The sequence below is a fragment of the Balaenoptera borealis genome (genome assembly GCF_965194805.1).
Source record: "Balaenoptera borealis genome assembly, chromosome: 12".
In the NCBI taxonomy this organism is placed as follows: Eukaryota; Metazoa; Chordata; class Mammalia; order Artiodactyla; family Balaenopteridae; genus Balaenoptera; species Balaenoptera borealis.
In genome coordinates, this window is record NC_138869.1 from 28,771,246 (window position 1) to 28,843,334 (window position 72,089).

At 40.8% G+C, this 72,089-nt stretch overlaps 1 long non-coding RNA gene across 1 annotated transcript; it reads right to left on the reverse strand.

Moving 5' to 3' along the window:
* Nucleotides 1-27,054: 27,054 nt before the first annotated feature.
* LOC309606974 lies at nt 27,055-33,893 on the reverse strand. Its single transcript, XR_014232173.1, has 2 exons — nt 31,890-33,893; nt 27,055-31,296 (listed from the first exon to the last, which is right to left on the reverse strand). It is a non-coding gene; the product is annotated as an uncharacterized lncRNA (long non-coding RNA).
* Nucleotides 33,894-72,089: the final 38,196 nt, after the last annotated feature.

Genomic DNA, 72,089 nt, shown 5'->3' on the forward strand with positions numbered 1-72,089 from the left:
GCGCATGCACAGACGATGCTGGTTGCATCTCATTAAGCATCCAGGGGAAGTGTGAATGTTGACAGCAGTGACTAGTCGCTGGACGCAGGCCACAATTGCAGAGTTGATTTCTCTCTCTCCCCCTCCAGTGATATGATAGATTTCGTTCCCTGAAGGATCTGTGGACAAGATTTAAGTCTGTTTTCCCCTGCTGTGAGCTTGGAATAAAGTCTTTGCAGATTGCTGAAGCAAGTGCAGTAAATCACTGCCGCTGACCGGCGCTCCTCGTTCCTCCTCATGGAGGATACAACCCGATTTAGTAAATGTCACTCTCCCCGTCCATCCATCACCAGCCTCAGACACACTGCCAGGCGGTGATACTCAGCTGTGGATGTTCCTATCAGCCCATTACAGAAGCGAAGAGCCTTTTCCCAATGCAGCCTTTCAAATGGGAGATGGTCCTTCTGCGAGACACAGAATGGCAACATGCCAGTGCCACTCTGTGGCCTAAGAAGCCAGTGATCCCTGGGACCAATACAGAAGCATCAGCTCTGGAAAAAGCCTGTGTCAAAGCTGATGATGGCTTCTGTCAAGATGTAGAATTTTCTTTTCTGTTGTTGAAGAGATGGGCTGTCTGGATTGTTTGGACAAAATGTTTGCAAAGGATAAAAATACTGGCTTAGGAATGATGAATGATGTGGCTCATGTTTGACTGTACCACTTATTGTTTTGTAGCTTTGGGCAAGTTGTTGAACCTCTCTAATCCTCAGTTTGTCTGTAGAATAGTACTTAATTTGGGGGTTTGTTACATGGTATAATGCGTCAAAGTGTGGTACCTAGCACCTAGTAAATGTGAGATAGATATTATCTTCAGCACCAGGTGAGTCCAAAACCTTAGGTTTAACCACTCACTGTCTGCTCAAATGAGATCGCGTCTTTAAAGATGAAAATTTTTTTTTCTCAGAAGATTTCTTAAGTATCTTTTCTTAAATTTCTTAAATATCTTTCTGAATCCTTAAGATGGCATTTAGAGGCCTTTGAGGGCTGACCCAGGCCACATTCCCGTCCTCATGTCCTAGTATTGCTGGGGTCTGTGCTTTGTTACTGTAGCCGTAGTTTTCTTTCCCAGAACATGCCATTCTCTCATAGGCCTTTGAGCCTTTGCGTGTCTGTTCCCCCTGACTATGATGTCCTTCTCCTGTCTGCTGTTTACCTGAAAAACTTGTGTTTTTTTTTTTAAGCTCTGGATTGTTGACCTTCTCTATGATCTGTGATTCTGACCTCTCAGGTAGACCCTGTTACCTTGTCCTTTGTGTTTTCAGGGCACCCTCAGGCACGTATCACATCCTTCCAGGATCATCTATGAATCTGTGATTATCTCTGTTCAAAATGCTCGTTGGTAAACTTTGAATTGCCAACACCAATCACAGTACCTGGCATGAAGTATGTGTTTAATACATACTTCTGGAATGAGTGAGTGGAATGTGCCTGGTGGAGATTCTGCTCCCCCTTCGCCTTATTGATCTTCCTCTACCAGACCTGTGATGGGGAGGAGGCTTTTCAGCTCAGTGATGTGTTCAGCACTACAATGTAGGCTAGGACAGGAGATCCGTATTATTTCGAGAAGGTTGGTTTGTCTTATAGTTACTCCTCTCTAGTGCCAAGAACTTGGGCAAATGTTTCTGTGTTGGGCTGGGGCCAGGAACACTGGTATTATGTGTATCACTACTACACACTTGGCCACCAAATTCCACATCAAGAAATTCATCCTGAAAATATAATCATTACTGGTGAAAATATTTTATTGTTGTTCATGATTGTATTTTATGTAATAGCAAATAATTTATGAAAAAATCGAAATGTCTACCAATGTGGAATAGATTGAAGACATTTTTGTAGGTCTGTATAATAGAATTCAAGTTATTGATTAAAAATAACGTTGTAGATGAACATTTTTGACACAGGAAAAAAGGTTCACATGTAGAGTAAGAAGAGCAGATTACAAAATGTATGGATAGCATGATGCCTTATTTATAAAAATATATTATGTGTAATTTTATAATATTTCTTTAGAATTCTTATCATATGTGTAATACAAACATCTCTGTGTGTGTGTGTGAGATATACACTTAGGAAAAGATTTGGAGGTTATATACTAAGGTGTTAACAGTGCTTCTCTCTGGTTGGTGGAATTATAAGCATAAAAATTCTTTTTTTTTGTAACAAAGGTATTCTGAAGTTATATTTAATTTTAAATGTTTTTATCCAAAGCTGTATTCAGTAGGGTTTATTTTCTAAATGCTAATGTTTCCATTACATTAAGAGAAAAATTCTCTTCTACAGTAACATAGTAAAATGAAGCTAGGTACAAGTGATCAAAGTTTCCTTTTTTATTATATGTGACAAACTTTCCAAAACTGACATCTTTTTTTTTTTTTTTTTAACTTTATTTATTTATTTTTGGCTGCGTTGGGTCTTCGTTGCTGCACATGGGCTTTCTCTAGTTGCAGTGAGCGGGGGCTACTCTTCATTGTGGTACGCAGGCTTCTCATTGCGGTGGCTTCTCTTGTTGTGGAGCAGGGGCTCTAGGCGCAGGGGCTTCAGTAGGTGTGGCATGCAGGCTCAGTAGTTGTGGCTTGCGGGCTCTAGAGCACAGGCTTAGTAGCTGTAGTGCACAGGCTTAGTTGCTCTGCGGCATGTGGGATCTTCCCGGACCAGGGCTTGAGCCTGTGTCCCCTGCATTGGCAGGCAGATTCTTAACCACTGCGCCACCAGGGAAGTCCCTGAAAGTGACATCTTTTGGGCTATTCACAATTGGATAGCTGGGGTGAAAAATTATCTTAGTACGGGCAGAAGGAGCGGGTGAATTATAATTGATTCTTTAAATGGATTTTATGTGGAGAGTTTTATCTGATTGATTTATGGTAAAAATCAGGCTTTCAGAAAAGTTCCCAAATACATCAGCTGACAAAAATGGTTAACCCATCCAGACTCCAGAGATGGTAATATAATGAGATGTTCAAAATAAAGATCATGAGAAACTACTCAATTGCAGGCAAGTTGCCATCTGCAAGGCTAATGTAATTATAGAGACCAAATCTCATATAGTTTTTCTCTTCACCAAATTCCTCTGGTACTCAAGATCTTTTCTTCACAATCTAGCCCTTGAATAGGCAGTATCTTTTATTCTTCCCTTGTTATTTGGAATAAATTCTGTTCATCTCATCACAGAATTTCCTAATAGATGCCTTATACTTTCCTAGCAAATTGAAGCGCAGCTAGGGATTCATGAGTAAGGAGTAGTGGATGAGAATCCTTGGCTTTTTTAGTATTTCAGAGTGTCAACCAGACATGGTATATTTTCCCATCCTAAAGCCATATAGGCCAACTAAAATGTCGATTGTCTTTGCTCTTTCCTGACAAAGAGGATAGGGCGATAATCCTAGTTACTTTTTGTTTGCTCGATGTGCCAGTTGGCTGCTGAGGACGTTATAGAAATTTCTGGGATGGGTGTGGAGAACTAGTTATCAGAGTCCTATGGGTTGATTGTGAAAGAATTGCAATCCATTGGCTGAGGACGTAGATGAACACGATGTTAATGTTTAATATATATTAGTTGGCTTGGGTGGGGGAACCTTTATTTCATCAAGATAAGTTATTCAATTTATTTGACACTGAATCAATTTATTTGACACTGAGTCAAGCAGACCAAATAACAGGTTATTGACTGAGATTTTCAGTTCCACTTGCTTGTTTTTGAGGCCATGGTTTCCCACAAGTTGCATCAGAATCACCTGGGGAACTTTTGACACTACAGAATCTCTGGTTTCCCTCTTTTCTGTATTCCAAGATTCTGATTTAGTAACTAGGTTTGGGCTAAAGACTGGGAATCTGAATTTTTAGCAAGCCTCCAGGTAGTTATTATGCACATTTAAATTTAAGAACATCTAATGTAGATCACCATTAAGTAACTTAAAAAACTAAATACGTTTAAAGTTTCTTTTTAAGTCAGTGAAACAATAAGGATGCCGATGAGTGACCTACCTTGGATGATTGCTAGAATGTTCTAGCTCTTGCTGACTCTTCTTTCTCCCTGATCTTATCCCCGAGTACAGCTTCTGTAGAATGTTCCCTGAATGAAATGTGAAGACGGTGTTACTTGCCGTGAGATTAATCAGATTCTCTGCTGATAATATGATTCTTTCTCCTCTGGCTTGAAGGATGTGAAGACTCTAGAAACAATTAAGGGGCGGGGGAAGATAACCAGATAGTGTTAGTGTAAATTCTTAATTCAGAAAGGAAACAAAAAAGATAGAATTTGCTTCCAGATTATATTTCAATAGATACACATAACTGTTATACTCCTCTCCTTATAAGATCATTCGTGTTTCCAACACTGTATAAGCCAGGTAGACTCTTAGCTGGGCTGGGTTTGAATACAAACATTTGTCCACTTTGGAAGCAGAACCCCTGAGAATGTTTTATTCACTGTAATGATGCAGTAAGAAGCCCCACTGCTGTTAAGAAAATTCTATCTAAATTATGAAAACCAATATAATTTAATACAAATAAACTGTGTTGAAATTGAAGTTAAATTGAAAATCAACACACGGAAATCCATGTAAAGAAATATTATTTAGAGTAAACACATTTTGGGGAAACAAGGATGACTTTTAAAATGTTTAAGATACAATGCTAAGTGAGAAAAACAATTAAAAAATATATACCAGCATAAACCAAATCTGGGGGAGCCCAAATAGAAACATAAATTGGCTGGCAAGGAACACTCCAAAAATATTATCAGTGGTTATCTTTGGATGACATAATTACAGTCATTTTTCTTTATCTTATTATAATTATTGTAAATTTCCCTTCATTTTCTAGATTTACTACACAAAGCACATGATAACTTTCTGATCAGAAAACAAAATAAATTGATTTTTTAAAGATTACCTGCATATACATTGGGTACTGATCTAGCTTTTATTGACCTACACCTCTACAAAGATTGGAATCCTGAATAAAGAAAACAGATTAGGGACTTCCCTGGTGGCACAGTGGTTAAGAATCCGTCTGCCACAGCAGGGGACATGGGTTCGAGGCCTGGTCTGGGCAGATCCCACAACCGCGGAGCAACGAAGCCTGTGCGCCACAACTACTGAGCCTGTGCTCTAGAGCCCACGAGCCACAAATACTGAGGCCGCATGCCACAACTGCTGAAGCCCGTGTGCCTAGAGCCTGTGCTCTGCAACAAGAGAAGCCACCACAATGAGAAGCCCGTGCACTACAGCGAAGAGTAGCCCCCGCTCGCTGCAACTAGAGAAAGCCCACGCGTAGCAACGAAGACCCAACACAGCCAAAAATAAATAAATAAATAAATAAATTAAAAAAAAAGAAAAGAAAACAGATTAGTGTTTCATGAACAGCATGAAACTGTTGGTGTCAAATGAGAAGGGAGCTGGGGACAGGGTTGACAGAGTGGCAAGTGCCTGGCCAATTTGGGGTCACCCACTCCCCGCCCTATGAGACCTATGTCAGGCATGACCAACGACTTCAGCCCTCTTTCCCACAGAGCCCTGGCTTCAAACTTCCCAGCATCCCACCAGTGACCAGCAGTTGACTGGAAATGGCACAAAGGGAGCTGGTCTTCACTGGCTTATCGTAGAGTCCCTGTCCCCAAGTCACTATCTAATTGGGAGACAAAGCACACGTAAGAGAAGTCAAGTAAATTGACTTGACTTGATTAAATTCCTGGTTCAAAATAACCAGAGAAAGACGTGTCACAAGGCAGTCCGCGATTAATTACCCAATGAATCAGAGGAGGGGGCATTTTATTTGGGGCTGCTGAGAATATCACATAGTTTCCAATATGTGCCAGCTTGTCTTTGCGATGTCAAGATGTGTGGAAGAAAAATGTCTCTGCCTCCCACTTTGCAGGTCAGAGTCCTTTTCCACTCCTGGGTGAACAGAGCTGAGACATATCTAGTCAACCAGTGAACGGGAACATGCTGGTTTCTCCCTGTGGGTCTTAATTTTCTCTTTCTTTACGGTGAGTTGGGAGGCTTTGCCATCAGAGGTTGCAGCAAATGTGATGATATGTCAATATTTTGAAACTGTAACAGAGAAGCCTGAAGCACTTAAGTATAGTAAAGGCCCCTTTCAAGCTTTTCTTTTCACAGACCCAGTTTATCCCATGTATCAAGTGATGGCCTCCCTATGTTTCTGCTGTGATAAGGCATCTTTTCCACTCTACTTGGGAGGGTTTGCAAAACTGATGGGTTGTGCGATGTTAATTAAACTTACCCCCCTTTTAAGATGTCTGTATTGCTTTTCATTTAAATACTGATGGAGTCATAGAACAAATTAAGGCATGTAGTGGTCGGTGACCACGAGATAGTTATGGAAGGAAGGAATGCACGTTTTGTTGCTTCCCCAGAATGGATGATGGCTACTTCACTTTAATTTGTGAAAACGGTACTTTGTCATGAGTTTTCACAGCAGCAGAGCATTTCATATTGTTTTTATGCTGCTGACCAGATAGAGGAAGAGTCCAAGGGTAGAGAGGCAGAGACCGTATTATGACAGGATGTGGAATGGTATTTTCTTCTGCTGTGCTGGAACCCAGAAGACCTGGGAGCTAGTCCCAGCTTGGTCAGTCACTCACTCACTTACATGTCCTCAGGTGATATGAGCCTCTGTTTTTGATTCCCCACCAAACTCCCACTTTCCCCTTCTTAGGGTCACAGTGCCCCAGTTTTCCTTTGAGTAAGTGCCCTTCTCCATTCAGCGCAAAACCCTGAGTGAGGGATGGGATGTGAACAGGCCTGGCTGATAAGGACAGCAGTGACTGCGGAAGCGATGGGCATGTGATCCAAACTGGGCCAATTAAAGTGAATCCTGAAACTTTGCCAGAATTTCTAGGAAAGGAGAATTCTCTTTTACCTGGGAGTCTGCTAAACCTCCCATCTTCTCACTGTTAGAATTACCTGCCTGAGAATGAAGCCAAACTAGAAGAAATGAACTATAAAAAAGAGAAAAACATATTCCGGACAAATATGATTTGATCATCTAAATTCAACTATTACTGAAACTGGAAATAGTCCACCCAAGGCCTCACAGTCCTGTGAATCAGTATGTTAGCTGCTTTGCTTAAATTTTGAATCAGATTTTTGTCGCTTGCAGCCAGAGTTCTCGCCAATTGGGCAGTTTCCCTTCAGGGCTTTAGTTTTCTTCTTTTTAAAAGGTGAGATAGTTTAAAAATCTTTATTTTGCTTTAAAAAGCAATATATGCTCATTGTAAAACTATAACATTGTAGGAAAGGATTATTAGGTTGTGTCCACATAACCATTTTTAGGTGGTATCAGTTAACTATTGCTACATAACAAACCACACCCGAATCCAGTGGCTTGAAATAATAAGTGTTTATTATTGCTCGTGACTCTATAAATATTTGTTGGGTGGTTCTGCTGATCTGGTCCAAGCTTAGAAGATGATACTTGAACTTGCTTATGTGTCTGTGGTCAGCTGGTTTGTTGGCTGGGGCTAACTGGTTTACGGTGGCCTCATTTGCACATCTGGTGGAGCTGGCTGTCAGATGGGGCAGAGAAGGTGTCTGGGCTGTGTCTGTTTTGTCACAGAGCAGGCTGGTCTGGGGCTTGCTCTCACGGTGGCTGAGCAGGGCCCTTACAGAGCAAGTGGAAGCCTTTTGAGGCCTGGGTTTGTAACTGGCATTCCTTTATTCCTGCCGCTTCTATTGACCACAGCAGTCTCATGGCCAGCCAAGATTCAAGGAGAGGAGAACTTGAGTCCATATTTTGGTGGCAGGAGATGCAAAGTCACATTTTAAGCAGCATATATACAGAAAGCGGAAATAATGTGGGCTTTTATTGTAATCACTATAGAACTTTATTGCCTCAAAAATAATCACTGTTAGTGTTTTAATATTCTTCTGGATTTGTCCAGAATACTTATCTTCTATTTATTTTTATTTTTTAGAACACTTTTTCCAGCAAATGTATTTTTAACTTGTTTTTATTTTTGTGTTTATGTTTATAAAAATCGATATTATATATATATATTTATTGTTTTCATCTTGACAATATATTTTGAACATATTTCCATGCTTATGCATATTAACTTCTTATGAAGAGATTGAATATAGATGATTTTCTTAGCTTTGACCTTCTGAGACTCTGGAATTCTATGACTCATTATGAACCAAATTTCCCAAATCCTCAAGCTCATTTCCTCAAAGTGATAAGAAAACTGCTAGATTCCCAAACAACTAAAAAGTTGAGCCTGTAATTCTGGCTGAGACTATGTGTCAATTTCAGTGTTGAGTGATCTCATCCTTGCTGGTTAGAAAGTTACTTGTCATTATTATTATTAATTATAATGACAATTAAAAGACAATTTCTGTTGAAATTCCAGCAATTATTCTCATTAGTCCATGGAAGTATATGTTGATTATTCTGGATATACTGCTTGTCTTCTTGTTTGTACTGATTTAGCAAATATGCTAAAATTGGAAGACAGAACATGCTACTAAGAATAGGTAACCCAGTTGCAGTAAGTTAAGTGCTCACCATGTAGATTGCACACCGTCAAGTTAAAGAAGGATGATGGACTGAGGGTTATTGGGCTCTGGCTTCTTTCTGGCTCTTTGGTTTTGATAAATCATGAAGTCCTGAGAGCTGTTCACACTTCTTCCAAGCATGCTCTCCTAGTTCTTAAGCAACTTCAGCCTGAAGACAGCTGAGACTATAGTAACTGACTTCGGAAACTGGAATAGATTCTTTCTGTATTATGATGAAGAACTTTGGGGAAATTTGAGCTAATCGATGTTAGCTAAAGAATGACAAGGCCGTTATGAATTCTATGATAAGTGACTCATCCCTGAAGTGGTTGCCTACAGTCTCTCTTTTAGCATAACCACAAGTTAGCCATCAGTTATACTGACAGAATTGATCAGACTAATGTGACATGAGCTAAGAACAAGTGGACATTTTTGCCTGCTGTGGGGCAGAATTTTTTCATCCATCCATTCATTTATTTATTCAAAAATATTTATTGATCATCTGCAATTTGCTATGGGAATATAAAGATGAATAGAAACAGTTTTTGTCCTTAAGGTCTTACATTTTAGTAAAGGGAGAGTGATACCTATAATGTGATTTGCAGTGTTCTGTGGATAGAAGTTGATTTCATAGTCCAAAGGAAAATTGAGATGGCGTACAAAGATATCTAAAATAATGAAGTACACTGTAATAATATAATAGTACATGCTTATGTAGTGTTTCTGTCAGTCAGAGTTCTCCAGAGAAATGGAGCCAGTAGGAAACAAACAAACAAATCAATAAATATTTTTTCCTAATGGGAAGAGGGAGAGGGAGAAGGAGTGGGAGAGAAAGGGATTTCTTTTAAGGAACTGGCTCAGAAAACTTAGAGGCTGGCAAGTCCAAAATCTGCAGGGCAGGCTGGCAGGCTGGAGACCCAAGGAAGAGGTGATGTTGCAGCTCAAGTCTGAGGGTGGCGTGGAGGCAGAATTCCTTCTTCCTCAGAGGACTTCAGTCTTTTTCTCGTAGGTCCTTCAACTCATTGGATGGGACCCACCCACATTATGGAGGGTAATCTGCTTTAGTCAGAGTCTACTGATTTAGGTATTAATCATGTCTAAAAAATACCTTCACAACAACATTTAGGCTGGTGTTTGACCGAAAACTGGGTCCATGGCCTGGCCAAGCTGACGCATAAAATTAGTTACCATAGTCCCCCCTTTTCAGCTTGGCACCTGTACATGTCCCCTTCAACTACATTTAATTTCCAAATAAAGAGAATAGAAAGGTCTTACTTTTGCCTACCTTGGTGCAGACATCTTGCTTACAACAAAAAATGCACAAATCATTTCCCCAGAAGAGGATACAAAGTCGTTGTGTGATGTCTCCTGAGTATCCTGTAACTTAAATACTATGATGTAAAATTAAAAATACATAAATACTATTATGTAAAGTTAATACATCTTATGTTATATGATAAGTCAATAAGAGAGGGAAAAAAAAGATATTTGCTTAATACAAACACACCTTTGTAACAAAATGAGAAAATATTCATGGCAGTTACAGCCCCTGTTTCTGTAACTGGTCTCATGGCCATCGTTGGTATTTATAACTGCTTTACTACCTGTTTGTATGCTCACTCTCCTCAGTAAACACCTTATCTGGTAGTGGTTGTTTACCTGGTGGGGTGACCCAAACCTTCATTCCTGAAGAGTCTTGGCCCTAAGTAGTCCTGACTGAATTGAGTTGTTGTAGTTTGCTATTGACTTAAATTACAAAGCGAAAGAGTACATACTAAGAGACGCCCTGAGGGCTCTCCTGTGTTCCAGGTGCACTCTTCCTTACCTCCGGTGTGGAGTAGCAGTCCAGGTTCCCCTTGGTAATCAGGATCAGTCACCCCAGCCAGCTCAGTAATTCTCTTCTTTGCCTGTTAATTCAGTCGTGGGGAGCCCAGCGCGGTTGGGCAGCAGTCTTAACTTTTGGTTCAGTGGAATCATTGTTGTGGCTTCTGGTAGAAGCATTCCTTTGGAACTAAGATCTGTAGATCTGCAGAAGATAAGGTTCCAGGAACGGGAAGCAAAATTTGCTAGTGGATCACTAGGGGTATTTGCCAGTGGATCCCCTTTTGATTCCTGGACCCATCAGTCTTGGCTATGGGAGGAATCTTGGCTATGGGATGCTGAATCAAAGCGTATATAACCTCTTGGAAAACCTTGCCCCAGCCTTGCAAGGAATTGCCACCTACCTGCCACTGTGACTGAGTCTTCAAAAGATCATTCCACCGGTCTATCAAGCCAGCCACTTCAGGATGGTGGGGAACATGGCAGGACAAGTAAATTCCACAAGCCTGGGCCCATAGCCACACGTCATTTGCTGTGAAGCAAGTTCCTTGGTCAGAAGCAGCGCTGTGTGGAATAGCATGAATGTGGATGAGGCATTCTCTAAGTCCACCGATGGTAGTTTTGGCAGAAGCTTTGAGTTCAGGGAAGGCAAATTCATATCCAGATTAAGTGTTTGTTCCAGTAAGAACAAAATGCTGCTCCTTCCATGATGGAAGTGGTCCAGTGTAATCAACATGCACCCCGGGGAACAGTGCCATATCAGGGACTCAGTGTTAGTCTCTGCTGCTGGGAGAGGTCAAGGTCACACAGCTAGAAATGGAATGTGGCTCCAGAGTCTGTGTCATAACTGGTACAACTCTGTCTGGCTCATCACAGTGAGAAATGGTCCCCAAAGTGACCACAAAATGAAGTAGTTTTCAGGAAGACCCTGGTGTTGAGGCTGACGTACTTAAGTAAGCCTCAGGAGACCTGACTCTGATTACCAGTCAGCCAGTAACTTTTACATGACTTGAGTAACCCCCTTTCTTATGTGCGTTGTCTGTAAAATCACAGTACTGGCTTAACATCACGGGTCTTCAAATGGTGTTAATCATGTTTGGTTTTTCAAAGGTCTGGCAGTGAGAAACCTCTAAGAAGTAATTAGAGAGGCTGAACAGGTGGGTTTCTGGGTGTCTCCCCACCACCACCTCTACTTCAAGCAGAGAAACTCAACTTTCATCTAGTTTCAGCTATGGGAGGTTGAAGACCTCTGAGCCAGAAGATCAGGTGCCTTCTGTCTTCAACACTATAGAGGAATGAGATTGAGCTTCAGCCAACATTTACAATACTAGAAGTTTCTCTACTTAAGAGCCTTAAACCTCAAAACTGTTTTCAGTTATATATCACTTAGTGGCTTAACACAACCCTGTGTTCTTTCTTAAAATTCTGTCAGTGGGCTGAGTGGTTCTTTTGCTCAACATGGAGTTGTCTGGGAGACCTCATGAAGTTCCATTCAGCTGGTGGCTGGGCTGGGCTCTAAACCTCCAGCTTCCTGTCTCACATGTCGGAGGTCTCAGTGCTGGCTGATGGTTGGGAAGCCCTGGTTCTTCACCTTGTGTCCTCTCTTCTTCCAGGGTCTCTCCTTGAGGTCTGTCTCACAACAGGCTAGTCTGGACCTGTGTAGCACGACTGCCTCTTTAATGTCCATTTCTGCCATATTTGATTAGTGCAAGTTGCAATGACAGTCCAGATTCAGAGGGAAGAGAAATAGACCCCCACCTCCTGATGGGAGGAATGGCGTGTGTGTACAGGGAAGGAGGATTTACTAGTGACTTGCCTTTGGTTTCATTGATTTTCTTTACTTTTACTTTCAAACCCTCTATACTTCTATACGTTATAGGCCTAACAATACAATTATATATGTATTTTTGGTACAGTTACTTTTTAAATTAGTTAAGAAAAGAAAGTAAAAGAAAAAAGAATTCATACCATCTTTTATAATTACATAATTACCTTTACTGGTATGTACTTTATTTTTTGGTGTGGGTTTGAATTACCACCTGGGAATATTTTTTTTCAGCCTAATGAACTTCCTTTAGTACTTATTGTAAGGTGGATTAGTGACCGTTTTAGGAGATAATCTACCATACATTGTAGAATTCAACAAAGTCATGCACTGGACCAGGAGCACATCAACTCCACCCACTACCAACAGATGGCATTAGAGGTGGTAGCCATGGCATTATAAATGCACTGATGATCACCTTGATAGGAGCTTTAATTGTAAGGAGAGGACATTTCAGTGATGCTGCCAGTGTGCTAAGCAAGCCTTCTGGGGAGGGGTCCAGGAAGGTCAGAGGAAGCTCCCAGCCTTGGGCCAGAGCCTCAGAACTGTCACAGAGCCTGCGTTGGTTGGTCTGACACACAAAGCAGAGGAAAGGAAGCTTCCAGCTCTGGCTCCTTCCCAAGACAAAGAAAATATTCCCAACTATTGCTGTGGCAGCTTAAAAATAGGTCACATCTACAGCCTGAGCTATTTTGTGGTGACTCTGTAATCTAAACCAGCTCCTTGCTCTCTGTTTCATTTGGAAAATCATTAAAACAAAACAAAACAAGAGCCCTGTTAGGAAAGACCTGCTGCATAACAGATAATTTCTGCTTTTTCAGAGAATAAGTATCTTTGGATATACCTGGATTGGGAACGGCAGTGCCAAATGCCATGGGCCAGGCACTGTCCTGGACATCGTCAACAATTTCTCTCTAATGCTTCATGAAAACAACCCTGTGAGTCAGATGTTTTTATCTCCTGTTTATAGAAGCAGAATCTGGAGCCCTGAGAGTTTAAGTAACTGGCTCCAGTCACATAGCTCGTAAGTGGAAGAGAGTTGAAATGTACATCTTTGTGTCCCAGGTCTTGTGACAGCTGTAAGGGTCAACTGGTCAGTTCAGAGCGGTGAGAGCACCTTTAGTTTTTCTGGTTTAGCTCGGACCATTTTTGCTTATCATCATCCCCCACTTCCCCAATCTGTCTGTACCCAGTTTGTGTTCAGTGCTTTGCTCTGTTTTATGCATAGATTGATGCCCTAATGTAAGTACATTCTATTTGATGATTCAATGGTTTGATAATTTTAGCATCATAATATTTGCTTTCTGTTATTCCCCCTGTTGGGAAGGAATCTGTGGGGCCATATTGGCCTTCTCAATAGTAAAAACTTAACTCGAGTTTGTGTGTAAGGTTGACTGGCAGGTCCTGACACCTTGAACACATTCATGATAGCATTGTAATCAAAGCTAATTACAATAAAAATTAATTTAAAAAAGGAAAGACAACAAAAGAAAAACAGCAAAGCTAATTAGATTCCTGGTTGGTGGGTAAAAAATACTGGCCTGGCTGTCATGAGATCTTAATGCATCATTACCTCTACCACAGACAAGTTGCATGATTTGGGTGGGGCAAGTCATTTTGCCTTGCTGGTCCTCCATTTTTCCATCTGTGGAATTAGACGGTTGTACTTGATACTTCTAAGTTTCTATGATCTTAGGCTTAGGACTTTGTTATGGCCTCATCAGACCGTAAGAGGTTGGGAGAATAATCGGAAAGGCCCACAAGCTGTGTTTTCCATGTCCCACCATGACTCTATCCACAGGACACATAAGCCAATTGTCCAGCTCCTGGCCCATCCAAAGTCTCTCTTTCCCACCTGACTTGAAACCTTGTGTCTTGTTACTCTCTTGAGTTTTTTTGGTTTCTGAATGCAGGGACTCACTCTTCCCATAACCTTCGTACCACCAACATAATGATGGCACTTGCTGCCTTCTGTTGAGCTCTGTTATATTCCAATGTTCTGCTGTGTTTCGCGCATCCACTAATTGCGCCATTAAAAACACTTAACTTAGATTATCTCATCTAACCCTTACAACATGCCTGTAAAATGGATACTATTATTATCCCCAATGTGATAGGATGAAGAAAGTAAAGCCTAGAGAGAGTAAGAAGCAGAAGTAGGATTAGAACTCAGGCTCTCCAACACTTGAACCTGTGCTCTTAGCCACGAGGAAAAGTGAAAGACTGAGAAACCTCAGCACAACTCATCTGGAGTGGGGGTCCTGGGTGTGAGGTTCATCTTCCCAAACTGTGTGTCTTTTTTCCAGTGGGGGATGAATAGAATGAATATTTGGAAGTAACTACACTGTCTAATCTGGGGCTTTAGATAAAATTGCTAAAAATCGCTTATGTCCAGATAGGAAGTTACCAGTAGTTCATAACTAAGTATTGTCTATCAAAGAGAGGGATTAAGATTACAGAAAAGGCAGATGTGATGTTCCCATGGGCAGATGGGAAGGACAGGACTATCCCATCCGAGTTGGAGGATCTGAGAATGAAGACCAACAAACCAAGTTTTTGGCTATCATGTCCCCTGTTACATTCGCATCCAGTGGAATGATGTATGCAAGCAGACCACTTCAAAATAGCTTCAAGGACCATTTCCACCTTGGAGTTCCTGGATGTGTATACCTATGGTGTCTCTCCTCTAGCCACAAGTCCTAAGAGCTATTCTAACCCACCCTGATGAGATGCCTTTCATGGACAACACTCAGTGAGACCACAGAGTGTAGATGCTTGTCCTTGCCAGCTTCGTTTCTAATCTTTGGGTTGAAGGGCATAGGAAGAGAGAGGAACATCCAAGCCACTTCTCACAGAAAACTCTGAGTCTTCGACTTTGTGCCCTGACTGTTGGTAACTAGTTTGGGGAGGAACGTTAAGGAGGGTTGATGACAATTTTGAGGGTCAGAGCCAACTATAAAGTATCAATTATTATAATGGTATTTTGGTGACGGGAAGCAGTTTTGTAGCATAGCTCTCTGCTGATGTACAATATTTCTCTGTAGATCACATATCTTGGTTTAAAAGCTAGATGGCAGGTTACTTTTTGTTTTCTTGAATGAACTTGACCCAGGCACAACTTGAATAAAGGTGAACAAATTCTCTGTTGCTGCTTTTCTTTCTACCTCAACCGTGGCATTCCCACATGGGAAACACACTTACAAGAGAGAGATCTTCAGGCTCCTGGCTAGTGCCTGTTGTTCTCCAGGGGCAATCTAACACTGCCTTTTACATAGATGGAAAAATGGAGGCACTTATTCAAGAATAAGTCGCAAACATGCATAACCTAGAATGTACTACTCTATGTGGAGAAAAAAGTAAAAACTGTAAGTATCTTCTTCTATAGATGCTTCTCTAAAAAGAAGTGAAACTGTTTTTAGACTAAAGCACCCTGGAGTCTAAAACTTATTCTAAAATTCTATATTCAGTAATTTTTATGCAAATGATTTCATCCTTTTTCTTGTGCCAAATCCGAATAATGATAGCTCTTTTTTAAAGCTTAACAGAGAGCTGTTTAATGGTGTCAGTTTGGTTTTATGGATTCATTTTGCTGGAGAAACATGTTTACAAAAGCAAATAGGATTTTATGGAGTAATCAGTGGTTAGAAAGAAGGAGGAATGAACTTTTTTTTGAAATGGAGGGGGCCCAAGTGCTACTGATAAGCAGATAGCTTGCGATACTCTTTCTATTCCACCAAAGTCATTTACTCTGAACTCTAGCTACATTCTTACAGACCCAGATGCACCTGTGTCTCTAAGCAGTGGTGCCAGGTGAGAGTGACCTCAGTGGCTTGGATGGAAAGGCCTTGGTCCAAGGCCAGTCTTCTTTTAGACCAAGAAAATTGTGGCTTTTGTGTTATGATTCAAAAATTTCTGATGCTGGCGCACCTGAGGCTTGCAGAAGGTCTAGTACTATAATCTCCATCCATTAGTCTCACTCCTCGACCACTCACTGGCAAGCTGAAAGGAAAAGAGACAAATGTAGTTTTCACCTTCCCACAAGACTGTTGACCAGAGTCCCGTAGTATACAGTAATAATAATTCTGAAGCAGCCTGAGTTTTGGGGAACCCCATCCTTCAATTTCCTAAAAGGAGTTTTCTGCCATTGCTAGTTTCTATACCAAGAACTCTATCATAAGACACCTGTGGCTTTAAGTTTGGCTTCAGAGGATGTAGAAGCCTTCGGTGAAGTAAGAATATCCCTGGAGAAATATCTACAATGGTGCCCACTGACCCCGGCCATGCAGTATTCATGTCCTTGTGTAAGAGTGGGCTGGACCTTGTGACTTGCTTAGAATAGGGCAAAGTGGGGGATGTCATTACTGGGATAGGGTTATAAGAGACTGTGACTTCTGTTTTGCTCTAACTTGCCCAGTCTTTCTTATTTGCTTGCCCTGATGGTAGCCTGCTACCATGTTGTGAGCTGCCCTCAAAGAAGTCTGTGTTGCTGGGAACTGAGGGCATCCTCTTGCCAACACACAGTGAGGAACTGAGACTCTCAGTCTATAGCCCATGGGGATATGAAACCTGCCAATAATTACATAATGAGCTTGGAAGTGGATTCTCCCCCAATTGAACCTTCAGATGAGACCCTACCTCTGGCTGATACTTTGATTGGATCCATGAGAGATCCCAAGACATAGGACCCAGCTAAGTTTCTCCTGGATACCTGACCCGTAGAAACTGTGAGATACTAAATGTTTTAAGTCACTTAGTTTGGGTTGTAAAGTAATATTTGCATCTTAAAGTAAAATACTTATTAAGTCAAATTTCAATTTTTATCCAGACCCCTTAATTCCTTTGTTTTCAGTTGGATTAAGTATGTCATGTGTATTAAAAAATGAAGTGTATATTTTGTTTTCCATCAGGGGTATGTAGCATTTGTATGAATAATTATCATTGCAGTTTGTTTCTGGCTAAATTTGTGCTTATCTCTTTAGCTCTTTCCTGACCCCTTTTTCTAAAAGGCTATTGAATTAGAACTCATTCTGTAAGTGTCAGAAACCAAACTCAAACTAGCTTAAGCAAAAATGAGGCTTTATTAAGGCATGTGTGTGAAAAGTCCAAGGAGAGGGGGGACCTTCAAGATGACAGAGGAGTAAGACATGGAGATCACCTTCCTCCCCACAAATACATCAAAAATACATCTACATGTGGAACAACTCCTACAGAACACCTACTGAATGCTGGCAGAAGACCTCAGACTTCCCAAAAGGCAAGAAAATCCCAAGTATCTGGGTAGGGCAAAAGAAAACAGAAAAAACAGAGACAAAAGAATGGGGACAGGACCTGCACCGCTGGGAGGGAGCTGTGAAGGAGGAAAAGTTTCCAAACACTTGGAAGCCCCTTTACTGGCGGAGATGAGGGGTGGGGGGGGGAAGCCTTGAGCCACGGAGGAGAGCACAGCAACAGGGGTGCAGAGGGCAAAGTGGAGAGATTCCCGCACAGAAGATCGGTGCCGACCAGCACACACCAGCCTGAGACGCTTGTCTGCTCACCTGCCGGTGCAGGTGGGGGCTGGGAGCTGAAGCTCGGGCTTTGGAGGTCAGATCCCAGGGAGAGGACTGCGGTTGGCTGCGTGAACACAGCCTGAAGGGGGCTAGTGTGCCACAGCTGGCCGGGAGGGAGTACGGGAAAAAGTCTGGACCTGCCAGAATGGCAAGAGACCTTTGTTTTGGGGTGCACGAGGAAAGGGGACTCCTCCCCATGTGCCCACAGAAGGCAGAGCACTGCCTAAGTGAGCTCCAGAGACGGGCGCGAGCCGTGGCTATCAGCTCGGACCCCAGAGATGGGCATAAAATGCTAACGCTGCTGCTGCAGCTGCCAAGAATTCTGTGTGCAAGCACAGGTCACTATCGACACCCACTCCCTGGGAGCCTGTGCAGCCCACCACTGCCAGGGTCCTGTGATCCAGGGACAACTTCCCTGGGAGAACGCACGGTGCGCCTCAGGCTGTTGCAACATCATGCTGGCCTCTGCTGCTGCAGGATCGCCCCACATCCAGTTATGGCTACCATACTGCTCCCTCCCCCCGGCCTGAGTGAGCAAGATCCCCCTAATCAGCCACTGCTTTAACCCACTCGTGTCTGGGTGGGGAACAGATGCCTGAGGGCAGTCTACACGCAGAGGTGGTGCCAAAACCAAAGCTGAACCCCAGGAGCTGTGCGAACAAAGAAGAGAAAGGAAAATTTCTCCGTGCAGCCTCAGGAGCAGCGGACTAAATCCCCACAATCAACTTGACAAACCCTGCGTTTGAAGAATACCTGATTAGACAATGGAGGTTCCCAAAATTGAGGCAGTGGACTTTAGGAGCAACTGTAGACTTGGGGTTTGCTGTCTGTGACTGATTTGTTTCTGATTTTTATGTTTATCTTAGTTTCGTTTTTAGCGCTTGTTATCATTGGTGGATTTGTTTTTTGGTTTTGTTGCTCTCTTCTTATTTTTTTAATTATTTTTTTATTTTAATAATTTTATTTATTTTATTAATTAAAAAAAATTTTTTTTTTCTTTTTTTCTCCCTTTTCTTCTGAGCCATGTGGCTGACAGGGTCTTGGTGTTCTGGCCTGGTGTCAGGCCTGAGCCTCCAAGGTGGGATAGCCGAGTTCAGGACACTGGACCACCAGAGACCTCCCAGCCCCACATAATATCAATTGGTGAGAGCTCTCCCAGAGATCTCCGTCTCAATGTTAAGACCCAGCCCCACCGAATGGGCAGCAAGCTCCATTGCTGGATGCCCCATGCCAAACAACTAGCAAGACAGGAACACAACCCCACCTATTAGCAGAGAGGCTACCTAAAATCTTACTAAGTTCACAGACACCCCAAAACACACCACCGGACGTGGCCCTGCCCCCCAGAAAGACAAGATCCAGACCCACCCACCAGAACACAGGCACCAGTCCCCTCCATCAGGAAGCCTACACAACCCACTGAACCAACCTTAGCCACTGGGGGCAGACACCAAAAACAATGGGAGCTATGAACCTGCAGCCTGCAAAAAGGAGACCCCAAACACAGTAAGTTAAACAAAATGAGAACACAGAGAAATACGCAGCAGATGAAGGAGCAAGGTAAAAACCCACCAGACCAAACAAATGAAGAGGAAATAGGCAGTCTACCTGAAAAAGAATTCAGAGTAATGATAGTGAAGATGATCCAAAATCTTGGAAATAGAATGGAGAAAATACAAGAAACGTTTAACAATGACCTAGAAGAACTAAAGAGCAAACAAACAATCATGAACAACACAATAAATGAAATTAAAAATTCTCTAGAAAGAATCAATAGCAGAATAACTGAGGCAGAAGAACGGATAAGTGACCTAGAAGATAAAATAGTGGAAATACTTACTGCAGGGCAGAATAAAGAAAAAAGAATGAAAAGAATTGAGAACAGTCTCAGAGACCTCTGGGAAAACATTAAATGCACCAACATTCGAATTATAGGGGTCCCAGAAGAAGAAGAGAAAAAGAAAGGGACTGAGAAAATATCTGAAGAGATTTAGTTGAAAACTTCCCTAACATGGGAAAGGAAAAGGTCAATCAAATCCAGGAAGTGCAGAGAGTTCCATACAGGATAAACCCAAAGAGAAACATGCCGAGACACATATTAATCAAGCTATCAAAAATTAAATACAAAGAAAAAATATTAAGAGCAGCAAGGGAAAAGCAACAAATAAGACACAAGGGAATCCCCATAAGGTTAACAGCTGCTCTTTAAGCAGAAACTCTGCAAGCCAGAAGGGAGTGGCAGGACATATTTAAAGTGATGAAAGGGAAAAACCTACAACCAAGAATACTCTACCCAGCAAGGATCTCATTCAGATTCGACGGAGAAATTTAAACCTTTACAGACAAGCAAAAGCTAAGAGAATTCAGCACCACCAAACCAGCTTTACAACAAATGCTAAAGGAACTTCTCTAGGCAGGAAACACAAGAGAAGGAAAAGACCTACAATAACAAACCCAAAACAATTAAGAAAATGGGAATAGGAATATAAAAATCGATAATTACCTTAAATGTAAATGGATTAAATGCCCCAACCAAAAGACATAGACTGGCTGAATGGATACTAAAACGAGAGCCGTATATATGGTGTCTGCAAGAGACCCACTTCAGACCTAGGGGTACATACAGACTGAAAGTGAGGGGATGGAAAAAGATATTCCATGCAAATGGAAATCAAAAGAAAGCTGGAGTAGCAATTCTTATGTCAGACAAAATAGACTTTAAAATAAAGACTATAACAAGGGACAAAGAAGGACACTACATAATGATCAAGGGATCAATCCAAGAAGAAGACATAACAGTGGTAAATATTTATGCACCCAACATAGGAGCACCTCAATACATAAGGCAAATGCTAACAGCCATAAAAAGGGAAATTGACAGTAACACAATAATAGTAGGGGACTTTAACACCCCACTTTCACCAATGGATAGATCATCCAAAATGAAAATAAATAAGGAAACACAAGCTTTAAATGACACATTAAACAAGATGTACTTAATTGATATTTATAGAACATTCCATCCAAAAACAACAGAATACACTTTCTTCTCAAGTGCTCATGGAACATTCTCCAGGATAGATCATATCTTGGGTCATAAATCAAGCCTTGGTAAATTTAAGAAAGTTGAAATCGTATCAAGTATCTTTTCCAACCACAGCACTATGAGACTAGATATCAATTACAGGAAAAAAACTGTAAAAAATACAAACACATTGAGGCTAAACAATATGCTGCTACCAAATAACCAAGAGATCACTGAAGAAATCAAAGAGGAAATCAAGAAATACCTAGAAACAAATGACAATGAAAACACGACTGCCCAAAACCTATGGGATGCGGCAAAAGCAGTTCTAAGAGGGAAGTTTATAGCAATACAATCCTACCTCAGGAAACACGAAACATCTCAAATAAACAACCTAACGTTACACCTAAAGCAATTAGAAAAAGAAGAACAAAAAAACCCAAAGTTAGCAGAAGGAAAGAAATCATAAAGATCAGATCAGAAATAAATAAAAAAAGAAATGAAGGAAACAGTAGCAAAGATCAATAAAACTAAAAGCTGGTTCTTTGAGAAGGTAAACAAAATTGATAAGCCATTAGCCAGACTCATCAAGAAAAAAAGGGAGAAGACTCAAATCACAGAATTAGAATGAAAAAGGAGAAGTAACAACTGACACTGCAGAAATACAAAGGATCATGAGAGATTACTACAAGCAACTATATACCAATAAAATGGACAGCTGGAAGAAATGGTCAAATTTTTGGAAAAGCACAACCTTCTGAGACTGAACCAGGAAGAAATAGAAAATATAAGCAGACCAATCACAGGCACTGAAATTGAAACTGTGATTAAAAATCTTCCAACAAACAAAAGCCCAGGACCAGATGGCTTCACAGGCAAATTGTATCAAACATTTAGAGAAGAGGTAACACCTATCCTTCTGAAACTCTTCCAGAATATAGTAGAGGGGGGAACAGTCCCAAATTCATTCTACGAGGCCACCATCACCCTGATACCAAAACCAGACAAAGATGTCACAAAAGAAGAAAACTACAGGCCAATACCATTGATGAACATAGATGCAAAAATCCTCGAGAAAATAATAGCAAACAGTATCCAACAGCACATTAAAAGAATCATACATCATGATCAAGTGGGGTTTATCCCAGGAATGCAAGGATTCTTCAGTATACACAAATCAATCAATGTGATACACCATATTAACAAATTGAAGGAGAAAAACCATATGATCATCTCAATAGATGCAGAAAAAGGATCTCACAAAATTCAACACCCATTTATGATAAAAACCCTCCAGAAAGTAGGCATAGAGGGAACTTACCTCAACATCATAAAGGCTATATAAGACAAACCCACAGCCAACATTGTTCTCAATGATGAAAAACTGAAACCATTTCCACTAAGATCAGGAGCAAGACAAGGTTGCCCACTCTCACCACTGTTATTCAACATAGTTTTGGAAGTTTTGCCACAGCAATCGGAGAAGAAAAAGAAAGAAAAGGAATCCAAATCAGAAAAGAAGTAAAACTGTCACTGTTTGCAGATGACATGATACTATACATAAAGAATCCTAAAGATGCTACCAGAAAATTCCTAGAGCTAATCAATAAATTTGGTAAAGTAACAGGATACAAAGTTAATGCACAGAAATCTCTTGCATTCCTATACAGTAATTACAAAAATCTGAAAGAGAAATTAAGGAAACACTCCCATTTACCATTGCAACAAAAAGAATAAAATACCTAGGAATAAACCTACCTAAGGAGACAAAAGACCTGTATGCAGAAAACCATAAGACCCTGATGAAAGAAATTAAAGATGATACAAACACATGGAGAGATATACAATGTTCTTGGATTGGACGAATCAACATTGTGAAAATGATTATACTACCCAAAGCAATCTACAGATTCAGTGCAATCCCTATCAAACTACCAGTGGCATTTTTCACAGCACTAGAACAAAAAATTTTACAATTTGTATGGAAACATGAAAGATCCTGAATAGCCAAAGCAATCTTGAGAAAGAAAAACAGAGCTGGAAGAATCAGGCTCCCTGACTTCAGACTATACTACAAAGGTACAGTAATCAAGACAGTATGGTACTGACACAAAAACAGAAATATAGATCAATGGAACAGGATAGAAAGCCCAGAGATAAACCCACACACATATGGTCACCTTATCTTTGATAAAGGAGCCAAGAATATTCAATGGAGAAAAGACAGCCTCTTCAATAAGTGGTGCTGGGAAAACTGTACAGCTACATGTAAAACAATGAAATTAGAACACTCTCTAACACCATACACAAAAATAAACTCAAAATGTATTAAAGACCTAAATGTAAGGCCAGACACTATAAAACTCTTAGAGGAAAGCATAGGCAGAACACTCTATGACATAAATCACAGCAAGATCCTTTTTGACCCACCTCCTAGAGAAATGGAAATAAAAACAAAAATAAGCAAATGGGACCTAATGAAACTTAAAAGCTTTTGCACAGCAAAGGGAACCATAAACAAGACGAAAAGACAACCTTCAGAATGGGAGAAAATATTTGCAAACGAAGCAACTGACATAGGATAAATCTCCAAAATACATAATCAGCTTATGCAGCTCAATATCAAAAAACAAACAACCCAATCCAAAAATGGGCATAAGACCTAAATTGACATTTCTCCAAAGAAGATATACAGATTGCCAATAAACACAGGAAAGGATGCTCAACATCAGGAATCATTAGAGAAATGCAAATCAAAAGTACAATGAGGTATCACCTCACACCATTCACAATGACCATCATCAAAAAATCTACGAACGATAAATGCTGCAGAGGGTGTGGAGAAAACGGAACCCTCTTTGCACTGTTGGTGGGAATGTAACTTGATACAGCCACTATGGAGAACAGTATGGAGGTTCCTTAAGAAACTAAAATTAGGAACTGCCATACGACCCAGCAATCCCACTACTGGGCATATACCCTGAGAAAACCATAATTCAAAAAGAGTCCTGTACCACAATGTTCATTGCAGCTCTATTTTCAATAGCCAGGACATGGAAGCAACCTAAGTGTCCATCGACAGATGAATGGATAAAGAAGATGTGACACATATATACAATGGAATATTACTCAGCCATAAAAAGAAATGAAAGTGAGTTATGTGTACTGAGGTGGATGGACCTAGAGCCTATCATACAGAGTGAAGTAAGTCAGAAAGAGAAAAACAAATACCATATGCTAACACATATATATGGAATCTATTAAAAAAAAAAAGGTTCTGAGGAACCTAGGGGCAGGACAGGAATAAAGATGCAGACACAGAGAATGGACTTGAGGACACGGGGAGGGTGAAGGGTAACTGGGACGAAGTGAGAGTGTAACATTGACATATATACACTACCAAATGTAAAATAGGTAGCTAGTGGGAAGCAGCTGCATCACACAGGGAGGTCAGCTCTGTGCTTTGTGATCACCTAGAGGGGTGGGATAAGGAGGGTGGGAGGGAGATGCCAGAGGGAGGGGATATGGGTTTATATGTATACATATAGCTGATTCACTTTGTTATACAGCAGAAACTAATACAACTTTGTAAACAATTATACTCCAATAAAGATGTTAAAAAAAGAAGTCTAAGGAGATGTATCCTGGCTTTTACATGACTAGATATATGGGTTCAAAATAGTCGCTGTGACTCAACCACTTTCTGTCTCTCCACTCCCCACACTATCTGCTTTCTACACCTCTTTCTCTGTACTCTGTCTTCTCTTGTCCTACCTTTGTTTCCAGGCCAACTCTTTTCCTTCTGTCAGCAAAGATGCCATCCCAGTGTTAGAGAATCCAGAGACAAGGGCAACATCTTTTTCTAGAGTCTGCATTGATTCCCCCAAGGCTCTCTGATTGGCTCCTCTGTATCATGCGTCCCCTGCTTTGGACCAATCACTGTCTGCAGGGTGAGATACTCATTTGATTGGCCAGGTTGGGCCATGTATCTGCCCAGAGGTAGAAGACCTCTGGACTTGGTGGACAAGTCCAGAAAAATCACGTAGAATCGGAGAGGAGAAAAGTTCTTAAAAGGAAAAAAAATTCCGGACAGGTAAAAAGTACTAGAGGTCCACTAAGTAGAAAGATGATAATTTATTTGTTAGGATATTATGATTCTTTATTGCTACGTGACAAATTATTCCAACTTCATGGCATAAAACAGTAATAATCATTCATTATTATCTCCCACAGTCCTGTGGACTGACAGGCTTAGCTGTATGGTTCTCATTTTGGGCTCGTTAGAGCAGCAGCAGTCAAATGGTGTCAAACCTGGAGTCATCTGAAAGGTGTCATCACTCAGATATTTGGCTCCTGAGCTGGGAAGACTCGAACAGCTGGAATTCCTGGCTCATCTCTCTCTCTCTCTCTTTGTTGTCTTGCCAGTATGGTGGTTATAAGATAGCAAGACTTACAGGGTGGCTCAGGGTTCCAGAGGTGTATGTCCCAAAAGGCGAGAGAGCAAGGTGCCCTTTATGGACCTAGCCTCAGAAGTCACACAGAAATGTGCTGCCTTCTCTTCCTTAGAAGGGAGCCGTATTCAGCGGGAGTAGAATGGAAGTCCACTCTTGATGAGAAGAGCATCAGAGAATACATTTTTAAACCATTACTGGTGGATTAAAAAAATTCTCTTTTGTCTTTCTGAGCCAGCACTTAATTGTGAATTATTCCCAGGTGAGAACAAGATTTGACTGAGACCTATGTATTGGACCGAGGAAGGCGATCAAGTCACTGAATCCAAGGATTGAGGTTTTTTAATTTCTGGGAAAAAAAATTAAATTTATTTTCTTAATCAGTACTCCAAATCCCCAAGAAATGTGTGGTTTAATACTGAGAGTTTATACACACATCGATATGTGTTTGCTTTTTTATTTATTGACTTGAGCAATCCTCCCAGTGAAGGGAGGGTAGTGTACTTGCTCAGTTGTAAACCATTGTATTTCCTGAGCATACAGAGAGTCCTGGATATCTTCAGAGGCTTGCTTTCTTGTGTACAGGATCATTTTTTATTGAGGAAAGATATTCCAACTGGTAGAATTGCTTTTTGCTCTCTAAGGTTGGCTAATCTCCTTTCATGCCATTATTTGTAGTATATTCCCCAAGGATTTCTAAGTTTACAGTTGTGTTTGTGGTTCTGTGTGTGTAAATAAATGGTTTAAAATGTTTTATTAGCAAAACCAAAGTGAAGCAGTCATCCTTTTCAGTCTGAGAAAAACTTGAATGGCTGGCCTTACCAACTCTCTTTGCCACAAACTTGGATTGTGTCTTTGGGCAAATTGTGTCATCTTTCTGTGTCTCAGTTTCTGTGCTGGACTACCTTGGGCATGGAGTGTAATGTATTCAGGAGCTCATATCTAAAACCCATAAACCTTTAAGCCTGAGGTTCTCAGCCTCACACACATTAAAAAACGCCCTCCTATGTACGTATCTTAACAAATTCCTTCTAGATGTGCTTGAACCCCATAAACCTTAAAAGGGACAAGCTCGTCCTCTCAATAATTCTCTGCTGTCTCTGTGTCACTGCCACATGCTTCTACTCTTCTCTTGCTGATTAGATACAGGAAGAGATGGGACATGCAAGGTGCATTTTATGATTTCCCTGTTCCTCTACTGGTAAGATTCAGGAAGAGCAGAAAAAAACGAGATGGATTTCATGAGATCATTTGGGGGTTACTTGCTATGGGAGCAGGAAACAATGAAATATGAATTTTGTAACAGCCTTGTGGTGCTCAGTCTGGACTCCCTCTCCGTGTATCTCCAGGGGGAGGTGGAGAGCTGGGGATGGTTTGGGGGACTCAACCAAAAAGGAGAACACACCAGTGAGCTCAGGCCGGATGTACTGATGAATTGGGGTGGTGGGAGTTGTGAGTTCAGAGACCCCTCTGACCACGTCTGAGCACAGTTGCCTCTCCTGAGTTCTAGTAAATAAACATTGTACTTTTCTTAAATTAGGAGATTCTTGTGATTCATTTCTTGGGCAGTGAAGTCTGTGAAGCATCCCCTCAGTGCCTGAGTTGACCTTTGGAGTTTGTGGCCATAGTGTAGGGAGAATCATGTGCCAGGCTGACTCTTGGGAAGGAAATCCTCTTAACACTTTCATCCATAAACACGGGGTCCAAGCTCGGGCCACATCTGAGGTCTCTGTTAGCCGAAAGTCTTTGCTTTCAGAATCTTATTCATCTACCTCCTAGTGCAGTGCCCAGCAGACAGTGGGAACTCAATAAATACTCATTGAATGAATTAATTTATCTAGGCAGCAAGAAGCAGCGGAAAAACTATGGCTGTTTGATGCACACAGACTTGAGTTTCATCTCCAGCTCAACTTCTTTTAACTGTGACCTTGGGCATGTTAAGTATGGTCTCTGTTTCAGTCAGGATCCAACCAGAAAAAGAGAACACTCTCTGTATTTAAAATTGAGGGGATATAATGCAGAGAATTGGTTACATGGGTCATGGAAGATGGGCTGAGTAGCCAGTGGGGGTTGACAACCAGACAGGAACTATGGGAAACTTGTATCACCCCAAGGGGTGAGGGACAAAGAGGAGAGACAGGATTACTGAAGCTCAGGGTCTAGACTCAGCTGGCATAAGGCCACCAGCCAAGTAGATTTTGGTTGAGCTTTAATGTATATAGTTTATATCATGAAAATAATAGAGGTATTACACATATTTTTTTTTCAGACTACTTATGTGCCCTTCCCTTCCCCTCTCCCTAACCTAATTCTAATAACCTCATTCTATTAAGAGCCACTGAAATAAGACAAGTTTAATCAGGGAACAGAAAGCCTGGCTCATAGCAGATGCTTAATAAGTTTTTCAGCAAAATGAAATTGTAATGCAGACATCTGGGGGGGAGTAGATTAAGTTGCCATTACCTTGGGGTGAAGTAGCCTGTAAGGTCTTTTCCTGTTCGCTGGGTCATGGATGGGCCTGGCATCCTGGTGGCTCCTCATCCAGAGGCACATAAAGAGGTCAAAGTGTCTTAAAAACGTGACCACCCCAGATCTTTTGGCACAGTGGCATTACAAATGCCCGGCCTCAAGTCTCCCATCTACCCCAAAGGTATTACCTGGCAGGTAATTCCTTGCTGTAAACGAAGCTTTGGTATGTGTATCTTGTATACATTTTAAGGATTCACAGCATCTCAAATACTATCTTTCCCTAATAAAAGAAAATACATCTAGTAATGCAGAGACCTGGAGTAACCATGAATTAGCCCTTAGCCTCTGGGAGGAAAGACCACTGGGCTGTCTTTTTAAATTCTTCTAGAGAATTAGGCCTTAGCCTGTTTGCTCTGTAAACCAGTCTTTTTTGGTATTGGTCAAGAAGACACTTCTTTTGCTTAATCCCTATTTTCTAAAAGGGTCAGAGGTAGACTTAGGCTGCGAGAAAGCATTTAAAAAGTCCAGATAAGAATCTCCCTGGGGGCTAGAAGAGGGATGGATTAGCAGTCCGCTTTCTTTTCCCCAGACACACCGTCTTGCACAAAACACCCACTGGCCCCTCATATTTTACTACAGAGAACGCTCATACTCAGAGGAGAGAATTCGTCCATCTGTAACAACACAAAGTCTTCATCTAATTCTATCAAATATAATGAATGGCATAGGAAAGAAAGTTTGTTTTTTTTCCAAAAAGAAAAGATGCCAATATTAAGAAATTATTATAAAATAATTGAAAAATTTTTTTCCTTGTTTCTCAGAATGGCCAAGCCCAGTCCTGTCTCAAGAGTCTTTGCGTTTGTGTCCTGACAGGAGCTCTCTTTCCTCAGCTTGATCCCTCATGTCATTTGGGGATCCCTGTGGTCTCTGCTCATATGTCACCTCCTCAGAGAAGTCTTCCTTGATCACCCTACTGACAAAGTTTCTGCTCTCATAGAGCTGACCTTTCCAGGGATGACAGATAAACCAATTAATGTTTAATGTTTAATATCACATGAAACCAAGAAAGGGTAAGGGCCCTAGAGAATAATCTGGATAGGAGGAAGGGGGCTTTATTGGTTAGTCAGCAAAGGCCTTGCTGATGAGTGGACATTTGAGCCAGGTAATGACAGGAACTTGCTCTGTGCATTAAAAGAAAAGAAAGCCAGAGGTCTGGATTGGGGTCCCTGAAAGGCAAAGGTAGGAGGTGAGATCCATGAAGTAGCAGATCACGGAGGCCAGGATAAAACTTTGTACTTTATGGTTCTAAGCAGAGGGGTAACATAGCCAAACTTCCATTTGGTCATTCCGGTTACTTTCCGGAAAATAGACTGTTGTAGATTGAGGGAGGACACAGAGAGACCAGTTAAGGGGCTCCTGGTTTGGCTTTCTTTGGGTGACTGAGTAAAGAGTCTATGTATTTGAATTCCCTTTTGATTTCTGGACTGTGTTCCATTGACAGCCCTTCTCTAAACTCTCATAAGACTGGCTGTACTGGCTCATGGGAATTATCTCATTTACGTGTACGTGAAGTGCTCCCAATGTACCAGCCTCAATGCCAAGCACCAGGGTACAAACTTGCCAACCCATAGTTATTAATAAAACCAAAGGATGGCATGATCCTAAGTAGGCAAAAATTTTCAGATGATGTGGCTTTTTCAGCCAATGGTTTTTTTTTTTTGCTTATTTAACAGAAGAATGTTTCAAGGGGTGGGGTGGGAGAATGAACTGCTTTGTTTTTTCTTTCCTTGCTCTCTGACTTATAAAAATGTTTGTGAGACACGCACACGGCCTGAACTTCAGAAGGAAGATTAGCAAGAAGGAGGAAAAATCAGATTCATCTTTTGAGTCATCTGGCAGGAGCAGAGAGGTTCTGAGCTCAAAGGAGGCCCTCCTGCCTTAAGTAACTCATTCTGTCAGTTCAGTTCAGTGGCAGGAAGAGCTTTCAAGGCCAAGCTTGGGTCCAGGCTCCAGTTCACTTGAGGGAAACCCCTAAAATTATTTCTAGCAAGGAGACAATGCTATTGGTTCAATTTGAGACCCTAAAGTGCCAAGAGAGAAGTGTCCATGTGGTGTGAAAATCACTTCCAGGCCCCAGTGGCTGACAGTCATAACTAGTAGCATCCTGCTGCCATGACAACAAAAGTATCACACTTCCAATGACATTCATGGGTGGCAGGAGGCAAAAGGACCCTGAAGAGACCAAGTTATAAAGCTTTTCAATGTTGTGTGTAATGCTGCAGAGCCCACTGTCTTGAGCCTGTTTGAAACAGAAAATGAGTTGCAGGTGAACTTGTGAGAGAGTAGTTCTGGAATCTTAGAACATTCCTGTAAATCTTAGAACATTCCTGTCCCCCCTCCCCTTTTACTTGTTTTCAACTGTTAATGAGATGGGTCGCATTCATCCTAGGTATCACCTTGAACTGGAGTTGAAAGTTCACACTTCTACCAGGACCATCACTTGGGGAGATAAAAAGATCAGCACCCCAAGACCAGCACATAAATTAAAGCAGTGTCACGATCACTCTGTTTTGCTAACACGACCTGATGCTCAGGTTAAAATTCCGTACATGGAGCCTCTCAGGGTCTTCATTCTAACGTAAGCCTCAACATCCCAAGCTGGAAGAACTGTCTTTTGTGGCTTATTTTGCTTAGTTTCCTTGGTGGAGGGGGTCGTCAGTGATTTTTTGTTAAATTAGGTCGAAAGTCCTTGGAATAAAAGATAGAGGGACATTTTGTAGAACAGGAATAATCTTTATGCTGTGAAGGACACCAGACTAGCAACGAGACTTTACACATTGATCTCATGAGTTTACCTTTGTCGACTCCATGACTGCCTCTGTTTTCTGCTCTCCTTTTGAGAGATGGGAAACGGAGACCCCAGCACAGAGCAGGCAATAGATCTGGCAGGGTATGATATAAACCAGACACTGCAAGGTGGCATCAGCTGGCCAGCTCCTAGAAAAAAAATGAGAAGGGGCTCTCTGTAATGATTCACTGACTTGGGACATGGAGGAGACTCCAGTGCAGTCGGTCTGATGGGTGCATAAATGCTTTAGGGGCGTCTCAAACCCCTCTGTTCTCCTAGTGACAGCCATCCACCTGTGATGTGACTCACTCTGGGTACCAGTTTTCATTTGGAGGCTTTTAGTAACGGATGGATGGAGCAGGGCTGCTGCCCTGGCGCCCTTCAAGGGCTCCCCATTCTCATTTTCGTCTGTGTCACTGGTTCTCAGCTGGGGATGACTTTGTCCCTGGAAGACATTTTCCAATGTCTGGAGTCATTTTAGGTTGTCACTATTGGGAGGGGGGTGCTTCTGGCATCTAGCGTGTAGAGGTCAGGGATGCTGAACATCCTACAACGCACAGGACAGACCCCCTCAGCAAGGAATTATCGTGCCCCAAATGTCTACAGTGAGAGGTGGAGAAACCCTTTGGTGTTATTTTCATTCTTTTTTTTAAATTTTATTGAAGTATGGTTGATTTGCAATGTTGTGGTAATCTCTGCTGTGCAGCAAAGTGACTCAGTTATACACATACACACATTCTTTTTTTTAATATTCTTTTCTATTATGGTTTATCACAGGATTTTTTTTTTTTGATTTTTCCATTGAGTTCTTTTTTTTTAAACATCTTTATTGAAGTATAATTGCTTCACAATGGTGTGTTAGTTTCTGCTTTATAACAAAGTGAATCAGCTACACATATACACACGTTCCCATATCTCCTCCCTCCCGCATCTCCCTCCCTCCCACCCTCCCTATCCCACCCCTCTAGGTGGTCACAAAGCACTGAGCTGATCTCCCTGTGCTATGAGGCTGCTTCCCACTAGCTATCTATTTTACATTTGGTAGTGTATATATGTCCATGCCACTCTCTCACCCTGTCACATCACACCCCTCCCACTCCCCATATCCTCAAGTCCATTCTCTAGTAGGTCTGTGTCTTTATTCCCATCTTGCCACTAGGTTCTTCATGACCTTTTTTTTTTCTCCTTAGATTCCATATATATGTGTTAGCATACTGTATTTGTTTTTCTCTTTCTGACTTACTTCACTCTGTATGACAGACTCTAACTCCATCCACCTCATTACAAATACCTCCATTTCATTTCTTTTTATGGCTGAGTAATATTCCATTGTATATATGTGCCACATCTTCTTTATCCATTATCACAGGATATTGAATCTAGTTCCCTGTGCTCTACAGTAGGACCTTGTTTATCCATTCTATATATAATACTTTGCCTCTGCTAACCCCAAACTCCCAGGCCACCCCTCCCCCTTGGCAACCACCAGTCTGTCCTCTGTGTGAGTCTGCGAGAAGCCCTGCTCTTAATGAATGATCTGATCCCCACCCTCCCCCACCCCACCCCCCATCCCATGTCCTTCATTGTGGCCCTTAGGAGGACTCAGGACAGAAGACAGGCCTGTGTTTGTCTTTGCTTTCAGATTTTGTTTAATAGTTTTGTTTAATGGTCTCTATTATATTTAATCGTCTGTATTCCACAAGGGAGTAGAGAGTTGCTCTTAAGAGCTAGTAGGCTTTGCAGTGAGACAAACTAGGATTCCCTGCTTTGGGTCTGCTACATGCTTTCTGTGCGGCCTTGAGCAAGTAAACTTCACTACTTGGAACTCAGTTTCTTCACTTTTAAAATGCGGGGAATAATATCCATGGTGAGGATTAAACAGGAAAAATTAATATAAAGCAAAGAGCACCATGCCTGGTCCATAGTGAGGCTTAGTACGTGGTAGTTCTGTGAAGAAGACAGAGCAAGACTCCATGAGCTGAACTTGTAACAGCGCTGCCTAAGCATCTGTGCTAGGCTGAATGCGTGATTGCTGCACTAATTGTTTTTATTGTCTGTGGTTAGGAAACTATATGGCAGTTTCTGTGTCAAACAAAGATTCCCTGAGCACCATTCCCTTTTTGGAAAAATGCTGCTTTATGTATGATGTATAATCTTTGGTATGGAGGCATCAAAATCAAAATAGAAAATATTCACAACTACAAGCAAAGGTAACTGAGGAGAGGAGAAACATTGAACTCAAAAAATTAAACAATGACTTGGATTTTGTGGTGATATCATTCTGGAAAAACTCTAACTGGAAAAAAATTGCTCTTTTCAGGGAACATTTCTCTAATCTTGAGCCATTTCGCTTAATGATTCTTGCCTGCACCTGCCTCCCTAACCCTGACTCCCCAGAAACGTTTCTGTGTTAACCAGAATTTCCAAGCAAGTTTCTCTACGTTCACATGAGTCGGGATTCTACTAGGATTCTGAGAATGCCTCCAACATGGCTTACGATGGATGTGTGTGATGGAAGGCCCCTGTGGTTTTCATTTTGGACTTGACTTAATCAAAAACAATCACGCTAACAAAAGAGGGTGGGAGGGAGTCTGCTTCTTCCAGTTTTTCTATTGTGTGGCCAATTTAATGTCGGACTTCTCAAAGGGCTTTAAAATATAAGGCAGCAGGAAAAACAATTTAATGTAGAAATGCCAGCATGGACTAAACTTAAGTAAAGTAAATCAAGCATGAAGAAGTAGAGTGTCTTAAGGGTATAGGTTTTGCTTTTTTTTTTTTTTTAATTTCAATGCTCGACTGCACAGGACTGTGGAGTTTGCCTTTCCATGCATGAATATAACCGTCAAGAGAAGGCTTTCATCAGACACACCCCAGCGGGTACTAGAGCCCCTCTCACTAGAGTCGTCAGCCAGTCTGATTTCCCCATTGGTTAAATAAGATGAGAATTTCAGACACAATGCTGGCATCCTGTGCTGAGATGGACGAAGAAACTGATTATATCATGTGATATCCAGACAGATCCAAAATATTTCCTCTACTCAGCTACAATGCCTGAAATTCCTCCTTTGAGGTAAAGCTTTATAGACCCTAAAGCACAGATAGGGTGTTCAATCTGGAAATGGCAACCCAGTAGTTATCAAGCTTGGTCGCATATTAGAATCAGTTGGAGAGTCTTTAAGAATTATTGATGCCATTCAATATCTACAAGAAAAGATAACTTAATTGGCATAGGGTAGAACTGGGCATCGGTATTTTTAAAAAACTCTCTCACAGAATGTTTTAGCCTGCAACCAGTCTTGAAAACCATTGCAGGGACTTCCCTGGTGGCGCAGTGGTTGAGAATCCACCTGCCAATGTAGGGGACATGGGTTTGATCCCTGGTCCGGGAAGATCCCACATGCCACTGAGCAACTAAGCCCGTGCGCCACAACTACTGAGCCTGCGCTCTAGAGCGTGCAAGCCACAACTACTGAAGCCCGTGCACCCTAGAGCCCGCACGCCGCAACTACTGAGCCCACGTGCTGCAACCACTGAAGCCCGTGTGCTCTAGGGCCTGCGTGCTGCAGCTACTGAAACCCGCACGCCTAGAGCCTGTGCTTCGCAACAAGAGAAGCCACCACAATGAAAAGCCCACGCACCACAACGAAGAGTAGCCCCCGCTCGCCACAACTGGAGAGAAAGCCTGTGTGCAGCAACAAAGACCCAACACAGCCAAAAATAAATAAATTAATTAAATTAAATAAAAATTTTAAAAAACCATCGCAGTAACAATTTAAGCTCTGTTCCTTGGATTTTTTTTTTTTTTTCCTGATTCAAAACACCTACAGTTGACTGTATACCTTCACTGATCACAGTGACTCCCTTTGGCACTGATTCATGAGATAGAATCTTGGGTTGGGGTAAGGGAGCAGAGAAGCTGGAGGGAAGAGAAGGAATGGCATATATAGCGTGAACAGGCTCCATGTGCAGGGTGATATTAAAGTATTTAGCAACGTGCCACAGGTCCTGAGCTATCAGCACAGATGCTCCTTAATACCAGGTCTGCTCGTTGATGTACCCCTAACTTTGAGAATCTGAGTATTAGGACACTGGCAGCTCTTTGTAACTCTTTCACATTGTGAATTCATCCTATCATCAGCAATCTTCTAGCAAAAATCCAAGTCAGGGGAGGGGAGAAGAAGTTGAGTATTGGGGGACCAAGGATGCAGGGTGTGTGACTGGCTATCTAGTCAGGGAGAGAAGGGTTTAATAATAGAGCAGCACTGGACAGAAGGCTGAGAGGTTTGAGGTGCAGAAACAGATGTTACCTGTGTCTCAGGGTTGCCTTGGTTCAGCCATGTTCTTGGGTGTTGAGATGTTTTATGAATGTAGTGCCCTTTGTAAGAATTCTAGAGATGAACTATAAAAAACTTGGAGCTTAAAAAAAGAGTCTTCTGATGAGAACTAATGGTTGTCAATAAACTCCCTCAGGTCAAATAACAACCAAACTATAAAATGTAGAGCCTGAGACCCCAGCGAGGGGTCACCATGACATCGTGTACATCATTAAACTAGTGACCCTCTGCTTGCCTGTTGGTGGCCGAGGGCCTCTCTCCTGCAGACTCAATCATCTGTGTTCTTTGCAAGTGCAAGAAGTTCCAGGGAAAAGAGCAGACCTGGTTTCAGCTGCCCCTCCAACCCCAGCTTGGCTTTCATCAACATTTTTTCCCCCGAAACCTTCCCTCTGGCAGTCCTGTTGATACAAGGCAAAAGCTGGAAATTTAAGTTGGAGTACAATTGGAAGTTCATAGTTAAAAATCCAGTGTGTAGTTGTCCTCTGACCTGGGAAATGTGCCTTGTTCCACATTAGTCAGAGATGCTCTTTGGCTTTGGTCCACCTTTGGCTCAATTCACGTTGATTTGAAAAATGATGTGCGTTGAAGTAGATCTGTTTTTGCAGATATCAAACAATGTTCAAACCCTTAAGATCAGAAATCTGAAAATCAGTTATACCATGTGCCTTTCAGATGCATTTCCAAGCTGTGGTGATTTATTAAAACAGTTGCCAGACACTATCTTTTTCCTCTTTCTCTACAAATGCTTGACTGCTCATGGTCAAGATTTTCCTTTCCATCATTGAAGCATTGCATTGCTAAGCTGTTATTTATGTGATTTTTGAGGTCAAGAGGATATTTGATCTTCCCGTCACTCCCACCTTCAAAGAAAAGAAGAGTTAATCTTATTTCCTAGCATCTCCTGGTAAGTGAAAAATATCTCGGTGGCAAAGATAGGCTGTTATTTAAAGGTCATTTCAGCTCCCTTGTATAACAACCTTCATTTCTGGTTCAGAATCAGTATTTAATGTCTGTACAAATGACTAGTGACAGGTCTTCATATGCAGCTTAGAGGCTGTGTTCTCAGACTGAGAGCCACCCCCCCCAGTCTTTCTGAAACTACAGTCATAAAAGTGTTTTATTTATTTGTTTTTAAAAACTTGTAGACAACCTACGGAATGGGAGAAAATATTTGTAAATGATGCGACCGACAAGGGGCCAATATCCAAAATATACAAACAGCTCATACAACTCAATATCAAAACAACAAACAATCCAATCAAAAAATGGGTAGAAGACTTGAATAGACATTTTTCCAAAGAAGACATACGTATGGCTAACAAGCACATGAAAAGATGCTCAAGAAAGCTAATTATTAGAGAAGTGCAAATCAAAACTACAATGAGGTATCACCTCACACTGGTCAGAATGGCTGGGGTCAAAAAGAACACAGATAACAAATATTGGTGAACATGTGGGGAAAAGGGAACCCTCCTACACTGTTTGTGGAAATGTAAATTGGTGCAGCTACTGTGGAAAACAGTATGGAGGTTTCTCAAAAACCTAAAAATAGAGCTACCATATGACCCAGCAGTTCCACTCATGGGTATATATCCAAAAAAACCAAAACCACTAATTCAAAAAGATACATGCACCCCAATGTTCATAGCAGCACTATTTACAATAGCCAAGACGTGGAAGCAACCTAAGTGCCCATCAGCAGACTGTTGGCTTAAGAAGATGTGGTATATATGTACAATGGAATACTACTCAGCCATAAAAAGAATGAAATACTGCCATTTGCAGCAACATGGATGGACCTAGGGAATATTATGCTCAGTGAAATAAGTCAGACAAAGAAAGCCAAATACTATATGATATCACTAATATGTGGAATCTAGAAAATAATACAAATGAATGTATATGCGAAACAGAAACAGACTCACAGATGTAGGAAACAAACTTGTGGTTACCAAAGGGGAGAGGGAAGGGGAGAGGGACAAATTAGGGGTATGGGATTAACAGATATAAACTACTATGCATAAAATAGATAATCAACAAGGATTTACTGTACAGCACAGGGAATTACACTCATTAGCTTGTAGTAACCTATAATGGAATATAATCTGCGAAAGTACTGAATCACTATGTTGTACACCTGAAGCTAACACAATATTATAAATCAACTATACTTTAATTAAAAAAAAGAAAAAAACTTTTGTTGTGGTTGTTTTTGGACCTCCAGTAGAAAGGCTTCTGTTGCTTGTACACATCAGTTGCTGCCACGTTACCATCATTGTTCCGTGAAAGATCCTCTTTTGTTCTATTTGTCATTCCCTCCATTTCATTGGCACATGTCCCACTCCCATTTATGCAAATGGTACTCTTTATTATTTTATAGATATTTTTCAATTTCCTACCTTTTTTTGCTAAGCATTGGGCATTTCAGATTTGCAGTGACCAATAGGATGTCAATTGCAGGATCCAGCATTCTCTTCTCATTAACTGGAAATGAGTTGGCTGGGATTGGGGGCTCCTCCCCTCTCTCCAGGAGGATGGGCTGCAGCCAGCCTCAATTTCCCAAAAGTCTCTGCGGATGCTATCAGCATGGGCATGCAACTCCCCTGAATAGCCAGCATGCACTCACAGCCTGGTTTGGTCCTGTTTTGCTGCATGCAAGGCAGCTCTCACAAAGCTCATGAAAAGGGGTGGGTTGTCCTCCTCATGCACAACCCACAGTACATCTGGCTACACTCCCACCTAAGAACTTCTCTCCAAGGGATGCTGTGATAAAGGGCAACTGCGTGTCCAACTTCCTGCTGTAACCCTTCTCCCTGGGACTCCTGGTCTGTCTCTAGGTGGCTTACACAGTGTATGACAAAGCCCCACACTCAACAGAGTTCTCCCATGTGGCTGTGTGTAGTCCTTTGCTTCTCATTGCTGCATAATACTCTGCCATGTGCATCCACTGAATTTTACCTGATTTCCTCTCACGGTAATGGACACGCAACTTCTTGCCAACACAGTGTGCAAAGAACATCCCTATTCATGGCCCTTTATGAACCTGTGTGAAATTTTCTTTGGAGTGGAATTTCTAGGTCACAGGAAATGCATATACATTATTTGCCTGAGTAGTTCTTCTACTGGAAGATTGCTCTTCTATGAGAACTTGCTCCTCTGCTGAAAGCTGATTGGCAGTTGGATTCCATGTGGAAATTCAGAGTCAGGAAAGATAGTCTGTCTAATCATCTGAATTGGGGATCCGCAATCTTGTGAGATGTAAGAATGGCCAGTTTCTGTCATGCATGCCTGGAGTGGCGGAGAAAGCTATTTTAGAGAGAAGAGTGAAGTTGACCTACAGAGAGGCAGAGATGCCAGAATATCATGTGGAGAGATCGAGATCCAGAGACTGGCTGTCTAGGTCTTGGTTTCCATCCAAGAACTATTTCCTGCCCTTGAGTTCCACAATATATTCTGTTCATCTCCTACCCCAAAGCAAGATTCAAAGAATTTCTGTTACCTGTGACCAAATGAGCTTTTAACACGAAAGAGATAAATCCTTCTAAAAATTGACAACAACAAACAGTCTGAATGTTTTTCTAAGTTTGCTGGAAGCCATATTCTAGAGATTTTTGGCAATGAAGTTTTGAATTGAAAGTCAAGTTTTATCTGTGTCTGTTCTCATGGAGAGATGGGGTTCTTTTATCAGATGAAGGCAGTTCTTGAATTTCTACTGAGAGATTTAAGAAAAAAAAGACAAAGTATACATCAGAAATTTTTACAGGACAAGGACCCTATAGAAATTCTATAGCAAGTCCCTAATGTGAAGACAGCTGTTGTAATGTATGACTTTGAAGTAAATTTTTTGGCATCAGGTAGACATAGTGTATATATGATGAGTTGAACTTTTCCTATTGAAATATTTTGTATCATGGTATAAATTGCCCTTCTGCCTATAATCATGAATTTTAACATAACTTTTAAGATTGTGGGCACTTCTTCAGTCAACTGACTCTGCTCTCACCTGTTCTAGAATGTTTGGATGGGCTAGATTTCAGTTTCAGTGGACATAGGTTTCCATAACGTCTTTATGCAGTGCTGGTTAAAAATGTGTGGTGAGTTTTGTTTCAAGGAGAATACCGTGTTGAGTCAGGAATATGGGAGTTGGTGGATTTAACATCATTGAACATGGTTGCTCTCTTTTATGACCAGTAAGTATACAGAGAGCTATGGAATGAAATCGTTGATGTCAGGACATTAAAATATGGTTGATATAATGCCAAGGTATCTTCTGTGTTTCTGGGTTGCAGTAACAGTTAAGGTGAATGCAGCTGTTTTTACAGTTTTATTAAGAAAATGTTTTTCTTCATTTAAAGGTAGTTGTCAGATCTTTGGTTTTGTTTTGTTGGGACTACCTCTTCCATCCCTATTCTATCCTTTCTGAGAGCTGTTTCATCTTCTCTGTAGTTTTTGCCCAATAATTTTATCTTTTCTCTCCTCCCATTTTATTTTCCTTGATTCATAGCCCATCTGTTGTGAATCTCAGATAAAATGTAGTAAAAATTCAGATTTATGGCAAGGGAAAATCAGAATCAGGTGGTTTGCAGTTAAAGAAAAACAGATTCGTAATGGCAAAAATCTAGCGAAATCACATGTAAACCTAGAATATATTGAGTTCTTGTCACAGGAAAGCATAAGAAAGATAAGTGAAGATGATCTTGAGTTTTCATTTGAACGTTTCTACACGGTCAAGGCATAGATCAGTAAAAAACATTTGAGGTTGTGGGGAAGCAGTAGCCTAGGTCCTGTGAGTTTTTACCAGAGGAAACTTGCTCTTTTCAGCTTGTAAGCTTTTGCTTTTCCCATGAAGATAAAAGGCAGAATTTCAAAGCCACAGTTCTCCTTTTGCTCCCAGGAAATGTTTTTGTGTTCATACTATTGTTACAAGTTTAACATTTTTTTCTTTTTTTAAAATTGAACAAATGAATTGCTGGGGTTTTACCACATATTTAAGTTTTTAACCTCTTTTAGTCCTTTAAACTTAATGAAATGAGTCAGAATAAGTGGATATGGGAATTCTAGTTTCTGGCTTTCAGGTTATGGGATAGGCTTCGTCACTGGGCTTGGATTTGTGTGGATGTCCTTTGCTCCCTGTGAACAGAACTTGCCTCGGGACTGTGGTGGTGGCCTGTGACCTCCGAAGCCCTCCTTCTCTCTGAGGGCTGAGCAGGTGAGACTTGAGGGGGTGCTTCTTGGAAGTCTCCTCCAAGGCCTAAATTAAAAGTGGCCAAACATTTTGTTTGGCCAACCTAGGGCTTCACGAAAATTTTAAATGTCAGTGCATTCTCCGCTACTCCTTTTCACTAATACCCAGCATAATTCACACACTTACGCTATGTGCTTGGCTCCTGTGGGGATTTTGTAATGCCTGGCTTAGATGATAGACAAATGGCACCTCAGACTATCCATTCATCCATTCACCCACCCACCCACCCACCCCTCCACCCATCCATCCATCCATAGAAGTTTATTTAGTGCCTCTATGTGCTAGGTACTATGTTACATGTTGAGGATATAATGGTGAACATTAAAATTCCAAGTCTCTGCTCTCCAGGAACTTAGTCTGGTACAAAAGACAGGCATTACTCAAGCAATCCGACTAAATGAATGCATAATTATAAACATTTAGAAATACATCTAAACCCTGTAAAAAGGGAAAGAACTGGCTCTAGACTGGGGGAGGAAATATGGTCATAAAAGGCTCTCTCCAGCAGGACAGTGGAGCAGGAATCTGAAGAATGAGCAGGGTTAATGGAGGAGGGAACACTAGAGGCTGGGGGAGCCTTTGCACAAGGCCCTGTGACACCAAGGGCTCGGTGTGGCCACAGGTCAGTAAGATGGCCAGAGTGGCTGAGCACGTGGGGAAGTGGCTCCAGTTGAGGTGGATGAGGGGCACAGGGGTCGTCTATGAGGGCCTCGTAGACCAATTAAGGCTTTTGTTTCTTATCCTGAGAACAATGAGAAGTCACTGAAGGCAGTGATGTAGCATGGCAGGTGTTTCACCAGGGACCTTCTGGCTGCTAAGTGGAGAATGGAGGGGAAAAGAGGGGGAGTGAAGCAGTGAGACCAACTAGGAGAAGGCTGTTGCTGGAAGAGAATGGTGGCTTGGACAGTATGGTGAAGGGGTTTGGAGAGTGGTTGGCAGAGCCATTAGATAGGTGATAAAATCGACTGTCCTAGGTGATGGGTTAGATGTGAGGGTGAGGGAGAGACACTTAGCAAGAATGACCCCTAGATTTCTGGCTCTGCAACAGGAGGGATGGTGATATATCATTTTATGTCAGAGAGACAGGTTATTATAGAGGAGGGGCAACGCTACTGCATCTTGGTCATTGGCGTCTAACAGCCTCCCTCTGGTCACCTGTGTTTCATCTCCAAGTCAGTATACACTGAGGTACAACTTGAGATGAGGCAGTTGGGGAGAGTTTGAAAGGTGACAGGTAGCAAAAGGAACAGTTTTTTATTGAGCACTTACTATGTGCCAAGCAATGAGTTAATCATTGGGATTCTAGTAGTAAGAAAAGTTAAATCATGTTTTTGCCCTCTTGGAATGTCTAGTCTAACAGGGGAGACATATAGTATATAATTACTTCATTAACTATATTTGCTTATGTGATAAATACCATGAGTGTAAGACAAAGTGAATTAATCAGGTCTGGTTGGGGAGGGGTGGGCAAGGTCAAGGCAGGCTCTCAAGGAAGGATGAAAAGAAAAAGAAATCATTCCAGATGAGGGAATAAACATTTTTGAAGTTCCCAAGGAATCTAAAGTATGGAGTGTTTAAAGAACTGAGAGAGAGATGTCCTTCTACCTGGTGAAATTGGGGGATACAGTGTGATAATGACGTAGACAGAAATGGGGTGTAGACCTGTTCCTGGCAGATCAGTGTCACTGCTTTCATGACCCAGGCATCTGAAAATTGTTTTTTTATAACTTCCCATTCAGAGAACTCGAGAAAAAAGAAAGACTCAACTGAGAAGAGTATGGTACTCACAAAGTAGAAATTGTAAAGGGAGGGATAAAGAGGGACTACATAGCGGTAGAAGCAAGGAGGCTGGTCTAGAGGAAGAATTTTTGAATCTTTGTGTATTTCAGACTCAAGCTTGGATTCATCCTTTTTCTTCTTTTTTGCGCTTGACCCCTTGGTCTGGGATAATTTTATTTGATTCCCCTTTAGATCCCATTAGTTCCTGAGCTCACTTTTTGACCAGAGTTATGGAAAATGTACCGTCTGGTAACCAGTCTCATCAAGTCACGCACGGAAGTGTTTTTTCTCTTTGGTACTTACCTAACAGCCTTCTCCAGAAGATGTGGGTGTCGTTTTTGTCCTGGATGAGAGAGAAGATTAAGATGGTTCATAAAGAAGTAAGATGCCCAGTGAGGTAGTCTTGTGGCACAGTGTCCCCTGCCTGCTTTCTGTTCTAACGTGTATTTTGGTATGAAGATACCCTGTGGTTCTCTCCTTATTTTTTTCTGAAATTTTCTCCAGTCTCCTTGCTCAGTTTTTGTCTCCTTTACCCTGCCTTTCATCATGTTGTAAGTTCCTTCTGTTAGCTACCAGAAATAGAGGCCTCACTAGGAGCTCTGTCTCATTTAATAACTTGCTTGAAAGAAAGAAAAGTGTCAAGGAGCATTTTAATCTTTCCCATTTTCTAGATACACTTAGCTGAACATAAATTTGAGACACTTCCTTTGAAAGGAGATCATGGCTTTCTTATCTCCGTGGCTTTCCTGATAATTTGAGTTGTGTGCATGTTCTTTTTTTTTTTTTTTAATAAATTTATTTTATTTATTTATTTATTTTGGCTGCATTCGGTCTTCGTTGCTGCACGTGGGCTTTCTCTAGTTGTGGGGAGCAGGGGCTACTCTTTGTTGCGGTGCGCGGGCTTCTCATTGTGGTGGCTTCTCTTGTTGCGGAGCACGGGCTCTAGGCGCGCAGGCTTCAGTAGTTGTGGCTCGCGGGCTCTAGAGTGCAGGCTCAGTAGTTGTGGTGCACGGGCTTACTTGCTCCACGGCATGTGGGATCTTCCCAGACCAGGGCTCAAACCCACGTCCCCTGCATTGGCAGGCAGATTCTTAAGCACTGTGCCGCCAGGGAAGTTCCTGTGTGCATGTTGTGAGATTGGGAGTTTCTTCTTGGGCAGTTCTGGGGACAGCATGATTGCTTCTATCTTGGAAATGAAATCATCTCCCACTTGTACACTTCTGCTATCACAGATATCCAAGCAATAGCTTCTCTCTGCCTGAAGACAGAAAAACATAAATAGCTTTTAGATTTGTTTTGAAACAGATTAGACACCCTAGATTTCACTTGAATTGGTGTTTGTGTGCACGTGCCTACATGGATATGAGTGTGCGTGTGTATTTGGGTGGGGGAAGGAAGAGAAAGCGCTGTGCCATGGAAAGAACACAGGACAAGGAATTTGGAATTCCAAATCAGAATCTCGGTTCCGTCTGTCCCCAGACTAAGTTGTATAACCCTGGGCACATCATCCCACTCCCCTGACCTCAGTTTTTTCATCTGAAAATGTAAATAATAATAATTCTTCCCTATCCTCAGCAAAATGCTGACTTGAGGATATGAACAAAAGCTTTCTACATATGAGGACATTATTATTAGAATTGCTGCTTCCCCTCCTGTGGTTAATCATTCATTCATTGGTTCATCCATTCAGTAATGATGGGGAGTGATGTGATGTGACTTGCTGGAGGGGAATGTGAGTGGAGGTGGGGGTTCAGTAGGGTGGCTGCAGTCATCTAGGAAGGAAATGCGCGTGTCCTAGACCCAGTGGTGGCTGAGAAGGTGGAAAGAAGTGAATGATTCAAGTTACGATAGAGTGCACTGATCAGCATCTTTTTGAAGGAAATAAAACTTAACTTTAAATAACTGAAGAACAAGATGAGTTCTTGGGGACAAATATGTAGAAAAGTGTGCCCTGAGAAGGAAAAGGTCAGTGAGGCTTAGGTGGGAACTACTTCCTGTTTTGTTTTGTTTTTAATCCTCGAAGTCATATATTTAGAAAGGAAAAGGAAAAAAGTTGCTTTCCATGTAAAAGATCACAAGCCATCAGACTGATGGCTTTTCATTTTAAGCAACATATGGTATGAATGATTTCTTTCTTTATTAACTTCCAATTACTTTAATTTCTCAGGGTGTGGTAATAGCAACCTCAAAACCCCAAAGAAACTTAAACTTTGTAGCATGGTTCAGAATGACTTTTATATTTTACTGAACAAAGGCTGGCTTGTGGGACAGTCACAATATCTGTGGAATGTGTTAAGACACAGACTCACGGTAGAGCTGCTGACACTTTCATTTGCCTGTTAACACAGTCATTGTTCACAGAATCAGAATCAACGCATCAGTGCTAGTCTGTGCAATAAAGCCTGCATTGCAAACCTGCATAATGGTAATCAGCCTGTTGCCTGACTCATTTATTCTCTTTTTTTTTACATCGCTGAGTGACAAATGTACAGCACGTGGATAGGAGTTCTGTTGGTTGAAACTATCACAATAGCAGACAACAGTCTTTAGAGACTGTGGTTGAATTAACTACAATAAGTATGTGTATGTTCATTACATTCTTCACTTCTAGATCAGCCAATTCACGTGTTTTATGGGAATACACCATTATTATTCCATCTAAATAAATGAAGGACACACATTTATATAATTTTTCGTTCACATAGTACTGTGCATTATCTAGCTATATTTGGAGGGAATCATTTATTTATTTTTTTTATTTTATTATTTTTTTAAATTAATTAATTAATTTATTTATTTATTTTTGGCTGTGTTGGGTCTTCGTTTCTGTGCGAGGGCTTTCTCTAGTTGCGGCGAGTGGGGGCCACTCTTCATCATGGTGCGCGGGCCTCTCACTGTCGCGGCCTCTCTTGTTGCGGAGCACAGGCTCCAGACGCGCAGGCTCAGTAGTTGTGGCTCACGGGCCTAGTTGCTCCGCGGCATGTGGGATCTTCCCAGACCAGGGCTCGAACCCGTGTCCCCTGCATTAGCAGGCAGATTCTCAACCACTGCGCCACCAGGGAAGCCCCATTTATTTTTTAATTTTTAAATTATTCATGCATTTGGTGAGCATGTGTTTTACCATATGCTAGCCATTGTTTTAGGCACAGGGATTCACAGAGGATGGGCAGACATTATTTCTGCTCTTCTGAATGGGGGACACTGACACATACCTTAAATGAAATATTGAATATTAAATAATATTGAATATATTACAGTGAATAATATAATAAGTAAATATATATAAATGAATAATGATAATGAATTGTTCATTATTTTAGTAAATTAAAATCAGTAAAATAATTGCAAATTAGTAAAGTAATTTCAAGTTGTAATACTATGCGGGCCTAGTATATTGTGGGAGGGATTTGAATTTTAGTCCAAGTGTAATGGGGTAGCGGTGTAAAGTTTTAGGCAGGGGAGTATTGAGACCTGGTGTGGGTTAAAGACTATAATTTTGCTTCTGTGTGAAGAGTAGATTGAGCAGAAGTAGAATAGCCAATACTCACAATAAAAGATGCTCAACGTAATTAGTCATTAGGGAAAGCAGATCAAACTATAATGAGATACTACAATGAGGTATCACTTCACATCCACTAGGAAGACTATAATCAAAGTGACAGATGCAATAAGTGTTGGCAAGAATGGAGAGGAACTGGCACCTCAGATATTGTTGGTAAGAATGTAAAATAGTACAGCCACTTTGGAAAATAGGCCATTTCTCAAAATATTAAAGATAGAGTGGACCATATGACCCAACGATTCTACTCCTAGGTATATACCCAGGACAAACAAAAATATATGCTCATAGAAATACTTGTATATGAATGTTAAGAGCAGCATTATTCATAATAATCAAAAGGTGGAAATAATCCAAATGTCCATCAACTGATGAACTGTATATAAAATGTGCTATATTCTTACAGTGCAGTATTTTTCAGCCACGAAAAGGAGTGAAGTACTGACACATGCTACAACAAGGGTGACTCTAGAAAACTTTATGCTAAGTAAAAGAAGCCCATCAGAAAAGGCCAGATATTGTAGGACTCCTTTTATATGAAACGTCTAGAACTGGCAAATCCATAGAGACTGAAAGTGGATTAGTGTTTGCCCAGGGATAGAGGGTGGGGATGAGGGCTGACTTAGTGGGTATGGGGTTTCTTTTTGGGGTGATGAAAATATTTTGCAGTTAGATAGTGGTGATGGTTGTACAACTCAGTGACTATACTAAAAACCATAGAATTGTACACTTACATGGGTGAGTTGAATAATATGTGTATTACATCTCAATAAAGATGTCAAGGAAAAGAGAAAAAGAAAAAAGAGAGGAAACCAGTAAGAACATGGGTTATAAGTGGCCTTTGTTCTTGCTACAGGTCACAACTGGCGTACTTGGGGAATTAATGTGCCAGATACATACATACTAGCTGTCAGGATTGCCTCTGATCGCCCTCTGTATTCATATACCAGCCCCACAAAATGACCTCCATGTCTCTGAACCAGCCCTGCACTTTTGTTCCTGCTTACCTTTGTTTAGGCTCTGCTATGTTTTTCTTTTCCTTCTCTTTCTATTAGGAAAAAAAATGTACAAATTCTACAAGCTCAGTTCAAATTCCTCCTTGAAACTCTCCTTGGTTGCCCAGTAATACATCATTCTTGTTTTCTGTGGGTTCATTACATGTGGCTTGTGCCTCTGTAAGATCTCAACCACGTAGCATTTCAAGACCCATCTTGAATTCAGTTCTCTCCCTCCCTCCCTCGCTTCTTCTCTTCTCTCCTTCCTTTCTTCTGCTCCAGCTCCTGTACGCTCTCTCCTTCCATCCCTTTTTGACAGTCAGAAGGAAGTTTCTCTTTAAATTCCCCAAATCTCTCTTCTCCTATTTGATATCTGTAGATCTGCTTACAACTGGTTTTCCAAGACCTGTATAATAGATGTTCCTTGAACAGAGTTTCACCTTATTCTCATTATAACATCTCCCTCCTTCCAGAACTCAGCTTTGGCTGGCAGTTTCAAGCAGGATATATATAGTAAGCAATTTTTAAAATAATCCATTCAACAGAAATTTCCAATAAATATTTATTAAGCACCTACCATGTGCCAGGCACCAGTTCTTAGGGATACAACAGGGACCAAGACAGTTGTGGTCTTTGATATTATTCAAGATCAGAAAATAACAAGTGTACTGCAGAGGCAAATTGAGTGATGGGAGAAAGAGTAGAAAGAGTGAGTGTGAGGCATCTTAAGATTGAATGGCCAGGGAATGTCTGCGAGGAGACGTGACTTGAGCTGTGATCTGAATGACAAAAAGAAGCAAAAAAGCATCCAGGCAGAGGGAAAAGCTCATGTGTAGCCTCTAGTGTCAGAAGGTGCTTGGAGTGTCAAAGGACCTGAAGAATGTTTCATTTGGTGAGTTTGGTGGGCAGAGGAAAGAGAGAGGCAGCAGTGCAGTTGGAGAACTAGCCACGGGCTAGATCTTCTGTGGTTCTGCATGTTGGTGGAAGGAGTTGAGATTTATTCTAATTCCAAGGAGAAGCCACTAGAGGATACTTGACACGTGTACCAGTTTCTAAGTTTGTTGAAGTTTGGGGATTTCCTGTTTAAAACTTGTTTTGGTCTATGAAAAGTTAACATTCCAGGCCAGAAAGTGAAAAAAGGAAAGTGGAGAGAGGGTCAGGAGGAGTTGGAACTCACTCTAGCTAAGCGTTAAACTGGTAAATAAGAACTCACAAAATACCAAGCTTCAAATGATAAAGGACAACAGCTAGAGACGCTATTACCAGAGGTTACCCAATAAGTATTGTGGGCTTCATACTTTTGCATAATCCAGTTCCAGCTTAAAAGCCCAAGGAAAGGATTCTTTTCTATCAGAAAGAGTTTTAAAAGCCCTTCTCATTGTCACACAGAAGAGAGTATGGATCTTGTAATGGAACTGAAAATAGATTCGACTGGTTAAGGAGACAAAGAACTGTAGTATCACATTCTCAGCCAGAATTGTAAAGAGCATTTTGGAAGGAATGATGCATTCCAATAGACATCTACTGAATACACCAAATGCTTTAATAATGTTTATTCATTTTGGATATTGGAAAACTTGACTCCTAGGAATTTATCTTAAGGAAAAGATCAGAGATCTGCACAAACAATTACCAGCAAGTATGTTCAACAATTTTTAAAAAATAGTAAAAATTTGGAAACCTTCTAAATATTTAGTAATAGGGGAATGGTTAAATAAATACTCCTAAGCAATGTAATATTCTTCATTAGGCATAATGATATGGTAGGAGAATACTTAATGACAAGGATTTTTTTCCTCCATGAAGTATGGTTAAGTGAAAAATATGATTTTTTTCCAATTATTGATGGTTAAGTGGAAACAAATTAGGTTACAAAATACCATGTATACTTTATTCTTAGTTCTGAGATTGTGTATATATATATATTTTTTTTTTTTAAATTATTTATTTATTTTACTTTTGGCTGTGTTGGGTCTTCGTTTCTGTGCCAGGGCTTTCTCTAGTTGCGGCGAGCGGGGGCCACTCTTCATCGCGGTGCGCGGGCCTCTCACTATCGCGGCCTCTCTTGTTGCGGAGCACAGGCTCCAGATGCGCAGGCTCAGTAATTGTGGCTCACGGGCCTAGTTGCTCTGCGGCATGTGGGACCTTCCCAGACCAGGGCTCGAACCCGTGTCCCCTGCATCGGCAGGCGGATTCTCAACCACTGCGCCACCAGGGAAGCCCCCTGAGATTGTATATTAAAAAAAAAAAAAAAGAATAAAACTTTTCCAAAATGTTAACAGTGGTTATCTCTGAGAGAGTGGATAAAAGAAGATTTAAAATTTTCTCCCTTTCAATTTATTTTTCTTCCTTTTAGTTTATTTTCTGAAATTTCTAAAGTGAATATAAGTAAAAATTAATAAAAGTCCATTTATCAAGAATTAATTAATAAAAGTCCATTAATCAAGAATTAATTAATAAAAATAGCTGAAGATTTACCTGCTGTTCGCCAGGCACTAACTGCTTTACCTTATCATAGATAAGTTTATTTAATGCTTACAATCATTTTTCGAGACAGGTAATCCATTTACTGTTGACAAAACGGAGGCACAGAGATGTTAGTAATATACCCAAATCACACATCTAGCAAACATTGGTGCTGGGTTTAGAATCCCAGGCATTCTGATGCTGAAGTCCACCCTTTTCATTAGGATGCTATGTTTCTAACAAATACCTAAACAGAAAGTAAAAGGTTTGTCTGTTACCAGACACAGAATGAGAACTGTTTCCTCAGCTTCTTTGTTAAGAGGTTATCGCCAGTTCCTCAGTGAGGAGTGGCTCCAGACTACATGTCTTCAATTACCAATTTTATAGAATGTGGATTTTCTCATAGAACATGAATTCCATCATCTTCTATGAGCCTCTCAGGTTTTGTGATTAAACACATCTGTGTATTCCCATATGTAGGTACTTAGACAAGAGGCTCATACCAGACTTTATGAGTTAAGATTCTGGTGTCTCTCCAATGGGAAAAACCAGGTAAAACTGATTGTGCGTAGCTGTCTTAAGTAGGCTTCTGTCTCACTGGGGCTGCAGTGTGCTACCCCACTTCCTCTTATTGTGGCCTTGTGTCAGATGGCTTGGGCTGGCCCTTGTCATGTATACCTTTTGTAAGGTATTTAGATTATTTTAGCAAGAAGAACACACACTAAGAGACATGAAAAAGAAGACTTTACACCAGGACTGAAACTGGAATAAGATGTCAGAAGAGGCTATGGTCTGATTCAGTTTGCGGTACACCTGAAACTAACACAACATTGTAAATCAACTATACTATATAATAAAAATTATAAAAGAGGTTATGGTGAGAACTGCCCCATAACCATGACCATGACAATAGCATGTATCACGTAACACATATTATTATTATTTATTGAAGTATAGTTGATTTACAATGTTGTGTTAGTTTCAGGTGTACCACAAAGTGACATATATATACACACACACACACACACACACACATATAGTCTTTTTCAGATTCTTTTCCATTATAGGTTATTATAAGATGTTGAAAGTAATTCTCTGTGTTATACACTAAGTCCTTGTTGTTTATCTATTTTATATTTAGTAGTGTGTATCTGTTAATCCCATACTCGTAACTTATTCCCCATCCCCGCCTTTCCCCTTTGGTAACCATAAGTTTGTTTTCTGTGCCTGTGAGTCTATTTTACATAACAGATATTATTAATAAGTGCTTGCTTAGTGCACATAGTACATGTAATTCCCATTACTCCTCACAACAGCCTATGAGATGTGTGTCGTCATTCTCCCCACTGATGCCAGGAGAGGTAAATTGCCCAAGGCCGTGCAGTGAGCACTACTGCTTTTCATTACTGGGCTATTTTTGCTCCCACAAAGGCAAATGGCATCTTTGACAGCCAACACCCTGCATCTCTGTTCCTTCCTCAAATAGAAATCCTTAAATTATTATTTTCATGATTGTTTTACTTCTACTAAGAGATAAAGAAATGAAAGTTTTTCTTTTTGTGGGCTTTCAGTGTTTCTTGTGAGAGAACCTTTTCCGACCTATCATAAAAAGTCTTCATTGAAATGTCTGTGTTCCTTCAGCTGCCCCTAGGGACTCGTGATCCTGAGTTGCGCTGGCAGAGAACATGATGCTTCACCATAAGGGGCTGTGGGAGTGGTCTGATCATTGTGAAATGATTTCAGTAGGCACTGAGTCAGGATGGCTAGAAGCCTTTGGAATCTGACAAATTCACAACTTTCTTTATTTACCTGCTTGTTGGGAAATCAGAGCCATGTTTCAGGGATACCCCTTCTGTGTCTGCCAGCTGCTTACCAGAAATCCCTAACTGGTTGTCAGCAATTACGCTCTGGTCCTTCAAATTGGACATTCCCATTTGAATGCATCATCACTTCAACGTGGGTCATTTTCAGCTAGTTTTTAACACGGCACCTTTCCCCCATCGGCATTCTGTACTGACTCCCACTCTCCTGTCCTGAAAAAGATTCTCCCTTTCACCTTGCTGTTTAGCACACACTCTAAGTGGTTACAATATTTATAACCTCACTTTCGGTATTGCCTTTCTCTTTTTAGCCCATTCTTCAATGAATTATAATGCATCTTTAAAGGATAATCACTCCTCCCCTCAACAGAAAAAATGATCAGTGTTCATTTTACAATATCAAAGAGGTGAAAAAGAGAAAATGAAAATTACATGCAATTAAGGTGCCCAGATATTACTATTACCATTATACAAGTGTCTTCCCTTTGTATTGGTACCTGTGTCCTATACTTTACAGGTAGGGGTATGCATATAAGCTGTACGGCAATGAAAATTTATTTTATAAATTATTTATTTATTTTTGGCTGCGTTGGGTCTTCAGTGCTGCGCGCGGGCTTTCCCTAGTTGCGGTGAGCGGGGGCTGCTCTTTGTTGCGGTGCGCGGGCTTCTCATTGCAGTGGCTTCTTTTGTTGCCGAGCACAGGCTCTAGGTGCGCGGGCTTCAGTAGTTGTGGCACGCGGGCTCTGTAGTTGTGGTGCACGGCCTTAGTTGCTCCATGGCATGTGGGATCTTCCCAGACCAGGGCTCGAACCTGTGTCCCCTGCATTGGCAGGCGGATTCTTAACCACTGGGCCACCAGGGAAGTCCCATGAAAGTTTATTTTAAAAATTGACGTCATTTAATGTTTCTGACAAACCTAGGGGCAGGACAGGAATAAAGACGCAGACGTAGAGAATGGACTTGAGGACACGGGGAGGGGGAAGGGTAAGCTGGGACGAAGTGAGAGAGTAGCACTGACATATACATACTACCAAATGTAAAATAGCTAGCTAGTGGGAAGCAGCTGCATTGCACAGGGAGATCAGCTCCGTGCTTTGTGACCACCTAGAGGGGTGGGATAGTGAGGGTGGGAGGGAGACGCAAGAGGGAGGAGATATGGGGATATATGTATTTATATAGCTGATTCACTTTATTATACAACAAAAACTAACACAACATTGTAAAGCAATTATACTCCAATAAAGATGTTAAAAAAATTTTTTTTAAATTGATTGCAACTTCAGCTGACTAGCCAAGGAAGATGGACATATTTGTTTGAGATAATTGCTGTTTTGTTTAAGCTAATGCTTATTTTTCCCCTTTAAAAAGCATACATCCATTATACTGCACAAATATTCAGTGTATAGTTTAAGTCTTACATACGTATATACCATGTAACAACCCCCAAGATTAAGACAGAATGTTTTCAGCACCCCGCACCCCAGAAAATTCCCTCGTGGCCCTTCCCAGTGAAGAACCCGTTTTCCCTAAGAGGACTATTCTGACCTCTCTCACCATAGATTAGTTTTGTCACTTCTTGAACTTTATATAAGTGGAATCATCCAGTGATAATAATAATCTCCCTTCAGTGTCTGATTTCTTTTGATTAATATTATGTCTGTGAAAGTCATCCATGTTGTTGCATTAACAGTAGTTTGTTCTTTTAAAAAAATGGCTGCGTAGTATTCCTTGCGTGAATACACCACAGTTGATTTTGTTGATGAACAGTTTTGGATTATTTCTAGTTTTAGGCTTTGATGAATAAAGACGTTATTTTGAATGAGGCTGAGTCCTTTGTAGTGATTGTGTCGTTGCCCAGCTTCTCCCTCTGCCCAGTCCTGCTCCCTTTCCTCTCTATCCCACCGTCAATTTTGAAGTTCTCCTTAATAATCGTCTCTCATGGTGATAATCTCCATCTCACAGTCCACTTCCTGCAAACCTTACCTGCAACAACAGCCTGGATGGATACATGTCACATTGGCTGTGCTGTTTTATTTTGCTCTAAGACTTGGAAATACTAAACCTTAGAAGTCAGGTTTTCGTAAGGTCCTGGTCACAAAAGGGATAGAACCTGGCATGCCAGGTGCACTGTCAGATTGAATGTCACGGTCAATAGTAATTTTCCAAAAACACGAATGAGAGTTCTCTAGATTTTTAGGCAAAAGCTTCATGTAAAATGAGAAGAGTGGTGTTGTAGGAGGTGTCATCTGGCTTTGCATGTACAAAATGAATTGAGAAGAAACCTGTTTTGGACAATTACAAGAGTTCTGACATAAGGAAACAATAAGGGAGGGAAGGATGGGAGAACCTTTGTGAAGGTTGGAGGCCCAGCTTGAGGGCATTAAGGCTGTGTGTAGGTTTGTCAGTGAAGAAAATGGAGAAGTTAATGATGACACTCATGCTCTGAATCCAAACGGCTGGGATTACATTTCTCGTTCCATTCATTTGGGCTTTGGGGAAGGGGAGAAAAGAGGGTAAAGGAGCATGCTTTTGAAAAACACCATGAGTGGGGGTAAGGAGATGCAGTGTTCAGTTTAAGAGTATGGTAGGGGCTTCCCTGGTGGCGCAGTGGTTGAGAATCTGCCTGCTAATGCAGGGGACACGGGTTCAAGCCCTGGTCTGGGAAGATCCCACATGCCGCGGAGCAACTGGGTCCATGAGCCACAGCTACTGAGCCTGCGCGTCTGGAGCCTGTGCTCCGCAACAAGAGAGGCCGCGATAGTGAAGAGGCCCCCGCACCGCGATGATGAGGGGCCCCCGCTTGCTGCAACTGGAGAAAGCCCTCGCACAGAAACGAAGACCCAACACAGCCAAAAATAAATATAAAAATAAATAAATAAATAAGACCCGGTGCAACCAAATAAATAAATAAATATTTAAATGCCACTGCATACGTGCATTAAAAAAAAAAAAAAGAGTATGGTAGAACCATAAAAAAAACTATCAAGGAATAGGAGATATGGGTCTTTTATGTACAAAGAGATTTTAAAAAGAGGGATAAAGATCTGGAGGTCACATCATTTATTAGTTATCTATTGCTGCATAACAAGTTACCCCAAGACTTATCAGCTGAAAAAGACAATATATTTCTTATCTCACAGATCTGTGGGTCAGGAATCCAGGGGCATCTTAGCTGGGTTTCTCCTGGGGCTGTAGTCATCTCAAGGCTTAACTGGGAAGGATTTGCTTCTTAGCTCACTTACGTGTTTGTTGGCAGGATTCACTTCCTTGTGGGTTGTTGGACTGAGTTTCAGTTCCTCATGAGCACTTCACCATTCTCGATTTGTTGCCACATTGGTCTCTCCACAGGGCAACAGACAACATGGTAACAAGGGAGCGAGAAAGTAAGAGAGAGTGCCAGCAACAGACAGAGAAGGCTAGCAAGATGGAAGTCATACTCCTTTGTAACCTCATCATGGAAATGACATCCCATCACCTGTATTATATTCTGTTTGTTAGAAGTGAGTCACTAGGTCCTGTACATACTCGTGGAAAGGAGATTACAGAAAGGTGTGGGTCCCAGGAGGTGAGGATCATTGGGAACCCTGCCAGAATTTGCCAACCACATCTGTATAAAGTAATATTGGAGGACATGGTGCTGATACAATACAGAAAAACTCTCTAAGCATTTTTGGCCACCTATAACTTTGCAGTTAGGAACTTCCAGAAGAACATTAGAAATGTTCTCCTTTGATAGCAGGCCATATGTCAGTGGAGGTGTTTTTGGCATTTATTAATGCACTCAGTAACTTGATTTGAAAAGTGGACTGTGCAAGACTGTATAATTTCAAACACTTTTCTAGCAAAAATGTATTACTTTAATTAGACTGATTTAAAGCTGTTAAGATTCTTGTCAGAAATAATTTTTAAGTGGGTATGTCAAGATAAAAACAGCAGTTGTCAAGTGAAGAAAGCAGTAATTTGTGCCTGTGCTGTCTGGCTTATGAGCAATTGGGTCTTTAAATACTAACTGAGCATTTGTGCTTACCATTTCTCTTCTGGAAGCCATTCTGGCAGTGAGGGATTCAAACTGTTGGAATGCTATTGTTTGTGGTAAATATTTGTCCTATGACTAGGGAATTAAATTTGGTTTCTACCCTGTAATATAGACAAAAGCATCACTAAGAAGTGAAAGCATTTAAGCAATTCATTTCACCAATTGGTCAAACACAGAGCATAAGCAAAGCATTCTGGGTGATTACAGAGTGGAATAATAATAACAATAATGATGACTACTCTTTGATGAGAGCAAATCAGGTGACTTGAAGCCCTTGAAAAAGCTTGACTTCTATTTGCAATCTTTTTAGGCTATTAATTTCTTTAGCAAGCCTTTGTTATTGGGCAGTGGAAAGGAGGGCTTTTGCTTGACCTCTATGGCAGGGTTTCTTAGTAGTGGCACTATTGACATTTTGAGTCACATAATTCTTTGTTGCGGGGTGCTGTCCTGTGCATTGTAAGACGTTGAGCACCATCCCTGGCTTCTACCCACTAGAGGCCAATAGCTTTGCTTCCCCTATCCCAGTTGTGACAATGGAATATATTTCCAGACATTGTGAGAGGTACCTGGAGGTAGAGGGAGAGAGACAGAATCACCACACTATGGGAATTAACACAGCTTTGCAATTAACATTCTAAATTAACAAGAGGTACTGTTATCTTACTTTTACCTCTTGCATTTATGAATATTTTGTCTTTTCTCTTGGTATTCAAAAGCAAAATTCCATATGCTATATACAGGATAATTCATTATTTTATTCTTTGAGCCAGTAAACATTCATTGAGTGCCTATTGCATGCAATGGACTTTACCTAGGCATTGTAAAAGATACAGGAAAAAAAAAAAACTGTTACAGACTTTTGTCCTTAACAAGCTTGAGATCTTAGAGGAGGTGGAGTGGGGATTTAGGTCATGAATATGCATAACTATAATGCAAGTAGGAAGCATTCAATTTGACAAAAGAAAGAGGTAAAATTTATGAAATGTCTTAAAGGAGGGGAACTTTTATTTTCCTTTTGCAGACCAGTGGTAGATGAGAAGTTCATTCCTGAGCTGGGATTCTGGAATCTGAGTTTAATAGGGTGAGGCTGACCTACGGTTTGGGGTATGAGAGTAGATGTGGAGTTGGAACTAGACCTCTGGAATAAAACATCAAATCAATAGGGCCAGGGAGAGAGATGGAAACCCAGCCTAAAGCCTTAGTGTGGGTTCTCAGCCAGAAATGGCAAGATGGAGGAAGCATATTTAATACCAGAAATGGGAGGAACCTGGAGAAGGTTCCTGAAACACTGCTAAACAGCACTTGGTCCCTTTTGTAGGAATCTGCTAACACGCCCAAGATGCAACAGGGGCTGTAAGAGCACTAAACTGGTTTGATGGGAGGAAGGCCTCCAGTGGGACCACAATTACTCTTCTTTTACTTATGGTACCCCGTTGCTCAAGAGTGGTATATGGAGAGCAATTGAAGCCAAATACAGGCAGTAGAAGAGTAGCCATCAGAGGGTACCAGGTACCTCCCACCGACCAGCCACGTGTTCAACATCTCCACCATTAGAGCTTTGTTGTTTGGGTGAGCCTTCCAAAAAAAAAAAAGGAAAATTCTCCCAGAGATGATGTTATTATCCACAAATCTCATGGTGCTAAAATTCTCAACGTCTATTCCAAGACTGTTAATAGGTGTTAGCTTGAAGAGTTTAATCAACAAATTTGTTTTTGAAATGTGAGTTAAAAAATTAAACACATTTGTTTACTGCACAACTTGTTAGAGTCATTAAGATACATCATACATCTCAAATGGAGGGATATAATATGAAAACATTTCCAAATTATTTGATTACTAAGCTCTTTTGTTGTGTAACATCTCATGAGAACATGGTCTAGGCTACCTGCTTTGTACAGCCCTGCCTGGTTATCAATGAGTTGGTAGAATGAGAGCCTGTTGTCAGCTGGACTTTCAATGAATAGAGTATAGCAGGGCAAGTATATCATCATGTGAATATTCACAGACCCCTCTCTTCTTCACCTGCTAAAGAAAAACCTGACTCTGCTAGCTTGGTTCCACGACTTCTACTCTACCAAATAGGTTCCTGTCTTGATCACCAGCTTCTTGGTCTTTATTCTACATCACTGTACATGCTGAGGTCTGGGGACACTAATTCATTACTTTAAAAAGGTCAAAGAGCAAATGGCAGGAGGAAAATAATAGAAATAATAAGGGGGACATGAAAAGCGGGACAGGTTTAAAGAGCAGTTGTTGGTGTTTGCCTTCATGCCTTTTGGAGTTTGAGAAAGAGGGAGTGTTTGGTAAGAGACTGTTTTTCCTGATGTTACAAGAGGAATTCTTGAGTTGGCTTTTTTCCTTATCAAACTGTAGTAAACATTTAAATTGCTTTTTATTTACTGGTTACTAGGATGAATTTCTTTCAGTATAAAAATGAGTTGAAGCGAGGCTTTAAGATGGGATCCAAAAGGCCTGTATTTATAAGGGTTATTACAGGGACTATTTAATTGGAAGCAGAGCTTGTGGGTTAAGGTGAAAGAGGGTCAGAGTATATGAGTATCCTGGAAATAAGTGCTTAATGGAATGATTTGGTGAATACCTGTTATTTTTGTTTTCTGACCCACGTTCTCAGAACAGTAAATACTCTCCTTCTTCTAGGAACTATTCCTCTTCCACTCCGTGCGGTACTGAGGAGCTGCCAATGACAGGATACAGACCTGTGGCCACAGGAATGGGCACACAGAGGAGGCCTGGCCAATCACAGTTACCCATTCCCATGGCTGCAGGGATGAGCATGTGATCCAATGCAGGCCAATCAGAATCCTTCCTTGCAATTTTATGTAGAGAGGTGGTGGACTAGAGAAGCTGTGATGGGATTAAGCAGGGATGATGGAAACCTGGAGTTGTCTGCATTCACATTCCTGTTACCGTTCCATCCCTCCAGCTGGCCACTAGGAAGAAGCCAGTCTGTAGAAAAGGAGGACATCAGCGGAATCTGAGTTGGGAAATAGAGGGAGATTGTAAAACGTAATCACATTGTCTAAGTTACTGGGCTCCCTGTGGCCAGCTTACCTCTGGACTCCCCTGTTATTTGGGCCAACCATTCCAGCCTAGCTTAACTGATCTTAGTTTCTGTCAGTTGTAACCAAAGGAGTCCTGGGGAATCATCCAGCAATGTTCTGAGTGCCTTGAGGACAGAAAGGTGTAGACGGAAGTGACAAAGGAGGAAGGCCTTGGAGATGGAGAGAGAAGGCATTGCTGTCAACTTTCTCATGAGCTCTATTTGCTTAGAGCAGAACCTGTTGGGAGACTGGTGGGGTAAGGAGGGAGTGGCGATTGTGAAGTGAGTGAGCACTGAGAAACTGATTTCTTCTCCTCACCCTGAGTTGGCTGCCCTACTGAGGTGATAAGGCAGAATGAACTGGGTCCCCTGGTTGGTGATTTGATTTTGAGTTATACCTAAATTTATGTTCTAAAGATTGATCTTTTCTCTCATCTGTTTATCACTTGTAGTCGTGGTATAGTACCATAAAAATACATTACTGTAAAATACATATATGGTATATTACCATAAAAATATATAGTGTATTATCATAAAATCATACAGGTCCACACTTTTTATCAGTTGCTTGTTTTATCAGTTGCACATCTTTATGGTTTGAAGAGGCTGTAGGTACAAAGAAAATATGATGCTTTCTTCAGATACATCTGGTGTGGTATTCAGGCTGTGGATATGAACAGGATGAAATAGTGGTAGCATCTACTCACATCCGGCTGGGCAGGGTTACTCACATCATCAGTGCAGGGTGGTACCCATAGATTCTTCTCACATCCATTCACTGTGTATCTGTTTAAAAAATTCAGTTCCTCCTGCATAAATTCATGTCTCACTTTGTGTCTTTGTGAAAGGCAGTAACTAAGCAGATGATATGCCTTTGAAGTAGGAAGCATTTGGGTTCTTGAAAGAAAACACAGAGACCGTATTGATTTTTCACTGTGAACCTGAAACACAAATGGGAGCACTACATCAGGGGGTTTTTTTCCTTGGTATTTACTTTATTTTATGTCTCTATCCTTCTGTTAAAAATAAAGTTCTTGTGCTGCTGTCCCTGGTCTTAGCTTGTCATCTTCCTTCTCTTCTATTCCCTGTATACCTATTAGGGTTGAATTAGAAATCCATTTCCGAAGGTAACTGAACTGGGAAATTAATTTACTCTTTGGTCCGTGTGCATGGGCATGAGGTGTGGGCATGGCTTAGTGGGAGGAGGTGGGCAGTAAATCCCTCATAAACTTGGCAGCAGGGCTAGGGAACCTCTAACCATAATCCAGGACCGTTTCTGCCTAGGTTAAAAGGTCTTGGACTCTATGTCCTATAGCGACTCAATAAATGTTAGCTGATTTTTTAAACAGTTGATATGACTGTGTGTTCCTTGAAGAAACTTAGGGTGTGTAGCCAAGTGAATGGAACAGATGTGGGGAAATTGATGATGCAAATGCTGGAGACTAATATTTATTGAACACCTACTGTGTGTAAGGCACTGCTGGAAGCACTCTATACATGTTTTCATTTAATTGTTACAATGACTTTATGAAGTTGTCCATCTCTCAGATGAGGAAACTGAGGCTCTGAGACAGAGCTCACATAGCTAGTGTATAATGGAATAGGATTTGGACCCAGATCTCTGATTCCAGAGGCTAAGTTATAAAGGAGCTAATTGGAATTCGACTAGTGAATGGTAATTTGATGTGTCTATCAAGGCAATGGCTGTCTTGTCAGGCTGTTCCTATAGATGCCCAAGTCTAGGTTGAGGGTTATGGTCAGGGCTGTTGTAGAGAGAATTTCCATCCACTGGGTAAAGAGGACAGGATGAAGACTCAGAGGGGAAAGGCAGCTTGTGGGGGAGTGACCTCAGAATTTGGACAGGTAACCAGGGTCATGTGTTATTAATAAGGATTTGGTATCTTAATCCTAAAACCTTACAAAGCATCGGAGAGGCTTCAAGCCAGGGTAGGACTTGCATTTTTATAAGATTATACTGGGTCACTGAAAAATGGATCCAAGTGGCCAGACTGGGTCAGCAGGGACTTTTAGGAGGTCATTCCATTGATACCATTGACATGGGAGAGCTAATCATGGCTTGAACTAAGTTACTCGATTAAAATAAATCACCAACTTAGGCAGTATCGTCCCCAGATGTTTAGTCTGTCACATTCCCATTCATTCCTCCTGTCTTGTAATTCTGTCCATCGCTCACCACTTTCAGCTGGACAAGGAAACTTGGGGAATTTTGTGAAGAAGCTACTCATTATATCTGGATAGTGAAGGAGGATAAGTGAAAATAAGTGACTAAATCCCATTTCTGGATAGAGGTATCTGGGCGAAGGAGGAAAGTGGGTCTGAAGGACAGAGCTTGCCGTTGGTGGGAGGTGGAAGGATTGAAGTTACTATTTGTTCCCAAGACAGGCATCTCAGGGAAGTAGAAAAAGCTGTGAACTGGGAATCAGGAGACTCTTACTTTTTATTTATTTATTTTTTTAAAATTTGTTTTATAGAAGTGTAGTTGATTTACAATGTTGTGTTAAGTTCTGCTGTACAGCAAAGTGATTCAGTTATACATATGTGTACATTCTTTTTCATATTCTTTTCCATTATGGTTTATCACAGGATGTTGAATATAGTTTCCTCTGCTCTACAGTAAGACCTTGTCATTTATCTATTCTATATATAATAGTTTCCATCTGCTAATCCCAAATCCCTAATCCATCCCTCCCCTACTCCCCTTCCCCCTTGGCAACCACAAGTCTGTTCTCTATTTTATTTATTTATTTTATCAAAGTTAGTTGATTTACAATGTTGTGTTAAGTTCTGCTGTATAGCACAGTGATTCAGTTATATATATATTACACATTCTAGGAGAGTCTTTCTGAACTATGGAATTCTCGCTGTGTCACTTATTCTCCTTAAGCCTCAGTTGTTTTGTCTAGAAAGTGAGAATAATAATGATTCTTGCCCTCTGTTGCTCATAGATTGCTGGCATATGTAGAAGTGCTTAAAAAGCCACAGATCATTCTATACACATAAACTATTATGTCCAGTCATTGAGGTGAAAGACAATTTATGGATGCAAAGGACAACTTCAGGGGAAAGCACGCTCATATTTTAACATTTCAGTTACCTGTGTATCTAAGTATCATTCCTAGAATCTGATTTTATTTTCTGTTGTAAATAGCAACTTATCAACCAGCATTTGTTTTGGGGAAGCAGTACTGAAGAGTGCTCAGACCATGGACTTGGGAGTCAGACAGATACAGGTTCAAGTCTACACTCTGCAATTTGATAGCTGTATAACCTTGGTGAAATTATTTAACTTCTCTGAATCTCAGTTTCCTCCTCTGCAAAATGGGTCTATTAGTAGAACCGACCTCCTAAGCCTGATTTCAAAATTAAGTGAAATATTACATGGAAAGTTGTTAACGCAGTGGTTAGTCCATGTGAAGAACTCATTACGTGGTAGCTATTACTATTTCTATGTGCTTTCAATTTTACAGGGCACTTTTCAGCTCCATTTTCTCATTTAATCATCCTTAACATTATCGATAAGATGGTGGTGGTGGGGAGGCCTGATTATTATGCAACTTACATCATTTATCCACTTAGCTAGGTTTTGCATGGATATATGAACGGTCTCCCCTTCCCCCCTTTCCCCCTTTCCCCATATTCCCTGGGAAATGCTCTAGGAGAGGGAATCAAATGGGAGAGAGGTGGATAATGATGAGAGCAAATGACATTAGGCCACTTCAAAATCAGGACGTTCCCACGCCCCTGGGCACCTATGACACTATAGAGAAGTTCCCATCAGCCCTTGCATCATTAGCGGTCCTCCCTCCTCGCTGACCCACGGGAGAGCACTTTGGTGGCGCATCCCGAGGTGATGCTGACGCACAGCCTCGCGATGTTCCAAACAGTTCCGGGGACGTAGTGGGCATCGGGCCAAGCTGGGACTCGTGATGTCACAGAGGGACCTTCGCACTTGGAAGGCTGACAGAGCCTGCTTTTGCCAGCTACGCACTGCAAGTCAGAAGGGAATTGGACCTACACAAAGCACACTGTCACTCCAGCCTGGAGCCAGTCAAAATCAGAACAAGACTCTTTGTGGTTTCAGATTAAATTGAAAGTGAGGAAAATGCTAAAGGGACGTCTCACTGTCCTGAGTAGCACCCTGTAATCCTAAACCGATGGATTAAAAATTATTCCCATCCATAAGGGACAAACGCCCAGCCCCGCATTCCTGTATCAGACCTGGGGGTTCTCAGCCTCCATTGCCAAAGCTGAGGACATGGACGGAGCAAAAGCTCTAGGGGGAGCTATTTTGTTTTGAATGCGGAGTGTAATCTGCCTTTTCAAGTAAGCAAGATAGTAAAATTCTCTCTTAAGAGTTTCTTCTGGAGAAAAATTGTACTTTCTGGGGCATTATGAAAATATTATAGAAAGAAGCCCTGATCGTCATGTAGGAAACTTCACGTAATACGTATCAAGGTTGAGTCTGAATTAGGAAATGAGGCACGTGCTCTTCCCAACTATACCAAACAGAATTTGGGCATTTTGGGGATAAGGAAAAAAAGCACAGGCTTTGAAGTCAAGAAGACATGGGTTCAGGTCCTAGCTCAGCTACCTACTAGCTAAGTAGCCTAGGGCACGTTGCTTCCTAACACTGAAAAGGAAATATGAAAGCACCACCCACCCACATTGTTACTTGGATTTAATTTGACAAGTGCATTTAAAGCTTGACCTGTAGTAAGTGCTCAAAAAATGATTTTTCTACCCTTCTTATTTCTTAAGAGTGTCAGATATCATACTCATTCATCCCCATCTGTGAATTTTACCTCTCTAATTGGTGTTTTTGCTTTTAATATGGAAGATGTGATTAGGTTCTGAAAACAGGGCACATACTCCAGTTAGTGCTGCTGTGAAGCTAGGTGTCCTCCTTTCATACCTTTGATAGGATGGTTTGAGGATAGAGTCTCGGCAGAAGAGTGTTTGATGCTGTGGGGAAACGTATTTGTGCTCCGGTCAGAGAGAAAATAATGACAGAATGGCATTTGCTTCTGTGGAAACGCCCGGGCAGAGACTTGCAGATGATTCTTGAACAAAAGCATATTTCCTGGCATGCTATGGATCTACCACTGGGGCAGCCCAGGGACTGCTTGGCTCCTCAGACATAATGTTCTGCTCGAGTTAAGCCTCCTTCAGAACCCAAAAGGCTAGAGGTCCAACAAGCCAGTTTCTCTGCCTGCAACAAAACAGAGATTGCTTTGGAATCCATCTTATAAATCACAAATGGGGCTTACCACCAGGCCAAGGAAACTATGAGTAGTTAACCAATAAATGGAATCAAGAGAGGGGAAAAACACAGACCCACAAAAGAACAGCAACAGATTACAAGGGAAAGTGCTCTGCGTGTTCTCTCTGTTTCTGGTGTGTTAGGCCCCGGGCATGTTAATGAGGAGCTATATTCTCTCAGGATATTACGTCAGAGAGTCTCTCAGAAGCCTCGCTAAGAGGTTGCTTTCTTAATTTTTTTTCTCCTGCCACATGTATACAAGAGAATTCCATATTTGACAGTGTGCTGGTACTTCCTTTATTGAACAAAGGCATCTTAATTTTTCCATGACGATAACATTTAAGTTACCTCAAGTCCAGTCTTAAAATAGTTGTTACGCTGAAGGGGTATTATTAGAATAAAGCTGGAAGGAAACATGGAGACAATTACTCCAATTCCCTCATTTTATAGGTGACAATTCGGGTGCCCAAGTTTAGTGCCTTCTTAAAGCAACAAAATGACTGAGGTCAGGGCTGGGTCAAGAACTCAGATTTGTATTTCCACGCCGAGGCTCTTTTGACATATCATCCTCTGGGTGGTACTCGATAGTAGAAAACTTAGAACATTATTAGGGATGTACGTTTAACAGAATAACACCAAACAGGCCCGTTATTAGGGTTGTACGTATAAAAGAACAACACCAAACAGGCCCATTTTCCACTTGTGGAAAGTGGTGACACACAGAATGAAGGCACCACAGAGATCATGGAGTTTACATTTTAAAAAGAAAACGTAGCAAAGAGAAGGTAGCCGGGCTCATCGCTGATGGAGCCAAGATTTGAACTCATTGTGTCTGGCGTATCTGGTACTAGTTACAAATAAAGCGGGAGTTGGCCAAGGGTTTTACTGGACTCATCTGTGTTTAGAGTATTTTGAGAGATTTGCTGACCCGACTTCAGTGCTGTGTGAGGAAGTTTGCACTTTGGGAGCACATAGAGAGGCTGGAAATGGGAATTCTGCTGAGCCTGAGCAGGGAGAGTTTTCCAGCTGCATCTCCAATCCTGTACCACATGGGAGAGTAGGTTGGCTTAATAGGAAGAGCCTAAGTGACTTTGAAATGTGTGTGTATATTGTCGGGGAGACTGTGTTCTGCTTGAACACAATCTGTCTTTTCCTTTTTTGCCCTTCACCTCTTTTAGGGACCCTTACAGCCCAGAAGAGCTTTCAGGGTTCCTCCGTTTTGACAAGGGGTAGACACAGATGGCCCCTATGGAAGCCCCTCTCCAGGGTTTTTGCACTTGGGCATAGTGATTGCATTAGTTACCTTTGGAGAGATGAAAGTCATATAGACTTGTGATCTAAAGCCACAAGGGATGCGATGATCAGATATGTGTTTGAAAGTAGAAAACAACTATGTGGAGAGAAACAGATAACTGAATGAATGAATGGATTGCATATGCTTTATCTTCTCTGTAAGGGGTACTTGAACTGTGATTTTTCATTATGACCTTTAGGAGTCTGACCATAAAACCAACACAATGGAAGACAGAGTGGAGACAAGGAATGAAAATGTGTCAGGGTAATATCATTTGGATCTGGAATCTAGTTGAACCAAAGCCAACCTCTACCTTAGACATTTCTGAAAAAGAAGCCAATAGCTTCTCTCTTTTAACTTAAGTCAGTTCAAGTTGAGTTTTCAGCTTCATGCAAAAGAGAGCTGTACCTGACACATGAACTTCACATTGCCAGTGAATTGCTTTGTTTTGCAGGATGCCCAGTCAAGCTTTAAGAAAAAAGAAAAGAAGTGCTGGGTTGGCTGCTTTTTAAATTGTGGTTTTATTTGTTTTTCATTTATTTGTTTTTGTAAAGAACATGTAAGAAACACTCCAACTGAATTCCACACGGTGCCTAGATCCTGATCCTCCTGAAGCAAAAAAAAATTTTTTCCATTCTCTGGATGGTTCCTGGACACTGTGGTTCTAAAAGAATAAGACACAAAGAGAGTTGGTCAGAGTGAAATTTTTTAAAAAGTCAGCAAACTGAAGGGGGTAGAAATGATCAAAACAAAGAAAAACAAAAAGAGAAATATCCAAGTTTGAGGTTGATTTCATTTGCCAAATGCTCCTAGTAAATTGAGAAGTTGGCCAAAAGTACAATAAGGAAACGCTCGTTTGGGAAGGTATGCATTAATTAAGTAACTCCCATGGAAACAGAAAGTCTTTCTTCCAAAATAGAGTTCTGACATCGAAACTCATTGGCCTTAACCAGCCTGGATTGAGCTCCTTTGTTCAACCTTGAACTAATCACGACGGTCCCAGGGATGAGATGCTATGATTGGTCAGGCTCAGATGTCTGCCTGGAGCTATGGAGTTGAGGGACACCACCCCATTGAGATGATGGAAAGGGTGGTACAAGAAAAATCAGGATGTGACTGATGAGTGAATGGAGGTCTGGGAGGTAACAACATAGACCATTCATACTAGAGGTGCCTCTAAAGTGGGCACTGGGTCAAATCCAAACTCCTTTAATGACGTATTTCTCAGGGAAACATTATTACCTAACATAAGCATTTCTTTGAGATTTATAGCAAACATACCTGTTTCTCTATGTCGGCATTTTCACACTTACAGGAATAGTCCTGAAACACTGAAAATGTTAGAAAAGTATAGAATACTTGTGGTTTACAATGTAACACTGAGAAAGTAAGAACTGAACATTAAGAAATCAGTTTCAGTTACTTGTCATATGGCCTTATTATAAACTCAGGATTTCCTTCAGAGTGGTATTACTATAAATAATTTCAGAGCTATAAAAACTATAATTTTTGTGAAACTATCAGCCTTGGGCTCTTTGACTATAACACATTCAGAACTTTCTCATTGATGCAGCTGTAGAGAAAAAATACCTTGGTTAGGGTGACTATTGGCCCAACTAGAATGATTCTTGGAATCATTTGGCCCCCTTGCAAGAAGTTTCCTATAAAACAAAAAGTATATATTGTGACTATTCAAAGAGTTGGGTTTGGTAATTTTTATCATTGCACTTCTCTTATTCCTTTCTCTCAGAATATTTGATACATAAATAATTCATTAATTTAAAAACCTTCCCTCACACCTAGGAAATGTGTCTCATTCTGAGAGGAAGATGGATGCTTATAATAAAAATAAAACATGGGGGGGCTCCCTGGTGGTGCAGTGGTTAAGAATCTGCCTGCCAATGCAGGGGACACGGGTTCGTGCCCCGGTCTGGGAAGATCCCACATGCCACGGAGCAACTAGGCCCGTGAGCCACAATTACTGAGCCTGCGCGTCTGGAGCCTGTGCTCCGCAACAAGAGAGGCCGCGATAGTGAGAGGCCCGCGCACCGCGATGAAGAGTGGCCCCCGCTTGCCACAACTAGAGAAAGCCCTCGCACAGAAACGAAGACCCAACACAGCCATAAATAAATAAATAAGTAAGTAAGTAAGTAAATAAATAAATAAATAAAATTTTTAAAAAAGTTGTTACTGGTATCTACTTTAAAAATTATTAAAAAAAATAAAAAAAAACATGGGAAAGGTAAATGGGCATTGCTGGATAAATTCATTGCTGGAAGAAAATAAGATGGTGGGCCTGTCATTCTGGCCTGGCTTTCCCTTCTTTGACTTGCTAGTCCACCTTCAGAAACAGGTGACTGTGCCGTCCATCATATTCTTCATTTCCTTTGTAGTAAATTTCACTGGTTTTAATTACCACATATCATTGGCTTAATGTAATATGCAGTATTTGAGTTGAAAGGGGGCATGGGCAACTAAAGTGACATCTCATTTTTTAAGGGACCTTTGTTCTTAAATACAGGAAGTTGTAAAATCTCCAAGAGCAAATTTCATTAGTTCTTAGGCAGTACTATAAGGGATGGTATTCTACTGAGTCAACTCCTTAAACATGAATCAGGAGATTAACTTTTGTAGCAAACTGTCAATCTTTACTCCTAAATTACGGTGAGTAGTGATTTTTTTGGTTTTGGCTTTGAAGTTGAATTATTCTTTTTCCTCAGTTCTGTCAGTCAGAAAGGAGGTTTTTCTTCTCAGCTGAGCTCTGCCTGGTTTTCTTTAGATAATTAACATCTCTTCCCCCTCCTCCACTATGCCATTACTTTGTTATTATTCTCATTTATCAAGTTCTAAATATTTCTTTAAAATTCTGAGGGGCTTGACAGGTTGAACTATATCCATTATTGATGATATTAAATAACACCTTCTGAAAACCCCTCTTCAGGCTTTCTGTCAGATTTTTAGTAAAGTGTCATTATATTTGTATCTTTATTTCTTTAAGAGAGAGAGCGCGAGGTCATTCAGAACCATTTGCTAAAGCTCTCTGCAATATGTTCTTAGATAAAATTATGGTTTAGGAAAGAAGAAAACAATAAATTTCTTAGACACATTCTATACTATCCATTGTCAACAGGCAAATGAGCTTGAGTGTTCACATATACATGTGCAAGAATTTTCATTGCTGCCTTATTTGTATCAGCTAAAAAACAAAGATAGTAACAACCTAAATTTCCGAATAGGTGAAACATTAAATAAACCATGCCACAACATAATGTTAAATAATATTGAAAAAGGATGAAGTAGATTTACCTGGACTCACTTGAAATGAAGTTCATGGAATATTATTAGAAATAAAAAGTAATTGCATAATAGTCCATATACAGTAAGTCCCCTACATACGCACCTTCAAGCTGCAAACTTTCAAAGATGAGAAGGTGCATCTGGTTCGAGCAAGGAACCAGAACCTGTGCCATCAATGTCAGGTGTGAGTGAAATTGCATCTTGCCCTCCGTCTCCTATTGCTGATGATACTTCAGCTCTACCATCTCCCATCTCCTTTCCCACCTCCAGTAAGTAACTCTTCTTGCCTGTTTACTTGATGCCAGCCCCTGTACACCAGCTGTTGTACTGTACTACTGTACTTTTCAACGTACTGTACTGTAAGATTAAAAATGTTTTCTTTATTTTTTGTGTTTTCTTTTTTATGTATTATTTGTGTGAGAAGTATTATAAACCTATTACAGTACAGTACTATATAGCCTATTGTGTTATTTGGGTACCTAGGCTAAATTTGTTGGACTTAAGAACAAATTGGACTTAATGAACGCGCTCTCAGAATGGAACTGGTTCGTATGTAGGGGACTTACTGTAGTAGACTCAATTTTTTTTTTTAAACATTTTTATTGGAGTATAATTGCTTTACAATGGTATGTTAGTTTATGCTTTATAACAAAGTGAATCAGTTATACATATACACATATCCCCATATCTCTTCCCTCTTGCATCTGCCTCCTTCCCACCCTCCCTATCCCACCCTTCTAGCTGGTCACAAAGCACCGAGCTGATCTCCCTGTGCTATGCAGCTGCTTCCCACTAGCTATGTATTTTACATTTGGTAGTGTATATATGTCCATATATACACTACTGCTCTCTCACTTTGTCCCAGCTTACCCTTACCCCTCCCCGTGTCCTCAAGTCCATTCTCTAGTAGGTCTGTGTCTTTATTCCCGTCTTGCCCCTAGGTTCTTCATGACCATTTTTTTTTTTTTTTAGATTCCATATATATGTGTTAGCATACGGTATTTGTTTTTCTCTTTCTGACTTACTTCACTCTGTATGACAGACTCTGGGTCCATCCACCTCACTACAAATAACTCAATTTCAGTTCTTTTTATGGCTGAGTAATATTCCATTGTATATATGTGCCACATCTTCTTTATCCATTCATCTGTCGATGGACACTTAGGTTGCTTCCATGTCCTGGCTATTGTAAATAGAGCTGCAATGAACATCGTGGTACAGGACTCTTTTTGAATTATGGTTTTCTCAGGGTATATGCCCAGTAGTGAGATTGCTGTGTCGTATGGTAGTTCTATTTTCAGTTTTTTAAGGAACCTCCATACTGTTCTCCATAGTGGCTGTATCAATTTACATTCCCACCAACAGTGCAAGAGGGTTCCCTTTTCTCCACACCCTCTCCAGCATTTATTGTTTGTAGATTTTTTGAGGATGGCCATTCTGACCGGTGTGAGATCATATCGCATTGTAGTTTTGATTTGCATTTCTCTAATGATTAATGATGTTGAGCATTCTTTCATGTGTCTGTTGGCAATCTGTATATCTTCTTTGGAGAAATGTCTGTTTAGGTCTTCTGCCCATTTTTGGATTGGGTTGTTTGTTCTTTTGATATTGAGCTGCATGAGCTGCTTGTAAATTTTGGAGACTAATCCTTTGTCAGCTGCTTCATTTGCAAATATTTTCTCCCATTCTGAGGGTTGTCTTTTCATCTTGTTAATGGTTTCCTTTGCTGTGCAAAAGCTTTTAAGTTTCATTAAGTCCCATTTGTTTATTTTTGTTTTTATTTCCATGTCTCTAGGAGGTGGGTCAAAAAGGATCTTGCTGTGATTTATGTCATAGAGTGTTCTGCCTACGTTTTCCTCTGAGAGTTTGATAGTGTCTGGCCTTACATTTAGGTCTTTAATACATTTTGAGTTTATTTTTGTGTATGGTGTTAAGGAGTGTTCTAATTTCATTCTTTTACATGTAGCTGTCCAATTTTCCCAGCACCACTTATTGAAGAGGCTGTCTTTTCTCCATTGTATATTCTTGCCTCCTTTATCAAAGATAAGGTGACCATTGGTGCGTGGGTTTATCTCTGGGCTTTCTATCCAGTTCCATTGATCTATATTTCTGTTTTTGTGCCAGCACCATGCTGTCTTGATTACTGTAGCTTTGTAGTATAGTCTGAAGTCCAGGAGCCTGATTCCTCCAGCTCCGTTTTTCTTTCTCAAGATTGCTTTGGCTATTCGGGTCTTTCGTGTTTCCATACAAATTGTGAAATTTTTTGTTCTAGTTCTGTGAAAAATGCCACTGGTAGTTTGATAGGGATTGCATTGAATCTGTAGATTGCTTTGGGTAGTATAGTCATTTTCACAATGTTGATTCTTCCAATTCAAGAACATGGTATATCTCTCCATCTATTTGTATCATCTTTAATTTCTTTCATCAGTGTCTTATAATTTTCTGCATACAGGTCTTTTGTCTCCTTAGGTAGGTTTATTCCTAGGTATTTTATTCTTTTTGTTGCAACGGTAAATGGACTCCCATTTTCTTAATTTCACTTTCAGATTTTTCATCATTAGTGTATAGGAATGCAAGAGATTTCTGTGCATTAATTTTGTATCCTGCTACTTTACCAAATTCATTGATTACCTCTAGTAGTTTTCTGGTAGCACCTGTAGGATTCTCTATGTATAGTATCATGTCATCTGCAAACAGTGACAGCTTTACTTCTTCTTTTCTGATTTGGATTCCTTTTATTTCTTTTTCTTCTCTGATTGCTGTGGCTAAAACTTACAAAACCATGTTGAATAATAGTGGTGAGAGTGAGCAACCTTGTCTTCTTCCTGATCTTAGTGGAAATGGTTTCAGTTTTTCACCATTGAGGACGATGTTGGTTGTGGGTTTGTCATATATGGCCTTTATGATGTTGAGGTAAGTTCCCTCTATGCCTACTTTCTGGAGGGTTTTTATCATAAATGGGTGTTGAATTTTGTCGAAAGCTTTCTCTGCATCTATTGAGATGATCATATGATTTTTTCTCCTTCAATTTGTTAATATGGTGTATCACATTGATTGATTTGCATATGTTGAAGAATCCTTGCATTCCTGGGATAAACCCCACTTGGTCATGGTGTATGATCCTTTTAATGTGCTGTTGGATTCTGTTTGCTAGTATTTTGTTGAGGATTTTTGCTTCTGTGTTCATCAGTGATATTGGTCTGTAGTTTTCTTCTTTTGTTCCATCTTTGTCTGGTTGTGGTATCAGGGTGATGGTGGTCTTGTAGAATGAGTTTGGGAGTGTTCTCCCCTCTGCTATATTTTGGAAGAGTTTGAGAAGGATAGGTGTTAGCTCTTCCCTAAATGTTTGATAGAATTCACCTGTGAAGCCATCTGGTCCTGGGCTTTTGTTTGCTGGAAGATTTTTTATCACAGTCTCAATTTCAGTGCTTGTGATTGGTCTGTTCATATTTTCTATTTCTTCCTGGTTCAGTCTCAGAAGGTTGTGCATTTCTAAGAATTTGTCCATTTCTTCCAGGTTGTCCATTTTATTGGCATAGAGTTGCTTGTAGTAATCTCTCATGATCCTTTGTATTTCTGCAGTGTCAGTTGTTACTTCTCCTTTTTCATTACTAATTCTATTGATCTGAGTCTTCTCCCTTTTTTTCTTGATGAGTCTGGCTAATGGTTTATCAATTTTGTTTATCTTCTCAAAGAACCAGCTTTTAGTTTTATTTTCTTTGCTATTGTTTCCTTTATTTCTTTTTCATTTATTTCTGATCTGATCTTTATGATTTCTTTCCTTCTGCTAACTTTGGGTTTTTTTTGTTCTTCTTTCTCTAATTTCTTTAGGTGTAAGGTTAGGTTGTTTATTTGAGATGTTTCTTGTTTCTTAAGGTAGGATTGTATTGCTATAAACTGCCGTCTTGGAACTGCTTTTGCTGCATCCCATAGGTTTTGGGTTGTCTTGTTTTCATTGTCATTTGTTTCTAGGTATTTCTTGATTTCCTCTTTGATTTCTTCAGTGATCTCTTGGTTATTAAGTAGTGTATTGTTTAGCTTCCATGTGTTTGTATTTTTTACAGATTTTTTTCCTGTAATTGATATCTAGTCTCATAGCATTGTTGTCAGAAAAGATACTTGATACGATTTCAATTTTCGTAAATTTACCAAGGCTTCATTTGTGACCCAAGATATGATCTATCCTTCAGAATGTTCCATGGGCACTTGAGAAGAAAGTGTATTCTGTTGTTTTGGGATGGAATGTCCTATAAATATCAATTATGTCCATCTTGTTTAATGTATCTATTAAAGCTTGTGTTTCCTTATTCATTTTCATTTTGGATGATCTGTCCATTGGTGAAAGTGGGGTGTTAAAGTCCCCTACTATGATTGTGTTA